This window comes from Primulina tabacum, unplaced genomic scaffold (genome assembly GCF_025594145.1).
Source record: "Primulina tabacum isolate GXHZ01 unplaced genomic scaffold, ASM2559414v2 Contig559, whole genome shotgun sequence".
NCBI lineage: Eukaryota > Viridiplantae > Streptophyta > Magnoliopsida > Lamiales > Gesneriaceae > Primulina > Primulina tabacum.
In genome coordinates this window covers 2599-74687 of record NW_027459786.1, presented here as the reverse complement: position 1 = coordinate 74687, position 72089 = coordinate 2599, and the positions used below count along the sequence as shown (strand labels likewise).

The 72089-nt window shown below is 35.5% G+C and overlaps 1 protein-coding gene and 1 non-coding gene across 2 annotated transcripts; both read right to left on the bottom strand.

Moving 5' to 3' along the window:
• Nucleotides 1-22801: 22801 nt before the first annotated feature.
• Nucleotides 22802-23778, bottom strand: LOC142534520 (uncharacterized). Its single transcript, XM_075641390.1, has 2 exons — nucleotides 23643-23778; nucleotides 22802-23448 (listed from the first exon to the last, which is right to left on the bottom strand). Exons 1-2 carry the CDS (start codon nucleotides 23776-23778, stop codon nucleotides 22802-22804), a joined length of 783 nt encoding a protein of 260 aa, XP_075497505.1.
• A 4270-nt stretch (nucleotides 23779-28048) lies between these two features.
• LOC142534521 (small nucleolar RNA R71) lies at nucleotides 28049-28159 on the bottom strand. The gene has a single exon (XR_012817077.1). It is a non-coding gene; the product is annotated as a small nucleolar RNA R71 (small nucleolar RNA).
• Nucleotides 28160-72089: the final 43930 nt, after the last annotated feature.

Genomic DNA, 72089 nt, shown 5'->3' with positions numbered 1-72089 from the left:
CACATCACGACATTTATGATCAGTTCCGGAGGCTAGGGCCGAAGGAATTTTCTGGCACCACCGATCCCTTTGCTGCTGAGAGTTGGATCCGTTCACTTGAGATACATTTTCGTTATCTGGATATGGAGGATGCGGATCGAGTGAGGTGTACTACTTATTTATTCAGAGATGACGCTTCTTTATGGTGGGAGGGAGCCGAGCACAGTGTTGATCTTGCTATCACTTGGGCTCGTTTCAAGGAAATATTCTACGAAAAATACTTTACTGCCGATGTTAGAGGGCGACTGATGAGGGAGTTTGTGACCTTCCGCCAAGGAGACTCAACTGTTGCAGATTTTGTGAAGAAGTTTGACAAGGGTTGTCATTTTGTACCCCTTATTGCCGGGGATCCTACAATGAAGTTTAAGCATTTCATGGATGGCTTACGACCTACCCTTCGAAACAATGTTATGATGATGCGTCCATTGGATTATGCTACTGCTACTGCTTATGCTTTCCAGTCTGAGCAGTCTTTGAGGGACATTGATTTTGAGATTTAGCGCAAGAGGCATCACTTTCAGAATAATAATCAGCCGAATAAAAAGCCTTATACAGGTCCTCATAGACCTCAAGGGCCTCAAAAGCCCCAAGGTCCAGTGAAGAAGCCAGTCCCACCAAAGCCACAAATCCTGGAGCACCAAAGCCTGCTGAGAGGCAACCATGCAAGGAGTGCAATCGCCTACATCTTGGCAAATGTGAATGGGGATCATTTAAATGTTTCTACTGCAAGGAGGCTGGACACAAAGCTATCGATTTCCCAAAGAAGAAAGCAGCTACTACGGCACGAGCTTATGTTATGAATGCCGAGGAAGCTGAAGAAGAGGCAGACACTACACTCATCACGGGTAACCTAGTCATTTAACATTTTTATATTGCTTATTATTGCATGAAATTTTAAATTGGTTATTAGAATTGATTTGAGAACAAGATTTAACCTGGTGGAAATTAGGTTGCATGTTCTACTTATTTGGATTTAAGTTATGATTCTAGAAACCATAGAAAATGATGTTAATTTTGTGTCATATTTTATGGATGATTTGATTCCAAATAAAAATTTGAGGGCCAAAATTTAAAGAAAATCATAACTAAGGGGTTTTTATAAGAGTATCGAAATTATTGGGGTTAAATGTCAATTTTCGAGAATTTGAGGGCTAAAAAGTAATTAACCATAAGATAAGGGACCAAAATGCAATTACCGAATTCTTAACGACCATGATTGTAATTTTCAAAAACTTCAAGGACTAAAATGAGAAATTTTGAAAATATAAGGGCCATAATGCAAATATCCGAAATTTAGGGGACTAAAGTTCAAATTTCGAAAAAATTGGAGGGCTAAAACGCAATTTTTCAAGAAATGCTTAAGTTCAACACGCAAACTACATATAATTTTGGGAATTAACGGTAGTAAATCCTTAAGCTTCAACACGAAAAGATTTAAAAGACATTTTTCGTCGCAGGGAGGATCATCATTCTAGGTGTAGCCACCTATGCTTTGCTAGATTCAGGAGCTACACATTCTTTCATATCTGAAACCTTCATCAAAAGACTGAATATTACTCCACAAGATATGAGTTTGGTTTTCAAGGTTTCTATTCCTTCTGGTGATCAAATGCTCACGTCTAAGATTGTCAAGAATCTGGAGCTTCGTTTATTCAAGGATGTTGTGCGGGCAGATCTTATTGTGCTTCCTATGCCCGAATTCGATATTATACTCGACATGAATTGGTTATCAGCGAATGGAGCTTCGATTGATTTTCGTCAGCGAACAGTGTCTATTCAATCGCCTAGTGGTAAGCCTTTTGTCTTTGAGGTGGCGAGAAACAAACAAATGCCGCACATTATCTCTTGTCTATGTGCGAGGAAGCTTATTAAGCTTGGATGCCAAGCTTATCTAGCATGTGTCAACATTCAGAAGTTAGAAGATGTTGATATTGTGAGAGAATTTCCTAGCGTCTTTCCCGAGGACGTTTCTAGCATTCCGCTCGATCGTGAAGTGGAATTCTCTATTGATCTAATGCCGGGCACAATTCCTATATCAAAAACGCCTTATCGTCTAGCACCTGCAGAAATGAAAGAGCTAAAAGATCAAATCCAAGAATTTCTAGACAAGGGTTTCATTCGACCTAGTTACTCTCCATGGGGCGCTCCGGTATTATTTGTGAAGAAGAAAGATGGTAGTATGCATCTTTGCATTGATTATAGAGATCTTAATAGGGTCACTATCAAAAAAAAGTATCCATTGCCAAGAATTGAAGATTTATTTGATCAATTGCAAGGAGCATCGATATTTTCTAAGATTTATCTGCGATCTGGATACCATCAATTGAAAGTAAAAGAGTCAGATGTTCATAAGACAACATTTCGCACAAGATATGGGCACTATGAGTTTATGGTCATGCCATTTGGGTTGACCAATGCGCCAGCGATCTTCATGGATCTCATGAATCGCGTATTTCAGCCGTATCTGGATCAGTTTATTATTGTCTTCATTGATGACATATTGATCTATTCCAAGAGCAGATAGGAGCATAGCAGTCATTTGAGTATTGCACTGCACGTACTGCAAGACAGAAAGCTTTATGCAAAGTTCAGCAAGTGCGAGTTTTGGCTTGATAGAGTGGCATTCTTAGGCCACATCATTTCTAGTAGTGGAGTGGAAATTGAACCTAGTAAGGTTGAGGCAGTGAAAGAGTGGCAAATACCGAAGAGTGTTACCGAGATTCGCAGTTTCTTGGGATTAGCTTGCTATTATCGCAAGTTTATTCAGGGGTTTTCATCTATAGCGGTACCTATGACCGCCTTGACAAAGAAAAATGCAAAGTTTGTTTGGGGACCCGAGTGTCAAGACAGTTTTGACAAGTTGAAGCAAGCCTTGATATCTGCACCAGTGTTATCTATGCCATCAGGGCAAGGGGAGTATATTCTTTATACTGACGCTTCTAAACTTGGTTCGGGCGCAGTTATGATGCAAAACGACCGAGTTATCGCCTATGCGTCAAGACAGTTGAAAATTCACGAAAAGAACTACCCTACTCATGATCTTGAGCTTGCAGCAGTAGTCTTTGCACTAAAAATTTGGAGACACTGCCTTTATGAGGAGAAGTGCAAGATATTCACCGATCATAAAAGTTTGAAATACTTCTACACCCAAAAGGAGTTGAATATGAGACAACGCAGATGGTTTGAGTTAGTTAAGGACTATGATTGTGACATTAGCTACCATCCGGGAAAAGCTAATGTAGTGGCAGATGCATTGAGTAGAAAAGCAGCAGTTATCACTCAATTATCACTCCAAAGACCGTTGTAGTCCGAGATACAGCGGTTTGAGCTTACAGTATATGCTAGGGCCGAGGCCCCAAATCTTGCCACATTATCAGTACAGTCGACCTTGAGAGATAGAATTCGGGATGGACAGTCCACTAATGAGCAGTTGCAAAAGTGGAGAGCTAGAGATGTAGCCAAGGGCCGGAATTTATATTCAGTGGTGGATGGTTTAGTTCGTTATCGAGATTGCCTATGGGTTCCTAGTGACGAATCTTTGAGAAATCTTATTATGAAGGAAGCTCATGACTCACCATACTCCATTCATCCGGGAAGTACGAAGATGTTCAAGGATTTGCAGTTGTTGTATTGGTGGCCAGGCATGAAGAGGGACATTCTGAGATTTTTATCCGAGTGTTTGATTTGCCAGCAAGTTAAAGCAGAGCATCAAAGACCAGCGGCGAAATTGAAGCCACTCCCTATTCCTAAGTGGAAATGGGAAAATATCGCTATGGACTTTGTTGTAGGATTGCCAAAGAGTGTTAAGGGATTGAATGCCATTTGGGTGATAGTTGATCGTCTTATGAAATCAGCGCATTTTCTACCCATTAAGACGACATTCACCATGGTTCAGTATGCAGAGTTATATATTCGGGATATAGTTCGTCTGCATGAGATTCCAGTGTCTATTGTTTCTGACAGAGACCCGAGATTTACGTCATCTTTTTGGAAATGTCTGCATGCAACGATGGGGACCAAGTTATTGTTCAGTACAACGTTCCATCCTCAAACCGATGGTCAGTCAGAAAGAGTTATACAGATTTTGGAAGATCTACTGCGAGCATGTGTTATTGACTTCCAAGGCAGTTGGGAACCAAAATTACCTCTAGTGGAGTTCACCTACAATAATAATTTCCAATCATCAATCGGGATGGCTCCTTTTGAGGCACTTTATGGAAGGAAATGTAGATCTCCCATTCATTGGGACGAGGTTGGGGAAAGAACAGATATTGGTCCGGATGTGATTGAAGAGACTGCCGAGCTTGTAGTCAAAATTCGTGAGAGAATGAAGACTGCACAAAGCCGACAAAAGAGTTATGCGGACAAAAGACGAAAGGACTTAGAGTTTGCAGTGGGCGACCATGCGTTTGTGAAAATAGCACCCATGAAGGGTGTTATGCGCTTTGGCAAGAAAGGCAAGCTTAGTCCAAGATTTATAGGTCCGTTTGAGATTTTGGAGAGGATTGGGACACTAACTTATAGAGTGGCATTGCCACCAACACTTTCTGGAGTTCATAATGTGTTCCATATTTCGATGCTGCGGAAGTACATGTCGAACCCCTCACATGTACTAAATTATGAGCAACTTCAACTAACTCCAAATATGACATATGAAGAAAGATCTGTCCAGGTCTTAGCAAGGCAAGAAAGACGATTGCGAAACAAAGTCATTCCAATGGTCAAGGTTAAGTGGCTGAATCACTCGGAAGAGTAAGCTACTTGGGAAACCGAGAGGGACTCGAAGAGTCGCTATCTAGATCTATTCGGTAAGTTCTAATTTCGAGGACGAAATTTTATTTAAGGGGGGGAGGAATTGTAAGGTCCAAAATTAAGACGACGTAATCCAACTGCATGCAAATATAGAAAATAAGAAAAATGAGTAATTAATTGATTTTAAATGCTAATCAGTTATGTGACATACATGCTTATAGGCTAAATAGGATTTTATTATCATCATGCATAAAATTGTATTTTTAAGGAATATTCAAGTTGCGATCGAGGAACGGAGACCGAGGGCTGAAAAACGTAAAATGTTTTTATTAAATAATTATTTTTAATTGTTTAAAATATTGTTGATGTTTTTTCATATTTTTGAAAATAAAGGGTTTTGAGGTGATTTTATACGCCGGGACGTAGATTTTATCGGTGTTGGTTTTTCAATAAAAATGCGAGCTTTTTGGCAACCCGGCTAATAAATTCACAAATTTATTTAAACAAAAACCTTGTTAATATTTTATTAAATCCTAATTAAAACTAATGGGATTAATTTATTGGCTTAATAGGCCTAAGCTTAGTTTATAGTATAATTAGTATTTAAAAAAGTAAAACCCTATACCTAGCAACACAAACTCACGCCTCCCACTCTTAAATTCAGAAAACTCTCCCCTAAAAGCACACAACACACACGGCACACACACACACCACAAAGAGAAGGGTTTTTCGAAGGGTTCAAGGAGGAACAAGCCAAAGGTTTCACTCCATTCTTCGACGTCAACCGTTTTTAGTGCGTATATAATGCAAAGACACGCCATAATTCTTCCTTCTCTCGTCTTTCACACCATAGTAAATATTTAAAATCGTTTTGCATGAATAAACATGGAGCACTTGTTTATAATTCGTTTTTCATTCATGGGTGATGTTAAAACATGATTTTTGTTTCAAATAACTTGTATATTATTTGGTTAAGGGGCTGCCATGATATAAGTAAGATCAAGAGAGGTCCACTCCTGTTTTAGAGCCACACACTCACGCCTAAACCACAGAACCGAAGGTTATAAACTTGCTGGAAACAGTTTGCTGTCATGGGGCTTAGGGGATCGGGTTTCATGACTAAGGGGGAGGGCTGGCCTTGGCTTGGGTTCAGGGCTGGCTAGGGGCTTGGTTGAGTCTAGAGTGGAGTCCTAGCCATGCTAGGACTCAGGCTAGAGGGCTGGGAGGAGTCCTTGAAAACAAGGACTCCTATCCGAGAGCAAGCTTCAGTTTTTGCGCAGGGTTCGCGCAGCTTGCTGGGTGGGAAGGACTCGGTCCATGGCTGGGCTAGGGCAAGTCCTTAGGGTCCTAGGTAGGTGTCCTAGAGGGTGGTTTGGGTGCTGGAGTGATGGCTTGGTTCATAGGTTCACAAACTTAGAGTCCTTGCTCATTGAAACTCTCGGCCAGCTTATGGGTGAGGGAGGGGCTTTCGTTTTTTGTTTTGGGAGGGGTTTCTAAGTTGTCTAAGGGTTCAGTAGGGTACTCTAGGGTGTTGGTGAGGTTTTGGATCAACCTGGTTCCGGGGTGACTCGAGAAAATCGAAAGTTGGCTCGGGGTCAAAGTTTAGGTGTCATATTAGGGTGTCTAAATAATAAAAAAAATTGAAAAACGGCTCATGGGGGTTGAGTCTTTGTTCATAAGGGCTAAAATAATATAAAAGGACTAAATTTTTAATTTAGGAATTTTATATTAAAGTTTGGGATTGTTCGGGTTTAAAACACCGTCAAAACAATTAATTATAGATAAATGAAAAAATTTAATATTTAAGCTAAATAAAATTATGGAAAAATAAATTTAGGCTTAAATAATTATTTGGGACATGTTAGAGTCAATAAATTCAAGAAAAAGTCAAATTCGAGTAATTTTACGTCTAGGGGTAAAACGGTCTTTTTACACCTAAAAATTAGTAAACGTCATGGCAGTGCCCTAAATGCTGTTTTTATGATATTATGATTATTTTAAATGTTTATTAATTTTACTTGATTAAATTATGATTTCTAAATTTCTTTGGGATTTTTATGATTTAAGGAAGACATTTAAAAGAAATGTTGCATGCTTGGTTTCAAAACAAAAATGTTATGTTATGCATGATTTTATAAAGTGATGAGAATGTTAAACGTTGAAGAAAGTGAAGTAATTGTGGTTATTGAGGTAACGGTAAGAATGAGAATATCGTGAGGGAAAAAGGCCACAGAGGGAGCCCATTTATGGGAAAAGGCCCCCCGAGGGAACCTCGACGGTCGTATTTCTATTCGAAAGAGGATAGGCCAGGGCCCAGTTGACCGGTGAAAGTGTTGCTGGTGTCCTCCGCCGTCCAGTACTGCGGTTTCATGTAGATGGATCCATCGACTTTTGAGGTTTGAGGAAAGTCACAATTAACAATTTGAATTCAACAAAGGAAAAGGAAAAGGAAAATTTTTATGATCATGTTAAAGGTTTTTATGTCATGTTGAGGAAAAAAGAAAAGGTTAAAGTTTATGTTTGCATGTGGGGACCCGGACGCTAATTCATTTTTTAATCATTCTTTTGGGAATAATTGGATCAATTAAATAAACTGGGTCTAATTTTTTTTTTTTAAAATACAATGCGAAACATAAGGTAATCACTCTGATATACACATCAAAAGTAAAGTACAAGTCTTGTACTACAGTATGTTAAAACAACTACTGTTCAACAACTATACATCAAGTGCTGAAACCAATCTAAATCATAGTCCGGAATCTCCACTCTAATCACGATATCTCATCCTCTTCTCGACCATGATCCTGTCCCACCTGTTGCCATGCACACATGCAAACACGACAACAGCTGGATAACTCCGGTGAGAAATACATCCCAGTATAAATCAACGAAACATGCAATCATATAAACGATATAAAAGCATGCAATAGATATCAATAACATGTATCATAATCTGAAAACATGAATCAATATAAAACTGTAAATAAACTCGTGACTCAACATATCAGACTCTACTCATCTCTAATCTTGGGATCTCGGTTCCTGAATCTTGGCACAATATACCGAATCTCCGCAATAGAAGCTGATCCGCTCCTACGTAACATCGATATAAACCAACATCCAGTGTCTTGGCATATCCGTCAAAGACTTGGCACCTCCGCCATTGACTCATTCTCGTAATCTATCTTCTATTCTATGCTTTTTTATCAATCAATAGGATAAGCATACTCATTCAAATAATACAAAGGTATTAAAACAATAACATATAAGTATGTGGTTTAGAGAAACTCGAGTTAAGTCCAACTCAAGTCGCATCTCCCAATTAACATTGATTTATACCTTTCTTTTGTCGCTTTCTAACGAAGTAGAAGTTCTGAATTCAAGGTCTGTCAATACTCAATCTGGCAATAACAATATCGAGGAGTACAATATCAATATACAACTCAACCAATACTGGATAGAATCAAAAGTCAATCTAATTCTGTTTTGACGGCATAACAGTACAATCTCGATATATCCAACCAGTCAACAATCAGAGATACTATCTGTAACTCATAATAAATCACAATATCATCATAGTTCTAATCCATAATTCAAATCTCATCAATCTCTATTGATATAGTCTGAAAAATCATAACAATTTAACGGTATCTGTTCTTCAATCTGATTTCGATTATACGATGTCTAATATCACAAGAACACCATATACGAATCATATCCGATTCCTTCAATATCATAATTTCAAACCATAATATAAATCAATAAACCTTACGTCCTTGTGTAGTTCTCAACAAAAAGAGCACGGTACTGTGTACGGATTTAAAATCTGATAGACAGATATCTCAAAATCGCCAATCTAAAAGATGAAGAAAACTTTGAATCTTTTCAAGGGAATTCTCTCGGTTCTTGTTACTGAGTCTGAGGGAGAATGAATTATATATATATATATATCTCACGCACAACACGAACAAGTGGCTCTTTTTCGTTTTGCATGCCGCGCGAATATGCGCGCCCAAGGCCCACGCATATGCGCAGGAAGTTCTGTCCGGACGCCTTGCTTCACAGCAGCTCACGCATGTGCGCGACTTCACCCCGCGCATGTGCGCCTAAATCTCTGTCTTGGCAATAGTACATCTCATCACCTCGCGCTTATGCGCACCCGATCACCGCGCATATGCGCGCAAAGTTCTGCCCGCGCACTAAGCTTCTCACACAGCTCGCGCAGATGCGCGCCTACTCCTCGCGCATATGCGCGAGACCTTCTGTCCTTGCACCAACTCAAACTCATGCAATCCTTTTCCAGATCTTTTCTACTCCTTCGATAATTACATCAATTTATCAGTTGATTAGTGTCCGATTGCAATACTAATATTTTCAGGCCTTACAATTCTCCCCCTGTAAGACATGATTTCGTCCCCGAAATCTCAGGCAATCATATCACAAGCAATTAAATCAAATGCAATAAACAGGCAGAAATAATAGAAGCTGAAATAAATACTCACATCAGAGAAATAGTTCTGGAAACTCCTGTCTCATGTCAGATTCAGTCTCCCAGGTAGCTTCTTCAATGCCATGACGGCTCCATTGGAATTTCACGAGCGGAATAGTCTTCGTTCTGATCTGTTTTTCTTTATAATCAAGAATTTGGATCGGTTTCTCGACATAACTCAATGTCTCATCAAGCTCGGCCTCGTCTGGCTGAATAATATGGGAATTATCAGGGAGATACTTCCTCAACAAAGATACATGAAAGACATCATGTATTCCAGATAAAGAAGGTGTAAGGACAAGTCGGTAGGCACGATCACCTATCTTCTCAAAAATCTCATAAGGAACAATATATCATGGAGACAGCTTCCCTCGTTTGCCAAATCTGACAATGACTCTGAAAGGAGAAATCTTCAAGAATACTCGGTCTCCTGTCTCAAATACCAACGGTCGACGACGAACATTGGCATATTTGGCCTGTCTGTCTTGAGCTGTCTTCATTCTTTTCTGAATCAGCTTCACTTTCTCTGTCATCTCTCGAATCATATCAGGTCCAATCTCAGGTACCTCAGATATATCGTCCCAATACAGAGGGGATCTGCACTTCTTGCCGTACAATTCTTCAAATGGTGCCATCTCAATACTCATCTGATAGCTGTTGTTGTACGAAAACTCACAAAGTGGCAAAGAATCTTGCCAGTTGGTGACAAAATCTAGCACTACAGCTCTCATCATATCCTCCAGTGTCTGGATAGTTCGCTCTGACTGTCCGTCAGTCTGAGGATGATATGCGATACTCAAATGTAACATCGTACCTAGAGTCTGCTCAAACTGTGCCAAAAGTGCGAAGTAAACCGAGGATCACGGTCTGATACAATCGACTTCGGCACTCCGTGCAATCTGACCACTTCTCTGACATAAATCTCTGCCATCTGGTCATGTCTGTACGTCATCTTGTACGGAATAAAGCATGCTGGTTTGGTCAATCTGTCAATCACAACCCAAATAGCACCACAACCTCTGGAGGATCGCGGTAACTGTGTCACGAAGTCCATGGAAATGTGATCCCATTTCCATTCAGGAATAGACAAACTCTGTAACAATCCTCCTGGTTTCTTTCTCTCCGCTTTTACCTGTTGGCAATTCAGACATTTGGATTCTAATTCAGCAATATCAGCTTTCATCTATTTCCACCAAAATTATCTTTTCAGATCATTGTACATTTTTCTGCCGCCAGGATGAATTCTGAATCGACTACTGTGCGCTTCTGAAAATATCTGCCGTCTCAAATCTGAAATAACTGGAACAACTAGACGATTATTCACATATAAAACATTGTCACGAACCTGATATTCTGATCGATGCCCTGCTCTAACCATCGATATCGAGTTCTGCACATTCTGATCAACTTTCTGAGCTGCTTTAATCCTCAAAATAAACTCTGGTTCGACTTGAACAGCACAAAGTCTCAATGGTTTGCAATCTGTTTCAAATACTAATCTAGACAAACATCAATCTTCTATCAAATGTGAAACACCAATCGTCGATAAGGACAAAGAACGTACCTTTCGACTCAGTGCATCAGCTGCTGCATTTGACTTTCCAGGATAGTACTTGATTTCACAATCAAAATCTTTTAGCAAATCAATCCATCTTCTTTGTCTCATATTCAGTTCTAATTGTGAAAACAGATATTTCAAGCTCTTATGATTAGAATAAATCTCAAATTTCTCACCGTATAGGTAATGTCGCCAAATCTTCAGTGCAAACACAATAGCAGCCAATTCAAGATCATGAATCGGATAACGAGACTCATGTGGCTTAAACTTTCTTGAGGCATAAGCAATGACATGGCCTCGCTGCATCAAAACACAACCTAATCCTCTGTGAGAAGCATCACAATAAACTACAAAATCACCAATACCTGACGGGATAGTCAACACCGGAGCACTGGTCAATCTCTTCTTCAGCTCCAAGAAATTGGACTCACACTCTTCTGACCAAACAAATGGAGCATTCTTCTGAGTCAGCTGCGTAATAGGTTTAGCAATACTGGAGAAATCTTTGATGAATCGTTGATAACATCCTGCCAAACCCATAAAGCTGCGTATCTCTGGTACGGATGTCGGTCTCGGCCAACTGATCACGGCCTCGACTTTGCTAGGATCAACAGAAATCCTATCTCCAGATATAATGTGACCCAGAAATACAACCTGTCTCACCAGAATTCACGTTTGGACAGTTTGCATATAATTTCTCAGCCCTCAGTATTCTCAAAACAGTTCTCAAATATTCAGCATGGTCAATCATATTCTTCGAATATATCAGAATATCATCAAATGAAAATGTTCACAAACTCATTAAGGTATTTCTGAAACACACGGTTCATCAATCCCATAAAAACCGCTGGAGCATTTGTAAGACCAAACGGCATGACAATAAACTCATAATGTCCATACCTGGTTCTGAAAGTTGTCTTCGAGATATCAGAATCTCTGACTCTCAACTGATGATGTCCAGATCTCAGATCGATCTTGGGATAAACAGAAGAACCCTGTAACTGATCAAACAAATCATCAATGCGAGGCAATGGATATTTGTTCTTTACCGTAGCCTTGTTCAGTTGCCGGTAGTCAATGCAGAGTCTCATTGACCCGTCTTTCTTCCTAACAAACAGTACTGGAGCACCCCAAGGAGAAACACTCGGTCTGATGTAACCCTTGGCCAATAATTCCTCAAGCTGATCTTTCAACTCTTTCAATTCTATCGGTGCCATTCTGTACGAGGCTCTTGAAATAGGAATTGTACCTGGTACCAATTCAATGATGAAGTCTATCTCTCTTAATGGAGGCAATCCTGGAATCTCATCCGGAAAGACATCAGCAAACTCACATATCACTGGCAAATCAGCCAATGATGGGCTCGATTTCAGTACGTCTACTGAATATACAAGGAAACCCTCTGCTCCCTTCTGCAATAATCGAGTCATAGATAACACATATATCAAAGGAATCCTAGCTCTAGAACCCTTACCGTAGAATTTCCATTCATCAGCCATCTCAGGTCTGAATCTCACAATCTTATGGAAACAATCAACGGTGGCTCTGTACTTGGTCAGCATATCAATACCAATAATGCAATCAAAATCAGATAACCCAAGAACAATGCAATCTATCTCAATCTCATGCCCATCATACCGTAGTATACAAGATCTAACAGAAGTCACTGAAATCAAACATCTCCCCAAAGGTGAAGAGACAAATACTACAGTAGATAATGACTCAACAGGCAAAGAATGCATCAATGCAAATCTCTCAGATATGAATGTATGAGATGTACCAGTATCTATCAATACATAAGCAGGATAACCAGAAATAAAACAGTTACCTGCAACAACATCATCAGGTGTGTCCTGGGCCTGTTCCTCAGTCAAAGCAAAAACTCTGGCCTGCTGTCTAGGAGGCTGGCTAACAGTCTGGTTTCCTCCTGGCCTCGGCTGTGACTGGGTAGATGGTGCTGGTGGCTGGAAGGAGTGAACAGCAGATGGTCGTCTACAAGTCTGAGCTACTGATCCAGATGATTCCGCTCCCTGGGTTCCCTGGGAACCTCTATGTGGACATACTCTAGCAAAATGTCCCTGCTGTCTGCATATGCGGCAACTACCAAGTACTCCTTGGCACTGCTCTGTGGGATGTCTCCCTCCACAAGTTTTGCAATAAACTCCTGAATAACTCTGGCTCCGGGCAGTCTGTCGTGAGCCGCTAGAACTGGATGAAAAGCTTCCAGATCTCTTAAACTGTTTCCCTCTAGCTTTCAGCTGATCTCTCTTTCCACTTCCGCTACTACTGCCACTCTCAAATCTGGGAGGTGGTTGGGAAAACTGGGTTGTGGTTGGTTGCTGTGGTCTCGGTGCTGGTGTGACGTACGAAGCTCCTTTCTGTCTAATCAGACCGGATTCGGCTCCCTTTGCTCTGTTCAAGGCATCCGCAAAGTAATTCGGTCTCCCAGTGTTCACCAATGTAAAAATCTCAGGATTCAGGCCATCAATGAACTGATCAGCAACATTTTCGTCATTCTCCGCCACGTGTGGAGCAAATCATAATAAAGTAGATAACTTGGCCACATATTCTTCAATATTCATTTGACCCTGTCTCAAGTTTGCAAACTTGGCACCTTGTCCTTTCTGTACGACACTGGGAAAAATCTTTGATAAAACTCAGTCTTAAAGATATTCCAAGTGATAACCGTACCTCGATGCTCCAACGCTTTCTTTGTTGTAATCCACCAATTCTTCGCAACCTCATACAACTGGTGCCTAATCAGTTTAACTCTGCGCTCATCGGTATAATCCAAGGAATCAAACAGCATCTCATTGTCGTCTAACCAATTCTCACAATCAACTGAAGTCTCAGTGCCCTTCAGCGTCGGTGGATGGAACAACTGAAATCTCTTCAGCAATGTTTCGATCGGTGTTGCTGTCACATCCATCAGATTTGCAGAGGTACTGCCCTGTTCTGGGATTCTTCGAGAAGGCATATCTGATTATCAAAAGGGTTAGCAATCAAATCTGACAAATCTGTCTCAGTCCCTTTATGATCATCTTACCTCTGATCAAGAATCGGTTCTGATTCATTCTCAATAATACAAGTTACCATATCAAATCAGATAATCAGGTAAACATGTAATATAAAGCAATAAAACATGCTAGCAATTCAAAAGCAGGAAAGAAAACTCAATCAACCCTGCTCACTAGCTTCTATCTCATTCTAAAGGATCTATCGCTCTGATACCACCTGTTGTGGGGACCCGAACACTAATTCATTTCTTAATCATTCTTTGGGAATTATTGGATCAATTAAATAAACTGGGTCTAAATTTTTTTTTTAAATACAATGCGAAACATAATGTAATCACTCTGATATACACATCAAAAGTAAAGTACAAGTCTTGTACTACAGTATGTTAAAACAACTACTGTTCAACAACTATACATCAAGTGCTGAAACCAATCTAAATCAAAGCCCGGAATCTCCACTCTAATCACGATCTCTCATCCTCTTCTCGACCCTGATCATGTCCCACCTGTTGCCATGCACACATAAAAACACGACAACAGCCGGATAACTCCGGTGAGAAATACATCCCAGTATAAATAAACGAAACATGCAATCATATAAACGATATAAAAGCATGCAATAGATATCAATAACATGTATCATAATCTGAAAACATGAATCGATATAAAATTGTAAATAAACTCGTGACTCAACATCTCAGACTCTACTCATATCTAATCTAGGGATCCCGGTTCCTGAATCTTGGCACAATATACTGAACCTCCTCAATAGAAGCTGATCCGCTCCTACGCAACATCGATATAATCCAACATCCAGTGTCTTGGCATATCCGCCAAAGACTTGGAACCTTCGCCATTGACTCATTCTCGTAATCTATCTTCTATTCTATGCTTTTCTATCAATCAATAGGATAAGCATACTCATTCAAATAATACAAAGGTATTAAAACAATAACATATAAGTATGTGGTTTAGGGAAACTCGAGTTAAGTCCAACTCAAGTCGCATCTCCCGGTTAACATTGATTTAAACCTTTCTTTTGTCGCTTTCTAACGAAGTAGAAGTTCTGAATTCAAGGTCTGTCAATACTCAATCTGGCAATAACAATATCGAGGAGTACAATATCAATATACAACTCAACCAATACTGGATAGAATCAAAACTCAATCTAATTCTGTTTTGACGGCATAACAGTACAATCTCGATATATCCAACCAGTCAACAATCAGAGATACTATCTGTAACTCATAATAAATCACAATATCATCATAGTTCTAATCCATAATTCAAATCTCATCAATCTCTATCGATATAGTCTGAAAAATCATAACAATTTCATACGGTATCTATTTTTCAATCCGATTTCGATTATACGATGTCTAATATCACAAGAACACCATATATGAATCATATCTGATTCCTTCAATATCATAATTTCAAACCATAATAGAAATCAATAAAACTTACGTCCTTGTGTAATTCTCAACAAAAGGAGCATGGTACTATGTACGAATTTAAAATCTGATAGACGGATATTTCAAAATCACCAATCTAAAGGATGAAGAAAACTTTGAAGCTTTTCCAGGAATTCTCTCGGTTCTTGTTACTGAGTATGAGGGAGAATGAATTATATATATATATATATCTCACGCACAACACGAACAAGTGGCTCTTTTTCGTTTTGCGTGCCACGCGCATATGCGCGCCCAAGGCCCGTGCATATGCGCCGGAAGTTCTGTCCAGACGCCTTGCTTCACAGCAGCTCGCGCATGTGCGCGACTTCACCCTGCGCATGTGCGCCTAAATCTTTGTCTTGGCAATAGTACATCTCATCACCTCGCGCATATGCGTACTTGATCACCGCGCATATGCGCGCAAATTTTTGTCCGCGCACTAAGCTTCTCACACAGCTCACGCATATGCGCGAGACCTTCTGTCCTTGCACCAACTCAAACTCATGCAATCCTTTTCCAGATCTTTTCTACTCCTTCGATAATCACATCAATTTATCAGTTGATTAGTGTCCGATTACAATACTAATATTTTCAGGCCTTACATTGCATGTCATGAAAATGTTGTTTTTACGTAAAAGTATTTTCACTGTTGCATGCGATTTTATACGTATTATTTGTTATAAAGATTATGGTGTGTTGAGTCTTTAGACTCACTAGTTGTGATGGATGCAGGTGAGTTTGAGGGAGGACTTGCTGGTTGATTTTGCTGGACAGTCGGTGCACACAACCCGAGGACCAGCGCTTCTACTTTTCCGCATTTACAATTTATGATTCATGATTTACGTTAAAGATTTTTAGACTATTTATTTATGTTTTTGAGAGATTTTGAGAGGTTTAGTATGGGCTATACTTTTCAAATTATTGCTTTTTAGGTTTGGTAAAGCATTTGACGATTTCATTTTTATGACTATTTCACTTTATTTTTAAAATGCTAGTTGGTTGATTTTTTATTTTAAAGGGTAAAATATTTCATATGGCCGAAAAATTGAGTTTTTTTTTTTTTTAAAAAAAAATTTCTAGTACTTTTAAAGCAATAAAAAGGGAAGACGTTTCAAGTTAACCCTTAGAAATCCACCTGCACCTAGACGTGTCATCGATCTAACCCACTTCTTTGCTAGTACCTCGGAAAAATGTTTTGACGTCAAGAGCTTGATCCATGATGATCTTCTCTGTAAATTTAGGTTCTGCAAAAAAGGAGTCGAAGTGGAGGGGGATATATGTATATTTTTCTCCAACCTTTCCACTTCTACACTGAAAATCAATATTACGATAACTGTATATTTCTTTTGCTTCTTCTGTCTTCCCTTCCCCTCCATTTTTTTTTCTAGAAGAAAGAATTATGAAGTCTGAAATGCTCCAGAACATGAAGAGGAGGAAAGCTGAGATCGGAGGCTCTTCGAAATCCTCTACTGCTGAGGCAAAAGGGAAGCAGAAGAAAGTATCCGTGGAGTCTAATGGGCAGTCTATGAAGAAAACTCTTAAGGTTACTGGTTCGTTGCCGACCCCCAGGGCTCCGGGAAGGGGACTGATAGTCCTTCCATCGTTCCTGACAACCACAATTTCGAATAGGTCGAGCCGGAGGCACTCCTTGACCATGGGACCTCTTTCATAGCCCATCATTCCGTACCGGAAGCTCTAAATTTTATTCGGCACTTGGTATCCTTTGAGGATCTTGCCATTGTGAAGGCCGCCCCCGAACTTCAGGCCATAGATGCTATTTCCCTTAATTTCATGCAGGTAACTAGTTTTTGTCTTTTTTGCATCAACAATTTCTTTTTAATGAACATATGCATTCGCTTCGCAGGATCTTGTTTGGGGAGGCGAGGTCACTTATCGAATATGCGGAGCTCAGAAAATGGCTAGTTCTTCCCAAAAAATCCATGAATGACATCCTCAGCCGAAATGGGAAACTCATGAAGCGAATGGAGGATATCCATACTAAAAGTGAGGCATAGAAAATGGCTTTCATAGCCGAACTTGAGACTGCCTGAGCTCAGGCACAAGTCTTCGAGGACAAGGCCGCTTGGGCTGAACAGAGGGCACTTCAGCTTGAGGAACAACTGCACAAGAAGGACTATGAAGCCGAGGCCAAGTGGCTTCAGAAGAAAGATGAGTTCATCCACTCTTGAGAATTTGATTCGCTGTGCTCAGACAAAGCCACTTCCTACTTTGAGCATGGGTTTAACAGGTGCATTGCTCAAGTACGGGCCAATGGGTATTCCGAAGCTGAACACCCTTTTTCCTTCCTTGATGTGATTAAGGCCCTAGAAGACATGCCAGAGGATGAAGAGATGGGTGATAGAGAATGAAGGCCTGGACACTCGAGAGAAAGTAAGGGGGCCTGGACACTCCTCGCCTTTTACTTCTTAAGCTCTTCTTGCTCAATGTACTTGTACTCCTCATGTTTCTGTTCTTAGTGTTCTTTTCATCATGTTTTCTAGGGGTGTCAAAATACGACATGACCCGTCAACCCGACACGACCCAACACGAAAAAAATCAGGTTCAGGTTGGGGTTTTTTGGGTTCGGGTTGGGTTGATTCGGGTTAGTGCCATGTTAGGCGGGTTTCGGGTTGGGGTTTTTTGGGTTCGGGTTGGGTTGATTCGTGTTGGTGCCATGTTAGGCGGGTTTCGGGTTGGGTCGCGGGTTGACCCGCGAACTCTTTTTTGAAAATAGTAACTATATTTTTATATATTGTATACTTGAACAAAATTTATTGTATATTTATATGATAAATTTTCATCATTTAATATTTATTTTGCATATATTTATTTTTTTAACAATTTTTTATTTGATTTAGTAAATATACTTTTAATTTTCTACGATTAAATTTTCAAATTTAAATCGAAATTTTGTTATTATGTGTTTAAATTAAAATATTATTATTATTTTTTTTTTGAATTTTTTTCATTAATCTTTTTAAAAAAATTTAAAAAAAAATAAAATAAAATTCGGGTTAAGCGGGTTGAGTCGGGTTATACGGGTTCGTGTTCGGGTTGGGGGTTTTCGGGTTACTTCGGGTTCGGGTTGGGTTCGGGTTCAAAAAAAAAATAAAAAAAATTTCGCGGGTTGACCCGAAACCCGACCTAACCCACCCGATTGACACCCCTAATGTTTTCCTTTCCCTTATCATTGACCATTGTTTTGAAACTATGTCTTTAATTTTTATCTAAGTTATTGGAATGTGACTAAGCGAGTGGTTCGCTCGAAAGATAGAATGTCTGACCTTCGAATTGGTGCTTCTTCCGAATTATAAATTAAGTATCACTGGAAGGTTGATATAAAACATCAGGTTCAGCACAAATCTGACCACTTATACTGGGAGATCAGATCTTTTGTTCTTATTGGTTTCTTTTATATTTCCTTGTCGAGTGCGGGGCCGGATTTTTCTTTTGTTTTCGTGCGCAGAGTTGGTCTTTAAATTGTGCCGAGTGCGAGATCGGACTTTGCTTTTATTCCCCAGCACGAGGTCGGACTTTGCTTTTATTTCCGAGCATGATGTTGGACGTTTAACCATGCCGAGCGCAAGGTCAGACTCTTAATCATGCCGATTCGATGTCGGACTTTGTTTTTATTGCCAAGCACGAGGTCAAGCTTTTAACCGTGTCGAGCGTGAGGCCGGACTTTGTTTTTATTGCGGAGCGCGGGGTCGGGCTTTAACCGTGACGAGCGCGAGGTCGAACTTTTAATTGTGCCGAGCGCGAGGTCGGACTTTGTTTTTTCTGCCGAACGTGAGGTCGGACTTTTAATCGCGCCGAGCACCAGTCGGACTTTGCTTTTATTGCCGAACGCGAGGTCAGAATTTTAATCGTGCCGAGCGCGAGGTCGGACTTTGTTTTTATTGCCGAACGCGAGGTCGGACTTTTAATCATGCCGAGCGCTTGGTCGAACTTCGTTTTTATTGCCGAACGTGAGGTCGGGCGTTTATTTTGATCGAGAAAGATGATATATCAATGCCAAGTCTTATTCATCATGGTTTTGAAAAAAAATAAAGGTAAAACTGACTGGATGGGTTGAAACTACGGTTAAGCGTAATATCTCTTCAAGTGTTGGACGTTCCACGGGCGTTTGGTCATCTTTCCCTCAGCATCCTCTAAATAGTAGGCTGCAATTCCTGCATTCCTAATAACTTTTTAGGGTCCCTCGTATTTTGGGTCTAACTTCCCTCCTTCTCCTCGAAACTGGATTTTCTTCATGACCAGATCCCCAATTTCGAACGACCGGGGCCGCACCCTCTTGTTATATGCTCGAGCCATCCTCTTCTGATAGGCAGCCATCCGAACAGTTGCTCGATTTCTCTTTTCCTCTACTAGGTCCAAATCCATGGCCCTCAATTCATCATTACTTGGTCCATACCCTATCACCCGAGCACTTCTTGTCCGATTTCTGCTAGCAAGATAGCCTCAGTACCATATACTAGGTTATACGGTGTTTCGCCAATTCTGGTTCGAGCTGTGGTTTGGTAAGCCCACAATACACTAGGCAATTCATCAACCCATTTCCCTCTAGCAGAGCCCATGCGTGCTTTAAGAGAGTTCACAATGGATCTATTAGTGACCTCGATCTGTCCATTGCTTTAGGGATAAGCCACGGATGTAAATATCTGCTCTATCTTCATCTCCTTACACCATTCTCGAATTTTAGAGCCGCAAAACTGTCTCCCATTGTCAGATATAAGCCTCCTTGTTATCCCAAACCGATACACCAGGTTCTTCCATAAAAATTTTAAGACCTCTTCTTCAGTGATTTTGGCCAACAGTTCATCTTCCGCCCACTTAGAGAAATAGTCAACTGCTACCAATAAGAAATTCCTTTGACCGGTGCTTATGGGAAATGTTCCTATAATATCTATGCCCCATTGATCGAAAGGACAAGGGGAAACGAATGACCTCATAAGTTCGGCTGGTTTCCATTGTATATTAGCATGTTTCTGAAAATTATAACAGGACCTCACTACCACTAGCACATCTTTTTTCATGGTTGGCCAAAAGAAACCTGCCGTCAAAGCCTTCCGAGCCAAAGCCACACTTCCCAAGTGGTTACCACAACATCCTTCATGGACTTCTCGAATGACATAATCAGCTTCTTTTGGACCTAAGCACTTCAAGAGAGACCTGGAAAAAGACCTCTTATACAGTATTCCATCTAAGAGCGTAAAGCGGAGTGCCCTCCTTTTGACTTCTCGAGCTCTTTTTGGTTCAGCCAAAACTTTCCCATGACATAAGTATTGATGAACCTCATATCTCCAATCCTCTTCCAACATCTTTACTTCCTTAGCCTGAAGATGATCAATTTGTGAGACAAGCTCTTTTCCAACTAGTTCTGGCCCCGTGGGTTGAGTAAGAGAACTGGCCATCTTGGCCAACCTATCCGCCTTTTCGTTTTTCGTTCGAGAGATTTTCTTCATGATTAACTCCGAGAAGTCCTCATTAGCTTTTTCAATAGCTTGAGCGTATCTGACCATTTTCTCATTTTTCACTTTGAACTTACCCTTACTATGTTGTATTACTAATTGAGAATCAGAATAGAGGACGGCCCGGGTAACACCCATGCTTCGGGTAGCCCTTAACCCGACCAGAAGTGCTTCTTACTCGGCTTCGTTATTGGAGGCACGAAAGTTCAGTCTTACCGCCATTTTAGTCTCTTCTCCCCAAGGAGATATCATCACAATACCGACCCCACTTCCTGTTCGACAAGAAGAACCATCTACGAAGATCTTCCATTGTTCTTTCTCCGATACTTGAACCGTTTCCGCAAGAAATTTGGCTAAAGCTTGGGCTTTAATACTTTTCCTGAGTAGTGTAATTGAGCTCCGCTCCTTTAAAAGCGTGACTCACAAAATAGACATGCTGATGAACTGCATCCTCTCTTCTGACCAAAACCGAACTTGCAGCCTGGGGAGTGACTGCTAAGTGCACAAAGAGTTCCTCTCCAGGGACAAGTTCGTTCAAGATAGGGAGTTCCCTAAGATAAGTTTTCAGCTCCTGCAGCGCTTTCTCACTCTGATCATTCCATTCAAAATTTTAGCTTTTCGAAATATCTTAAAGAACGGGAAACTTCGATCTTCGGATCGGGATATGAATCGGGCTAGAGCGGCGATCCACCTTGTCAGTCGTTGTGCTTCTTGAATATTTCGAGGAGGACCTATAGAAGATAGGGCTTGCACCTTTTCTAGATTAGCCTCGAAGCCTCTGCGAGTCACCATGTACCCCAAAAACTTCTCCGTCTGAACTCCGAACACACACTTGCTAGGGTTCAGCTTCAACTTGTATTCCTGTAGAGTCTGAAAAGTTTCATCCAGATCCGTCAAAAACTGATCGACTGCCTTGGACTTGATCAATATATCATCCACATAGACATCAATGTTCTTCCCAATCTTTTCTTGAAGACCTTATCCATAAGCCTTTGATAGGTAGCTCCAGCATTCTTTAATCTGAAAGGCATTAATACATAACAAAAATGTTCCTTCAGACATGATAAAAATAACCTTGCTTCTGTCTTCTTCCGCCAAGGGAATTTGGTGATATCCTTGATATGCGTCAAGAAAACAAAGGAGCTCACGTCCTGCCGTGGAGTCGACCAATTGATCTATCCTCAGGAGAGGATAACAATCTTTGGGGCACGCTCGGTTCAAGTCGCGAAAGTCCACACACATCTGCCATTTTCCAGACGACTTAGAACCAAGACCACGTTAGATAACCATGTCGGGAAATAGATTTCTTGAATGTGTCCTTCCCTTAATAAATCTTACACTTGCTCTTTGATAATAGCGTCCTTTTCAGGGCCAAAGTGCCTCTTATTCTGAATCACAGGTCGGCATTCATTTAAGACATTCAACTTATGTTCCATTACTTCCCTCCTAACCCCTTGGAGCTCAGACGGACCCCAAGCGAACACATCTTTATTCTTCTCCAAACACTGGATCAACCGTTCCTTCAAAGGCTCTTCCAAGGTTCGGGCTATCCTCACGATTCCGGATGGGGGATTTAGGATAAATTCCTCACATACGTCTTCCGAAGTAACCTTTGTTGCTTCTTTGATTAGATGTAGCTGCATATCCTCGGGTCCAAAAGAAATCATTGGTCCCGAGCGTGTTTTAGTGCTACTAATATCCATGTTCTCCAATCTTCTACTGTTGTCTTTCCTGGCCCGGTTGGAGTCTCCGTCTGTAGGCCCACCCGATATCATATTAATTACCCCTCGAGGGGGTGGTTGCTCGTGAGGTTCTGCCCTTCGCATATTCAGGTTAGCATTTTGAAAATTTTCTCTTTGGTTTGCAGCCCTTCTCCCCTCAGAATCACCTTCTTCCCGAGCTCTCTTACTGGGTCGGTATCCGCCCCCTTGGCCGGATAGAATTGCCTTCATTTCTGGATCTATTTGAATGATCCGTTCTATCTCTTGATCCAATTGATGACATTCGTTGGTAGTATGACCTTAATCCTTGTGAAATTCGCAATACTTCTCTAACATGGGGTTACGAGTTCCTCTATCACTGCTTCGAGGCCTTTGGATGAGTCGTCGTTCATCACATAGTTCCAATGCTCGGGATTTGTTAACTTTCAAAGGTGTGTAAGCGGCAAACTTTCCAAGCAATGTATGTGGTTCGAAACGCCTGACCCTTGGCGCAAGGTTGGTGGGTCGAACATCTAGCGCAGCCTTGGCCGAGACCTTTGGTTCACCTTTCTTAGCCATTTGTACTTCTTCCACGTTCAGGTACTCCTCCGCCCTAGCCAATAGTTCTTCAAAAGTAGCAGGGGGCTTTTTTACCAAGGATTTGAAAAAATCACCACCTCTTAGCCCTTGGGTAAAGGCACATATCAATATATCAGGAGTAGCCGAGGGAACATCGATGACCATCTTGTTGAACCTCTTAACAAAATCCCGTAAGTTCTCCTGTTCTTGTTGTTTAACATTGACTAGACTCAGAGCTGTCAATGGATGTTTCTTACTGCTTGCAAATCGGTGGAGAAAAGCTCTCCCAAAGTTTTGAAAAGTTCTGATGGTCCCCGCCCTAAGCAAATTGAACCACTGCTGGGACAACCTGACTAAAGTGGTTAGGAAGACCCTACACTTGATTGGATCTGAATATTGGTGCAGTAATGCCGAATTCACAAACCGAGATAGATGTTCTTCGGGATCCCCCGAGCCATCGTATTCTCCGACATTATGAAATCTGAAATTTTGAGGCAATTCGGCAGCCAGTATCTCGGCCGAGAAAGAAATCCCTCGAGCTAGAAGGGGTGGAGGAGGGGTGCATTCCTCTCTTCTCTAAGACGTTCAATCTCTTCCCTTGATCTATGTATCTCCTGTATCTGGGCATCATGATCCTCTCCGGGAGGAGGGTTGTTGTCTGGTCTTTGTGCCAAGGCTTTTTCCACTGTCATAGTGATCAGCCAGACGAGCTCGGCCATGTTGGAGATTGGAGGATTTTTTTTCTCCCAATCGACTCCGGGTACTCAACATCTTATCTCTTTTTTCAAGTTTCCCACAGATGGCACCAATTGATGATACAAAATTTTCCTTGGGTCTGGTCTGGTGAGCTTTGTCTTCGAATCGGTAATTTTAGAACCGGAGTAGACGGAACGTTCGGATATTGGTTTTTTAGAGAAAAAATGAAGATGTAATATGTAGAGGGGTGCTCCTGAAAACTAATGTCTGAATGCCCTGAAAATGAAATATACACGGGTATTTATAGTGGTTGAGAGGACTACTTACCCTACTGTGACAAAGTCTATTTTAGGTAAGTTTTCCTATAAAATAAAACTCTTCTCCATTCCCTGCAAATCCGGGCCAGACTTTCTGGCACATCTAATCATGCGGCGAGATTATATCATATTTAAAGATCATTCATGCCTTTGATATTTAACAATATTCTTAAGACAGAACCTGGAGCTCAGACAAGTTCCAAGGCTCGGCCGAGCTCTGCCCAAAGGTTCAGTCGAGGGGCTCGGCCGAGCTCTGCCCCAGGGGCTGAGTTCTGCCCAAGGGGCTCGGCCAACCAGGGCTCGGCCGAGCTCCCCACCTAGCTCAAAAAGTCCAGCAGAGCTCGTTTAGAGATGATACCGAGTACAAGGGTTTGGATGAGACGTGCTCGACAGGTTGCCTCTAAGGTCCTCAGGAAGAAGTAGGACCCAAGCACGGTTAAATATTGGGTGCATCAGTAGTACCCTCCTCTTTGGTCTAAAAGAAGTATTGAATTTTAGACCAGTGGGTTGGTCAGATTGAGCCTTAAGTCCTTAGGTTCAACATTAGTTGCGTGAAGATCCAGACCGATCAAGTTGTTGAAAAGATTTTGGTCGGCTAAGATCAAACGGTGGTATGGATCCCTAGGTATTTAACAGGCACGATCCCAGTCGTTCATTTTTTACTGATCTGACGGTTCTCCTCTGCCAGGCCCTTCTATAAATATGGCCTTCCATTTCATTCTCAAACCTCACAATTCTCTCAATTTTTCTCCCAAAGTACGAAGTGTCTCCCGCCTTCTCGACATCCTCGGCACGACCAACCGTCCTGAGTTCGGTAACTTCTCGTTCCCAACTCTGTCCTTCTTGATTGTTTTGGTAAGTTCTTTTTCATTCGCTAGTTGCAATAGTTTGGTTAAGGAATGGATGAAGCTATAGACAGTACTTCTTCCCCTCCCCTTTGACAAGGCTTCCATGGTATGAGGTTAAGGCTTCGGTCCTAGGGTATGACGATGTCTCTAAGATTAGAGAGTTATCGGGATTGTCTTTGGAGATTGATATTCGTATCCCTGAGATTACAGATAAGGCTCATATCCCACCGGATGGATATTGCACCTTTTACTTGGACCAACTAGAAATGGGTCTTCGGTTTCTCATCCCCAAAATAATTCAATGCATTTCCGAGCACTATCTTATATTCCTTAGCCAATTAGCTCCTAATTCTTTCAGCACACTTCTGGCCTTAGGGGTCTTACTCAGGTATTTTGATATACCCCTCTCAGTAGCCCTATTAGATCGTTTTTTGCAAATCAAGAGAAAAGAAATAGATCGATTTTACTTATCACCTCGGCCTGAGTGTGACTTTCTGGGCGGGAACCCTTCCTCTCACAAAGGTTGGATGAACTGCTTTTTTTATGTAGAGTCCGAGTCGCTTCCCTGGCACTGCGACATGACTTGGGCCGACCAGTTAACCCATAGAAATCCACCTGTACCTAGAGGTGTCATCGATCTGACGCACTTCTTTGCTAGTACCTTCGAAAAATGTTTTGACCTCAAGAGCTTGATCCATGATGATCTTCTCTGTAAATTTAGGTTCTGCAAGAAAGGGGTCGAAGTGGAGGGGGACATAGGTATATTTTTCTCCAACCTTTCCACTTCTACATTGAAAATCAATATTACGCTGACTGTATTTCTTTTGCTTCTTCTGTTAGAGAAAAAAGGAAGATGTAATATGTAGAGGGGTGCTCCTGAAAACTAATGTCTGAATGCCCTGAAAATGAAATATACCCGGGTATTTATAGTGGTTGAGAGGACTACTTACCCCACTTTGCCAAAGTCTATTTTAGGCAAGTTTCCCTATAAAATAAAACTCTTCTCCAATCCCTTCAAATCCGGGTCAGACTTTCTGGCACATCTAATCATGCGGCGAGATTCTATCATATTTAAAGATCATTCACGCCTTTGATTTTTAACAAGATTCTTAAGACCAAACCCGGAGCTCGGACAAGTTCCAAGGCTCGGCCGAGCTCTGACCAAAGGTTCGGTCGAACACTCGAGCGCTGCCGAGCTCCGCCCAGGGGCTCGGCTGAGCTCTGCTCTACCCTAGGTGCTCGGCCGAGCACCCCGGGCTCAGCCGAGCTCTGCCCCAAGGGCCGAGTTCTGCCCAAGGGGACGAGTTCTGCCCAAGGGGCTCGGCCAACCAGGGCTCGGCCGAGCTCCCCACCGAGCTCAAAAAGTCCAGCCGAGCTCGTTTAGAGATGATACCGAATACAAGAGTTTTGATGAGACGTGCTCCACGGGTTGCCTCTAAGGTCCTCAAGAAGAAGTAGGACCCAAACACGGTTAAATATCGGGGGCATCAGATTCCAAGTAATTTTTTTAGGATTCAAACAACTACTTTTCGTTTTTTCAGCAAAGTTTGTTATAAATTCTATGTCTATTAGTATCTTATTTGATTTTGTATCAACATAAATCATGTTATATATTTTCATGCAATTTTTAGCTTCATTTTCATCTTTTACGTTGTTTTTGGTACATATTAGCTTAGAAGATAATAACTTACGATAAAACTATGGATTAACAATAGTTTTTGTTTTTAGAATTTATATTTTTCCATTTGTCAATGAATTTGGTGCAATCGTACATTACACGCTCGCATTCCAGAAAATTGTACAAACAAAATTGGCGGTCGATGGTATCCTCGCGTATGTGAGGGTATTGGTGAGTAAAATAATCAGATCTGTGAGGGTAAGTCATGGCAGTAACCAATCCAAGTAAATAGAAGAAAATTCAAGGAGTTCCAAAGCAGGTGACATTCTCCGCCCAATCTCAATATTCTCTGTCGTGATAAATAGTACACACCATCACAGAGAATAGAAAATTTTTTGGCGAGAGGAATCAATCAAGTGTATGTTCAAATTGAAATGAAGAGCAACAAGTAAATCCTGTTTTTGTGACTGATTATATCCATCAACCTGAGTCATACAAGGATGTAGCTGATATTGAATTTCTGGGAGTGAATACTAAAATAGATGCTCGTGGGGCACAAACCTCCAAAAGAGGAGACGAAAGGAAAAAGTTACTGTAAGTATCATAATTTGTTTAATCATGTCACTAAATTTTTTAGCACTTTGAAGACTATTTTGTGGGAGAAAATCAACAAGAGAATACTTAAATGCCCCAAAAAGAAAGAGTTCATGGGCGTTGGTAACCATGGTTCGTCGGAACAGTCGCGGCGCGGTCGGAACGCTCGAGCTTTGACAAAATTTATAATTTGTAAATTTCATTCTTGAATTTGGTAATTTATAAATCAATAAATTTAAACTTAAAAAAATAACCTCTCTGTGGATCGATCTCGTACTCAAGAAATATATTACTTGCAGACAACCTACACTTGGGTGAATTATAATTTAAGTAGTAGCAAGTTTTTGGCGTCGCTGTCGGGGAGGTATAAATTAAGTTTATATTTGTTAATTATGTTTTATTTATAAGTATTGTATTGTTTTTACTTGTATGAGTATTTGGAGTCGTAAAAAAAGTGATAGACTTATTCGAGTATCTGAAAATAATTTAAACATGGATGATAATTCAAATAATCAAGATAATGATAATAATAATAATAATTATAATAATAATAATCAAGAACATGATCAATTAAAAACACTTAGGTACCATATGAACCCTATTAGAACTAGTGCACCATCTTGTTTAGTTTTTCCTCCTGATGCATCTAATTTCAACTTTAAACCTCAAATTATTCAACTTTTACCAAATTTTCATGGCTTAGATTCTGAAATTCCATATTTACATTCTAAGAGAATTTGAGGATGTTTGTAACACTTATAATGATCAAAATTGTAGCATGGATATAGTTCGATTAAAGTTTTTCCTTTTATCTTTAAAAGATAAAGCTAAAACATGGCTACAAAATTTAAGATCAAGTTCAATAAGGAGAAATGCAACAACAATTTCTTAAAAAAAATTTCCCTTCCCATAGAACAAACTCTTTTAAAAGACAAATTACTACTTTTTCTCAAAAACAAGGAGAAACATTTTATCAATGTTGGGATAGATATAAAGAATTACTTAATACATGCCCACACCATGGTTTTGAAACATGGAGAATAGTTTATCACTTTTATGAAGGTCTAATACTTAAAGATAGGCAAATGATAGAATTCATGGGCAATGGAACTTTTGAAGATAAAAACCCAAATGAAGCTATGGAGTATTTGGATTCATTAGCAGAAAATGCTCAAAATTGGGATAATATAGGTACAATAGAACCACCAACAACTAAAATCAATAATTCAACAAATGAGGGTGGTATCTATAATCTTAAAGATGATACAGGTATTCAAGCTAAACTTGCATCTTTAGCAAGAAAAATTGAGTCATTAGAAATCAAAATGAGTGGTCAATTAAAAAGTATTCAAGAAGTTGTTTGTCATATATGTGATACACATGATCATTCTACAAAAGATTGTCCAACATTACCTTCATTTAAAGAATGTCTCGATGAACAAGCAAATTATATTAACAATTATAAAAAACCAATATTAGATCCTTATTCACAATCATATAATCTTGGATGGAAAAATCATCCTAATTTTAGTTGGAGGAATGATAATAATGCACAACCTTCACAACAACATTTTCAAAATAACCAAAATCACCAAGGTTATATCCCATATGTTACACCTCCAAGAAAAAACTTTGAAAACGTAATTCATGCATTTATCCAAAAGCAAGAGTCTATCAATATTTAAAACAGTCAATCTATGAGTGATTTGAAAGAAACTCTTGCAAAATTTGCATCTGCACTTAATATTCATGAAAAAGGAAAATTTCCATCTCAACCTCAACCTAATCCTAAAAATCAAAATCAAGAATTAAAAAATGAAAAAAAAATGATCAAATAAAATCTGTTATTACCTTTAGAAGTGGTAAAATAGTTAATGATCCATATAGTAATGAAAACAAGGATCATTTAAAATCAAAGAGTAAGGATGATAATCCTGATACTTTTGATAATGATGATACCTTAAATTCTAAGAATAATATGGTGAATGATAAATCATCTGAAATAGTAAATGAGTCAAATAAACATCCACCATTTCCTCATGCATTAACAAATCATAAAAAACAAAAAAATGATTCTGATATCCATGAAGTTTTTAAATAAGTAAAGATAAATATTTCATTATTAGATACTATTAAACAAGTACCTTCCTATGCAAAATTTTTAAAAGACTTATGTACTTTGAAGAGAAAATTGCATGTGAAGAAGAAAACATTCTTGGCTGAACAAGTAAGTTCTATTCTTCAAAAAAATTCTAGTTTAAAATATAAAGATCCTGGTTGTCCAACAATTTCATGTATTATTGGAGAAAATAAAATTAAAAAAGCTTTGTTAGATTTGGGAGCAAGTGTGAATTTACTTCCTTATTCAGTTTATGAAAAACTTAATTTAGGAGAATTAACCCACTTCTGTTACTCTCTTACTGGCGGATAGGTCAATCAAAATACCTAGAGGTATTGTAGAAGATGTGTTGGTTCAAGTTGATAAATTCATATATCCTTTAGATTTTATTGTTTTAGATACACAACCAATAGAAGTACATAATGAAATTCCAGTAATATTGGGATGACCATTTCTAGCAACTTCAAATGCTGTAATTAATTGTCGAAATGGAATAATGAAATTGTCTTTTGGAAATATGACTCTAGAACTTAATGTGTTCAATTTATGTAAACAACCAAGTATTAATAAAAATGAATATGATAATGAAATTGAAACAATTGTGGAAGAAAATATACAAGAAGAAAACTCAAATCAACAATCTGAAGTTTTTTTAATAGAAATTTTTGACTCTGAAAATAATTTTAAAGAAGATGATAATACAAAACCTGAATTAAAAGCTTTACCATTAGAATTGAAATATGTATTTCTTGGTCAAAATAAAACATTTCCTGTTGTAATTTCTTCCACTCTTCTACCAAATCAAGAAGAAGATTTAATTCAATTACTTAAAAAATATAAAAATACAATTGGATGGACTTTGAAAGATATAAAAGGTATGAATCCTTTAATTTGTACACATAAAATACACTTGGAAGAAAATGCTGAAACATATCAACAACCACAAAGAAGTTTAAATTCACATATGAAGGAAGTTGTTAAGAATGAAGTATTAAAATTATTAGATGCTGGAATTATCTATCCAATCTCAGATAGTAAATGGGTAAGTCCAACACAAGTAGTACCTAAAAAGTCAGGCATCACTGTTATAAAAATTAAAAGGGAGAGTTATTACAAGCTAGAATTCCATCTAGTTGGCGTATGTGTATTGGTTATAGAAAATTAAATGATGCAACTAGAAAAGATCGTTTCTCATTACCCTTTTTAGATCAAATTCTAGAAAAAATAGCAGGTAATTCTTATTACTGTTTTCTTGATGGGTATTCGGGGTATTATCAAATACCTATATCATTAGAAGATCAAGAAAAAACTACTTTTACTTGCCCTTTTGGAACTTTTGCATTTACAAGAATGTCATTTGGTTTATGTAATGCTCCGGCTACTTTTGCAAATATGCATGTTAAATATTTTCAGTGATATGATTGAAGAATTTGTAGAAGCTTTTATGGATGATATAACTGCTTTTGGAAACTCATTTGAAAATTGTCTTAAAAACCTAGAAGAAGTAATAAAAAGATGTGAAGAAAAAAATCTTGTTTTAAATTGGGAAACATGTCATTATATGGTTAAATCTGGGATTGTTTTAGGACATGTGATATCTGAAGAAGGAATTGAAGTTGATAAAGTCAAAGTTGATGTTATTGCTAATTTAACATCACAAAAAACAGTCAAAGAAGTTCGATCATTCTTGTGTCATGCAGGATTTTATAGAAGGTTTATAAAAAATTTCAGCATAATATCTAAACCAATTTCACATCTTTTAACAAAAGATACACAATTTGAATGGACTCAGAAATGTGAAAATGCTTTTAAAAAAATTATTAATCTTTTAATTACATCACCTATTTTACAACTCCAGATTGGTCTTTACCATTTGAATTAATGTGTGATGCAAATGATTATGCTATAGGAGCTGTGTTAGGACAAAAAAAAGAAGGAAAACCTTATGCAATATATTATGCTAGTAGAACCTTAAATAGTGCCCAAATAAATTATTCAACTACTGAAAAAGAATTACTTTCAGTAGTATTTGCATTAGATAAGTTTTGATCTTATTTAATTGGTTCTACTACTATTGTTTACACTGATCATTCTGCCATAAAATATTTATCAAATAAACAAGATTCTAAACCCAGATTAATACGGTGGATTTTATTGTTACAAAAATTTGATATTATAATTAAAGATAAAAAAGGAAAAGAAAATGTTGTAGCCGATCATTTATCTAAAATAATGACTGAATCATCTCATAATGAAATACCAATAAATGAAAATTTTCCAGATGATCAGTTGTTTTATGCTACTATTATGCCATGTTTTGCTAACATTGTAAATTTTCTTGTGAAAAATAAAATGCCTTCTCATTGGAATTCACAGGATAAGAATAAATTCTTGATATAAGTAAAAAAAATTTATTGGGATGATCCTTACTTGTTTAAGTATTGTCCTGACCAAATTTTTCGACGATGCATACCCGATAATGAAGTAAGTAATGTTATTAAATTTTGTCATTCAGAAGCATGTGGAGGTCATTTTTCATCCAATAAAACAGCTACAAAAATCTTAAAATGTGGATTTTATTGGCCGTCTTTATTCAAAGATACGCATTTATTTTGCAAATCTTGTGAAAACTATCAGAAGATGGGATCAATTTCAAAACGAAACATGATGCCTTTAAATCCAATCATAATTATTGAAATATTTGATAGTTGGGGGATAGATTTTATGGGTCAATTTCCATTATCTTTTGTATATACGTACATTTTAGTCGTTGATTATGTTTCAAAATGGATTGAAGCAATTGCCTGTAGAACTAATGATCATAAAGTTGTTATTAAATTTTTAAAAGAAAATATTTTTAGCCGATTTGGAATACCTAGAGCAATAATTAGTGATGGGGGAAGTCATTTTATAAATAAATCATTTTCTTCTTTGTTAAGAAAATATGACATTACACATTAAGTTTCTACTCCATATCATCCTCAAAGTAATGGTCAAGTTGAACTTGCAAATAGAGAAATAAAACAAATTTTAGAAAAGACAGTTAATCCAAATCGAAAGGATTGGTCTTTAAGATTAACTGATGCATTATGAGCATATAGAACTGCATTTAAAACATCATTAGGGATGTCACCATATAGGTTAATTTTTGGTAAGCATTGTCATTTACCAGTTGAACTTGAACATAAAGCTTATTGGGCAGTTAAAGCATTTAATATTAATTTAGATGATGCATCTAAATTAAGAAAATTGCAATTAAATGAACTTGAAGAATTAAGAAATGATGCATATGAAAATTCAAAGATTTATAAAGATAAAACTAAAGTCTTTCATGATAAAAATATTATGAGAAAGTCATTTGAAATTGGACAAAGAGTTTTACTTTATAATTCTCGTTTGCATTTATTTCCAGGAAAACTAAGATCGAGATGGTCAGGACCATTTATAGTTAAATTTGTTTATCCTCAAGGTGCTGTTGATATTGAAAATCCTAAAAATAATGACGTGTTTAAAGTTAATGGACAAAGATTTAAGTCTTTTATAGAAAATGAAATTCTTAACGATGAGTTTATGCCTTTATATGATCCACAATAGTTGTTTGATATTTTCATTCTGTTTTTGCAGATTCTAGTTCATTTCCCGGTTAAGTGGCGGATAACGGTACTCCGTGACTGTCTAAGTCGGTTTCTTCAGTTTTCCCAAAATAATTGAAATATATATAATAATATATATATAATAATAATAATATGGATGCATGTATTATGAATCTTCGTAAATATTTTGCTTGTTTACCTGATAATGCGTTGAAAAAAATTTATAAAGCTAGATGTGAGCGACTAAGGTTGATGATGTTATATGGCATACAAAATGATGTCCGTTTGATAATTGAAGCAAAAGTCCGATTGGTTGGGGAAGCAAGTGAAATAATAATAAGACATATGCCAGGATTTGGTAAAAGCACATATGCCAAAAAGCGAAGAGCTAAACGTATAGGTGGATGTCATAAATGTGCAAGGTGGACTTGTAAAGGGAAATGCAAAAATGTTGGAATGACATCAATGAATAGAGAAGATAAAATTTTATTCATTAAGAATGGTCTGAGTAAAGAGCCTTTGGATAATTTTCTAGAAGTTCTTGATACGCATTCTAGTGGGTACGTGCAAAATGAACTTCTTAAACTATGGTGGCAATTTCAACATGAGGAATATCAATATGGACGGTGGAATCAACCTTATAAAGATCCTACTGTTGTAACACATATCTATTTTGATAAGTAATATATATATATACAATTTCGTCTTTGGAATCTGACGTTAAAAGACCATGTTTGCCAATTTATGAGAAAATTGGATGGGAAGCATATTCTCGACTCATAGAAGGCGTTGAAGCCGTTACAGAACATAAAATCAGAGGAAGATGTGAGCTACAATCACAACTACGCTGTATATATGTGTTTTAATTTTATGTCATTTTTATTTTCTTTTATTAATAATAATTTCCTGTTCAAATATTGACTTTTGGCATGTTACACCTATAAATTCATATGCTGTGATCTAACAATTACAGAAAACATATTTCTAAACATGTCAACATCCACGGTAAGTAAAATAAAAAAATATTTGTGTATTTTGTGGATCTAGTGCAAGAAAAGATTCAATTTATGAAGTAGTAGAAAATCTTGGAATAACACTTGCTAAAAAAAAGATTCATTTGGTATATGGTGGTGGTGAAGTTGGTCTCATGGGAAAAGTTGCAAAAGCTGCGCATGCAGATGGAAGTGAAGTCTTAGGCATTATTCCGATTACTTTAGCCAATCTTACTGGACCGACAATAGGAGAAGAAATGAAAGTGTACAACATGTATGAACGAATTACTCAAATGATTGAACATTCAGATGCTTTCATTGCTTTTCCAGGAGGTTTCGGTACTTTGGAAGAAATATTTCAAACTGTTTGCTGGGCACAATTAAATATCCACAATAAGCCAATTGGTTTGTTAAATGTTAACAATTATTATGATAAACTGTTATCGTTTCTTGATGATGTTGTGGAACATGGATTTCTTTCATTAGCTTCACGAAGGATGTTAGTTTCTGTTACAAGTGAAGATGAACTTATTGATTTAGTGCAAGGATTTAGTCATGAACCAGATTCATTCTTATCTCAACTTAATTGGCAAACATCCAAGAGTAAAAAAAAAATTCATGTGATGCTAATTGTGATTCAACGGTATGTTTTTAATATTTTTTTTAAGGTATGAATAATCTCTTCTTATTCTTCTCTTAGTTTTTTTTATTATTATATGAAAATAAAAATATATATAGTAATAATAATAATAATAATAATAATAATAATAATTTTTAGTTCAATGTCGAGTAAGGTGTCAGTAAAATGCACATGACACGCATTAGTTAATAATTATTGGAAAATCACAATACGCTAGATTTTAATATTCATTATATTCAAATTACAAATTACAAGAAAAATTAGTTTTTCATATGTACCAATTTATATATATATTTTTGATCAATTAATATAAAATGTATAATAGATGTGTTTATTTATTTATATAAATATATAATTGTGTGTGTTTTCAAATAAAATAATTTCTAAAATTTTTATGAGAATATAGTTAAAAGATATGGTTTGTATGGTTGTTAACATGTATAATTGAAATAATTTTTTTGTAAAAGTATAATATATACTCACACATCTTTTGTGAGTAAGTGGTGAGAAATGAGAAAACAATTAATAAACTTTTATTGATTATTAAAAAATGGTTAATTACAAGAATATAATTCCTCTAAAAAATATTAATTGAAAAAAAGTAAATAGATAACGGACTGCAAAATATTTTATTCATTGTAATTTTTTTTCTAGATTTGATTGATGTACTATCAATGTGTTCTTTAAAAAAAAACAAACAAACAAAAAGATTTGTTTCTGCTAGATAAGTTTCAAAGGTAGTCGGATGTATCCGTTATATAAAATGTTTATATATATATATATAGATATTCATGGTAGAATGTTTGGATAAAAAATTTTATGTTCTTGTAAAATTTTGCAGTCACGTTATTTAAAAAAATAGAAAAAAAAGAGAAAAAAAAAAGAAAAGAAAAAAGAAAGGGGATTTTATTCTTTGTTAATTTTCCTATTTTGTTTTCAATATTAGTTTATTTAACTGTCTGCTTTAATACTTAGCCTTTTTCAATGAGAGTTAATGTCCTTTCCAACTCCATGAGTGAAAACTAGCTATTCATTAAATATTTTGACCTGAAGGAATATATGGAGTTGAGGCTTTTACAATAATATTCTTGATATTATATATGTTATGGTGGGTGGTGTGAATTATCATTTTTACTATATTACCATAAAAAATTTAGAAATTTTTTAAATATATATATATATATATATATATATATATATATAAGCACATCTAATTATATATTATTATATTAAATGAAAATATATATATATATATATATATATATATAAATCGGTATATATGACTTTGTTTTTAAAATGAATATGTTTGTATATTTGAATATATAAAAGGAATAAAGAATCTAGGTTGTGATTTTCCGATAAATTTTATTACTAAGGGACTAGTAATAAGATAGTGTGGTGGTGTGATTAAACTTAAAATTAATAATTTATTATATTTTAAAATTTAAGTTTAATTAAAATTATAAAATTATGTTATTTTAGTATTGTTTGTTCATATTTAATTGTCTTTCTAAATATGTTTTATTTTCAGGTTTTTTACGTGTTGGTAAAATAATGATAACTCAAGCTACAAAATTCAAATGGAGATGATTCAAACATGTTTGGAATTTTTGAGAAATTATCTACAACTTTGCAGAAGACATGATTGCCTAAAAAGTTCATTAAAATGATCAAATTGTGCAAATATCAAAAGGAGTACGAATTTACTTTTACTATGACCAGTATATAATAAAAAAATCATAATTATTTCAATATTTAACCAAATGAGGTGAACCAAATGGCCAAAGTCATCTACAGACAATTGCCCACATGTTTGCTGTTTTGAGCAGAGTCAAATTCGGTGATTAAAATCATGGAACATAGCATTGAAAGAAGGGCCAATGAATTGAACTTGGAGGAGATAAAAACTACTATTGCAACTACATGGCATTATAAAATTTTTGACAATTTCTCTCATTTGGCCTATAAATAGAGGCCTTGTGCTAGCTTGAGAATCATTCTATCTCATTGTAAAATATAGTGTGAGTGTGTATCAAAGTTCTAAGTTCCAATATATTTTTCATTTTCCCAAATATGAGTGTTGATCAAAAGTAAGCTCATGGAAAGCTAAATCTATTATGTCAAGGTGAAGAGGATGAATTCTTGGTGAAGTAAAATTGTTTATATTTGTAAATTCTTTCTTTATTTCTTTTCATTTAGCTAACTTCTTTTTATTGTAGGTATAATAATGAATTATTTTTTGTTATCAATTTACACCAAATGCTTGATACCATTGAAATGGTTATCTTGATTTGTTGTTTAATTTTGATACAATAAATATTTCATCAATTATTATTATTATTATATTATATATATATGTATATATATATTTATATAATTATATCATATATTTCATTTAGACGATAGCGTGGATCTGCCGGTTGTTCTAAATGCAATATTATGATACTAACATCTAACAATCTAACATTTACTTTATCGCAACTAACTTTTATTTTTCGCATCTAACTTTTACTTTCCCGCAACTAACTTTTATTTTTCCGCAACTAACTTTTACTTTACCGCAACTAACTTATTAAATCAATATATTTCATTTAGACAATAGCGTGGCTCTGCCGGTTGTTCTAAATTAAATATAATGATTTAATTTAACATTTACTTTATGCAATTATATATTTATATAGTTATATATATAATCATAGGTACCATATATAAAATATCGGTTAATTCGGTATTTTATATAATAGGAACTATATTATATTATGTGTGTGTTTAAATATTTAATTTTCTTGGAACCATTATTTATGGTGGATTCCTTTGTTTTACTTTTAGTTAAACAATATTACATAAACCAAGAATAAATTCTCGAGCATTGACAAAATTTATAATTTGTAAACTTCACGCCCGAGCCACCTTGAGCCAAAACCTAGCCAACCCATCTAGGGACCCTACTGACCAAGCCTAGCCCAAAGAACAAGAATCTAACCCACGCACAAACCTCCTGGAAACCAACCCAATTGCATGTCCTATGTGTGCGTGAATTCCCTTCCCCTCACCAAGACTCCTAGCCACCTTAGGACTCTACCAGCCCTTAACCATTGAGCACCCATGACCCTTACTGACCCTAGACTAGTCCCAGACCTGAGCCACCCCCAGCCCGAGCCCCTGAACCAAGCAGCAAGGTGCTGTACCTGGACAGCACCTGCGCGTCCCCTTATGTGCGAGAGTCCTACTTGCGTGGGACTCTTTGCAACTAGCCACCAACGAGCCCTAGCCTCCCTGACCTACTTTGGAACACCTGAGCCATCACCTGGACCACCTTAGCCATCGCCTGAACCACCCTAGCCAAGCCCCTAACCCCTCGAAAATTGCAGCTCTCGGCTGCACCAAAATCATGCGATGGAAGAGTCCATGTGATCATGGGCTCTTCCTAACCGCCTAGCTACGGGTCCTAGCCCTGCTAGGACCCTACCAGACCCTAGACTGAGACTACCCTGACCGTGACCCTGACCCATCCCTGGCCGAGCCCCCACCAGCCCATGCACAGAGCCGAGCCTACATGACACTTACTTGCCAACACACCTTCGGTTCCTTCTTTGATGCCTATGTTTTTTTCCAGCTTTGTTATTCATGTTTGCAGCTTATTAGTGCATTCTAGGACCCTTTAAAATCATATAAAACATGCCCCTAACAAGTCCTAATCATGGCAGCCCCTTCAAGCACATAAAAATCATGTTTTTGGAACAAAGATCAAGCTTTAAAAATCACCTTGGATGCACAAACGAAATATAAGATGGTGCTCTTGTTTTTCATGCAATTTCAAACATAAATATATAATATGGTGTGATGATGAGTAAAGAAAGAATATGGCGTGTCTTTGCGTAATTAACGCACGATAAAAACGTTGACGACGAAGAATGACGGCGAGGAGACGACGGCTAGAAAACCTTAGCAAAACTTGAAGCTTTTTCCTTCCCAAAATTTTGTGTGTGCCGTGTGATGTTTTTGCTAGGGAGAGTTTTATTTGTAAAAGGGTGTGGGGCGTGTGAGTATGTAGGGTTAAGGGTGGGGTTTAACATATTTTATACTAATTAACTTACTAACTAGGCTTAGGCCTATTAAGCCAAACAAATTTGGACCATTAGTCTTAATTAGGATTTAGTTAAATCATAAAAATAGTTTTGATAAAATAAGTTTGTGAATTTAATAGTCGGGTTAAAAAAAGTTCTTATTTTCGTTGAAAAACCAACACCGATAAAATTTACGTCCCGGCGTATAAAATCACTTCAAAACCCCATATTTTCAAAAATAAGAAAAGCATCACCCTTAATTTGAATAATAAAAAAACAATTAACCAATAAAAACATTTTCTATTTTTCAGCTCTTGGTCTCCGTTCCTCGATCGCAACTCGAATAACCTTTAAAAATACATTTTAATGCAACCATGTATAAAAGTATATTTTAAATATGCGAATGCACAACATAATTAATTCATGCAATTAAAATATTTAATTAAAATACAAGAGGATTTAATAATTGCATGCATGTGGTTCGCGTAAGCCTTTAAATTTTCGGGGCGTTACAATCCCCCCCCTTAAATTGAATTTCGTCCTCAAAATTTGCTTATCCTTAATAACCCAAAAACAATATAGTTCAATTCCACCACGAAGCCAACATGCATTGAAATCCAATAATTTCTTATTTCATATCGTATCACGTATAAAAATTCTAAAACATATAAATGAAATATGATCATAAAGCTATTAAACATGTGACGTGAACTTATAATTCATGTACTTATGGAGGTAACATCATAAAATCATATAAAGCATGTAAACTTACAAGTTTGAGGCTTGACGACTGAGCTTCCGGGCACTGATGGTGGCACAACCCTTTACAGAACCATTGCTCTGATACCAACTGAAATGTCTGCTATTCGTTTTGCTTAAAACATGCTAGAAAATTTTTTTTAAAACCTCACTTAGCATCGGCCAAACCATAAAATATTTTTGACATCCTTTTAAAATACTACAACCAACTAACATTTGAAAATCCAAAGAAAATAGTATAAAATCATCTAACATTTTTCTAAACCTAGAAATAACATTTGAAAAGTATAGCCCATAATATAACCTCTCAAAAATCACTCATAAATAAATAAAAGTCATAAAAATATCTTTAACATAACTTAAAATCATAAATCATAACTAGTGCGGAAAACTAGCGTCTGTCCTCGGGTTATGTGCACCTTCAGTCAAGTCAGATCAACCATCAAGACCCCCATAAACATAATCATAATCACCTGCATCAATCACACCTAGTAAGTCTAAAGACTCAACATGTCATATTCTTGATAACAAGTAATACTTATAAAATCACATGCAACAGTGAAAAATACTTGTACTTAAAATATCGTTTTAATTAAAATGCATAAACTTTAAATAATAACATTTTCGTAAACATTTTCGTGTTGCATAAACTTTAAATAAAAACATTTTCATAATGATGCATGACCCTTAAACATTAACATAAATATATTCAGATTCATATTCATATCAACATATTCGTATCATCATATTCATATTCATATTCGTGTTCATGTTTGTTGAATTCAGATCGTGATTGTGACTCGTATTCTTAAACGTATTGGGCGATGGATCCATCTACATGTAACCACAGTACTGAGCGGCGGGGACACCAGCGACACTCTCACCCGTCAACTGGGTCTTGGCCAACGTATTAACATATTCGTATTCGTATCACGTATTCATATTTGTATTCGTATCCATATCCAAGGAAACACGATCGTCGGGCTCCCACTAGGACCATAACCCTCACGATATTTCCAACATATTTAGTCACAATCTCTTCACATCATTCAACATGTCATATTTCCATCACTTAACAAAAACATGCATACAATATCGTTTTTCTTTTAAAACCAAGCATGCAACATATCTTTTAAATGTTCAATTTAAATCATAAAAGTCATAGACATTTAAAAATCATAACTTAACATATTAAAAATCATAAATATCTATGAATATTTTAAAATAAACATTTTAACATCATAAACGTTTAAAATAACATTTAAATCATAAACATTTAAAATAAATGTTTTAGCATATTAAATCATAAAACATTAAACATATTAACGTCTTAGAAATCCATAAACATTTAAAATTGACATATAACATATAAACATCCATAATAATTGAAAATAATCATATTAGCATATAAAACAGCATTCAGGACACTGCCATGAGGTCTACTAATTTCTAGGTGTAAAAAGATCGTTTTATCCCTGGACGTAAAATTTCCCGTTTTTGAATTTTTCTTAATTTCATTGACACTAACATGTCTCAAATAATTATTTAATCCTACATGAATTTTTCCATATTTTTATTTGGCATAAATCGATGACTTTTAATTTATTCTTTAAATAAGCCGTATTGTTGCGTTTTAATCCCGAATTAAACCAAACCTTAATATAAAATTCACAAATTAAAAAATTAGACTTATAATAATTATTTAAGCTTAAACCTAATTTTTCATAATTTTAATAAGCTTAAAAATGGCGTTTCAATTAACTTGTTAATTAGCGTTTCGTGCGACGATTAAATCCCGAATAAATCCAAAACTCATTATTTTGATCCCAAATTATAAACATAGCATTTTTAATATTTATTCTACCCTTCCAAGTCATGAGCCACCCCAGTGGACCCTTGGATTCAATTTTTGTTCTTTAATTTTCGTTTTTGACACATCGACGAACACGCCGAGCCATCTCCCGATTTACTCGAGCCACGCCCGAACCACCTTGAGCCAAAACCTAGCCAACCCATCTAGACACCCTACTGACCAATCCCAGCCCAAAGAACATGACTCTAACCCACGCACAAACTTCCTGGAAACCAACCCAATTGCATGTGCTGTGTGTGCGTTAATCCCCTTCCCCTCACCAAGACTCCTAGCCACCTTAGGACTCTACCAGCCCTTAACCATTGAGCACCCATGACCCTTACTGACCCTAGACCAGTCCCAGACCTGAGCCACCCCCAGCCCAAGCCCTTGAACCAAGCAGCAAGGTGGTGTACCTGGACAGCACCTGCGCGTCCGCTTGTGTGCGAGAGTCCTAATTGCGTGGGACTCTTTGCAGCAGCCATCAACGAGCCCTAGCCTCCCTGACCTACTTTGGACCACCCTGAGCCATCACCTGGACCACCCTAGCCATCGCCTGAACAACCCTAGCCAAGCCCCTAACCCCTCGAAAATTGCAGCTCTCGGCTGCACCAAAATCATGCGAGGGAAGAGTCCATGTGATCATGGGCTCTTCCTAACCGCCTAGCCACGGGTCCTAGCCCTGATAGGACCCTACCAGACCCTAGACTGAGACTACCCTGACCCTGACCCAGCCCTGGCCGAGCCCCCACCAGCCCATGCACAGAGCCGAGCCTACATGACACTTACTTGCCAACACACCTTCGGTTCCTTCTTTTGATGCCTATGTTTTTTTCCAGCTTTGTTATTCACGTTTGCAGCTTATTATTGCATTCTAGGACCCTTTAAAATCATATAAAACATGCCCCTAACAAGTCCTAACCATGGCAGCCCCTTCAAGCACATAAAATCATGTTTTTGGAACAAAGATCAAGCTTTAAAAATCATCTTGGATGCACAAACGAAAATATAACATGGTGCTCTTGTTTTTCATGCAATTTCAAACATAAATATAATATGGTGTGATGATGAGTAAAGGAAGAATAAGTCGTGCCTTTGCGTATTAACGCACGATAAAAAACGTTGACGACGAAGAACGACGGCTAGAAAACCTTAGCAAAACTTGAAGCTTTTTCCTTCCAAAATTTTGTGTGTGCCGTGTGATAGGGGTGTCAATTGGGTGGGTTGGGTCGGGTTTCAGGTCAACCCGCGAAATTTTTTTATTTTTTTTTCAACCCGAACCCGAAGCAACCCGAAAACCCCAACCCGAACACGAACCCGTATAACCCGTCTAACCAGCCTAACCCCGAATTTATTATTTTTTTAAATTCTTTTAAAAAAATTAATGAAAAAAATTCAAAAAAATAAAAATAATAATAATATTTTAATTTAAACACATAATAACAAAATTTCCGATTCAATTTGAAAGTTAATCATAGAAAATTAAAGATATTACTAATCAAATAAAAAATTGTTAAAAAAATAAAAATATGCAAAATAAATATTAAATGATTGAAAATTTATCATATAAATATACAATAAATTTTGTTCAAACATACAATATATAAAAAATATAAGTAATATTTTCAAAAAAAAAAGTTCGCGGGTCAACCCGCGACCCAACCCGAAACCCGCCATAATATGGCACCAACCCGAACCCACCCAACCCAGACCCACAACCCGAACCTCCAAAAACCCCAACTTGAACCTGATTTTTTTCGCGTTGGGTCGTGTCGGGTTGACGTGTCGTGTCGCATTTTGACACCCCTACCGTGTGATGTTTTTGCTAGGGAGAGTTTTATTTGTAAAGGGGTGTGGGGCGTGTGAGTATGTAGGGTTAAGTGAAACGTCCTGTTCTTTTTATTGCTTTAAAAGTACTAGAAATTTTTTTTTTAAAACCTCCTAGCATTGGCCGAACCACCAAAAATTACATAAAATATTTTGGACATCATGTTTAAAATAAACAACCACTATATATTTGAGAAATACAGCCCATACTATAATCTCTCAAAAACCTCTCAAAACAATAAATAAAAAAAGTCATAAAATATCTCTAACATTACTTAAAATCATAAATCATAACTAGTGCGGAAAACTAGCGTCGGTCCTCGGGTTATGTGCACCTTCAATCCAGTCAAGTCAACCATCAAGACCTCCATAAACATATTCGTAATCACCTGCATCAATCACACCTAGTGAGTCTAAAGACTCAACACGTCATATTCTTGATATCGAGTAATACGTAATACAGTTAACATATAACAGTGAAAATACTTGTACTTAAAATATCGTTTTCATGAAGATGCATAAACATAAATATTTGTCGTAAACATTTTCATGATGCATAAAACCTTTAAATAAAACATTTTCATAATCTTATGCGTAAACATTTTCATATAAACATAAACATATTCATATTCGTATCCATATTCATATCAACATATTCATATCATCATATTCATATTCATGTTCATATTCGTGTTTGTTGAATTCAGATCGTGATTGTGACTCGTATTCTTAACGTATTGGGCGATGGATTCATCTAAAAAAAACCACAGTACTGGGCGGCGGGGACACCAGCAACACTCTCACCGGTCAACTGGGCCTTGGCCCTACGTATTAACATATTCGTATTCGTATCACGTATTCGTATTCGTATCCGTATCCAAGGAAACACGATCGTCGGGCTCCCACTGGGACCATAAACCTCACGATATTTCCAACATATATAGTCACAATCCCTTCAAATCCTTCACCATATCGTATTTCCATCACTTATAAAAATATGCATATAATATCATTTTATTTTGAAACCAAGCATGCAACATATCTTTTACATGTCCATTTAATCTTTAATAATTCATGAACATTTCAAAATCATATTTACACATATAAAATTCATAACATACATAACCCTTGAAAATAATCATTTTATAACATAAAACAGTATTCAGACACTGCCATGACGTTTACTAATTTCTAGGTGTAAAAAGACCTTTTTACCCCTGAACGTATAATTCTAGTTTTGATATTTTCTGTGAATTCATTGACTCTAACATGTCCAAATAATTATTTAAGTCTAAATTAATTTTCTCATATTTTTATTTGGCATAAATCGATGACTTTTATTTAATCTTTAAATGTGACGTATTAATGCGTTTTAATCCCGAATTACCAAACCTTAATATAAAATTCCCAAATTAAAAACTTAGGACTTCCTAATAAATTATTAAACTTAAAATGAATTTTCATAATTTTATAGCTTAAATCTAGGGCGTTTCCTATTCGTTTTTAAACTTAGACGTCACTTCCTAGTTTTGACTCGTATGGACTCGAAACGTAACCAAACTTTACCAAACTGAACCAAAGCTTAATAAACACCTAACTAACACCCATATCCGACCAAATTTCCGCCCATTAACGTCCCTTTGAATATGCCTAGCAAGCCTACCTGGAATTTTTCTGCATACAGAGTCTAGTCCTATAATGATGCGAACCTAGGCTAGCGTCGCCTCTAGCCCTTAACCACCATTTCCATCCTCTACACATCCCATCCTATGCAGCCCAATTAAGTATAGTGGACCCTCCCTAACCGCATCTAGCGGCCGTGACCCTCAAACACTTCTAGTCGAAGAGAGTCCTTTCCCTTAAGGAGTCTATTTTTCGTTTTTTATTCTTTCTCTATTTTTTCAGTCTTTAAACATACACCTAGGGACCCTTAAACATGTGGAAAAACATCCCTTCAAGTACCCCTATGATGGCAGCCCCTTTGTGCATCATATGAAGAGTTTTAAAAAAGAAAAACTCTTGTTTTGTGGCATGTATAACCATAAAAACGAAAATATAAAAGTTGTATCATGTTTTTCATGCAATCATGTATCAAACACATAATATGGTGTGAAAGATGAGTAAAAGGAGAATATGGCGTGCCTTTGCGTTTTAAACGCACGATTATCCGTTGACGATTGCGAAGAACGGCGCCGAACGACCTTGGCTTGAACTCCCTTAAAGCTTTTGAATTTTTCTATCAACCTTGAGGTGTGTGTCATGTAGAGTATGAGAGATTTTTGGTGAGAATTCAGATTGTAGGCGTGGGGATTATGGTGATAATGGGGAGGGTTTAACATATTTTATAGTTAATTAATCACTAATTAGGCTTAGGCCCATTAAGTAGGAAATTTAGGCCCATTAGTGGTTAATTAGAATTTTAAAAATAGTTTTGTTTAAATAATTTTGTGAGTTTATTAGCCGGGTTGCCCATAAATTCGTATTTTTGTTGAAAATCCAACACCGATAAAAATTACGTCCCGGCGTATAAATCACCTCAAAACCCCATATTTTTAAAATAAGAAAAAGCATCCCCTCAATTTAAATAATTAAAAATAATTATTTAATAAAAGCATTTTTCTATTTTCAGCCATCGGTCTCCGTTCCTCGATCGCAACTCGAATAACCTTTTAAAAATATATTTTAATGCAACAATGTACAACAATATATTTTAAACATGTAAATATGCACAACATAATTAATTAATGTAATTAAAACATTTAATTAAAATACAAGAGAATTTAATAACTTGCGTGCATGTGGTTCGCGTGGACTTTTAAATGTTCGGGGCGTTACAATCTTCCCCCCTTAAATTGAATTTCGTCCTCGAAATTCGCGCATCCTTAATAACCCAAAGTTTAGACTTTGTTCTAGTATCCCAAAATCCACCGGGTTCCGCGGGCTACTCTAATAAAACTTAAATTCTAGAAGGTCCTTACGTCTCCTTGATCCAATTAAATTTACCTTCTAAATCTTATTTTCAAATCGCAACTTAGAAAGGACCTAAATGACTTAGTGTTGTTACTATTATAACCTCGAATTTCAATTTTTCTTACAATTTCCAATTATAAAAGATGGATGACCATACTTATCGTATATTACTTTTCTTAGTTTATACCCAAATGTTCGTCGACTTACATATTTCAATCTTAAATCTCAACGCATCTGCTACACGCTTAGATTTTTTCAAGCCTAATATCGATTCATCCTTAAAAATCCTGATTAAAATTTTTTATAATACTAAACCAAGATATCCCAAGATTCTGAATATTATTAAAAATCTAAATCATCAAAATTCTTACTATTTAACCCATTCAATTTGTTTCTTATTGCTAACTAGTCCCAAATTCCTTAGCAATTTGCAAAATAAATTCTTAGTCCTCAGAAATTATCTTAATTGGTCCTTAATTTCGAAAATCCTACAATTGACCCATAAGTTTTTATCATTCTTAATTTCCTTCTACGGGTTTCCCATAACATAATTTCGATAAATTTAAACTTATTTACCCAAAAATCAATTCCTATAACTAATATTACATTTCATCAAACTTTAAAATACCAATTTATACATTTTCTTATTCCCAAAGTCGTTTGTAAATCCTCGAATCATTATTCCTTACGTCTAATTCCCAAAAATTAATTCGTCTAGTAACCATGAATCATAATAATTTCTTAGAAAATCTACATGTCCCAAAGCATTCATAAAATTCCACGATTAACTTATAGCCCAAAAAATAAAGGTCAATACTAAAACCCAAAAATCACATAGTCCAATTTCACCACAAACCAACATGCGTTAAAATCAAATAATTTTTCATTTCGTATCGTATCACGTATAAAAATGCTAAAGCATAAAATCATATATTATCATAAAGCTATTAAACATGTGACGTAAACATATGATTCATATAATTATGCAGGTAACACATCATAAAATCATATAAAACATGTAAAACTTACAACTTTGAGGCTTGACGGACTGATCTTCCCGGTGCTGATGGTGGCACAACCCTTTACAGGACCTTTGCTCTGATACCAACTGAAACGTCCTGTCCTTTTATTGCTTTAAAAGTACTAGAAATTTTTTTTTTAAAACCTCCCTAGCATTGGCCGAACCACCAAAAATTACATAAAATATTTTGGACATCATTTTAAAATAAAACAACCAACTATATATTTGAGAAATACAGCCCATACTATAATCTCTCAAAAACCTCTCAAAACATAAATAAAAAAGTCATAAAATATCTCTAACATTACTTAAATCATAAATCATAACTAGTGCGGAAAACTAGCGTCGGTCCTCGGGTTATGTGCACCTTCAGTCCAGTCAAGTCAACCATCAAGACCTCCATAAACATATTCGTAATCACCTGCATCAATCACACCTAGTGAGTCTAAAGACTCAACACGTCATATTCTTGATATCGAGTAATACGTAATACAGTTAACATATAACAGTGAAAAATACTTGTACTTAAAATATCGTTTTCATGAAGATGGCATAAACATAAATATTTTCGTAAACATTTTCATGATGCATAAAACCTTTAAATAAAAACATTTTCATAATCTATGCAGTGAACATATTCATATAAACATAACATATCATATTCGTATCCATATTCATATCAACATATTCATATCATCATATCATATTCATGTTCATATTCGTGTTTGTTGAATTCAGATCGTGATTGTAACTCGTATTCTTAAACGTATTGGCGATGGATCCATCTAAAAAAAACCACAGTATCTGGGCGGCGGGGACACAAGCAACACTCTCACCGGTCAACTGGGCCTTGCCTATGTATTAACATATTCGTATTCGTATCACGTATTCGTATTCGTATCCGTATTCCAAGGAAACACCGATCGTCGGGCTCCCAACTGGGACCATAACCCTCACGATATTTCCAACATATAGTAGTCACAATCCCTTCCAATCCTTCAACATATCGTATTTCCATCACTAATAAAAATATGCATATAATATCATTTTATTTTGAAACCAAGCATGCAACATATCTTTTACATTCCAAGTTAATCTTTAATAATTCATGAACATTTCAAAATCATATTTACACATATAAAAATTCATAAACATACATAACCATTGAAAATAATCATTTTATCACATAAAACAGTATTAAAGACACTGCCATGACGTTTACTAATTTCTAGGTGTAAAAAGACCGTTTTACCCAAGACGTATAATTTCTAGTTTTGATATTTTCTTGAATCATTGACTCTAACATGTCCCAAATAATTATTTAAGTCTAAATTAATTTTCTCATATTTTTATTTGGCATAAAATCGAATGACTTTTAATTTAATCTTTAAATGTGACGTATTAATGCGTTTTAATCCCGAATTAAACCAAACTTAATATAAAATTCCCAAATTAAAAACTTAGACTTCTAATAATTATTAAACTTAAATATAATTTTCATAATTTATTAAGCTTAAATCTAGGCGTTTTTCTATTCGTTTTTAAACTTAGACGTACTTCCTAGTTTTGACTCGTATGGACTCGAAACTTAACCAAACTTTACCAACTTGAACCAAAGCTTAATAACACCTAATTAACCCATATCCGACCAAATTCCAGCCATTAAGTCCCTTTGAATATGCCTAGAAAGCTACTGAATTTTTCTGCACAAGAGTCCTAGTCCTAATATGATTCGAACCTAGGCTAGCTTCGCCTCTAGCCCTTAACCACCATTTCCATCCTCTACCCATCCCTCTTATGCAGCCCAATTAAGTCTAGTGAACCCTCCCTAAACGCAATCTAGCGGCCGTGACCCTCAAACACTTCTAGTCGAAGAGTCCTTTTCCTTAAGGAGTCTATTTTCGTTTTTATTCTTTCTCTATTTTTTTCAGTCTTTAAACATACACCTAGGGACCCTTAAACATGTGGAAAAACATCCCTTCAAGTACCCTACGATGGCAGCCCCTTTGTGCATCATTATGAAGAGTTTTAAAAAGAAAAACTCTTGTTTTGTGCATGTATAACCATAAAAACGAAAATATAAAAGTTGTATCATGTTTTTCATGCAATCATGTATCAAACACATAATATGGTGTGAAAGATGAGTAAAAGGAGAATATGGCGTGCCTTTGCGTTTTAAACGCACGATTATCCGTTGACGATTGCGAAGAACGGCGCCGAACGACCTTGGCTTGAACTCCCTTAAAGCTTTTGAATTTTTCTATCAACCTTGAGGTGTGTCATGTAGAGTATGAGAGATTTTTGGTGAGAATTCAGATTGTAGGCGTGGGGATTATGGTGATAATGGGGAGGGTTTAACATATTTTATAGTTAATTAATCACTAATTAGGCTTAGGCCCATTAAGTAGGAAATTTAGGCCCATTAGTGGTTAATTAGAATTTTAAAAATAGTTTTGTTTAAATAATTTTGTGAGTTTATTAGCCGGGTTGCCCATAAATTCGTATTTTTGTTGAAAATCCAACACCGATAAAAATTACGTCCCGGCGTATAAAATCACCTCAAAACCCCATATTTTTAAAATAAGAAAAAGCATCCCTCAATTTAAATAATTAAAAATAATTATTTAATAAAAGCATTTTTCTATTTTCAGCCATCGGTCTCCGTTCCTCGATCGCAACTCGAATAACCTTTAAAAATATATTTTAATGCAACACTGTACAACAATATATTTTAAACATGTAATATGCACAACATAATTAATTAATGTAATTAAAACATTTAATTAAAATACAAGAGAATTTAATAACTTGCATGCATGTGGTTCGCGTGGACTTTTAAATTTTCGGGGCGTTACAATCTTCCCCCCTTAAATTGAATTTCGTCCTCGAAATTCGCGCATCCTTAATAACCCAAAGTTTAGACTTAGTTCTAGTATCCCAAAAATCCACGGTTCCGCTGGGCTACTCTAATAAAACTTAAATTCTAGAAGGTCCTTACGTCTCCTTGATCCCAATTAAATTTACCTTCTAAATCTTTATTTTCAAATCGCAACTTAAAAGGACCTAAATGACTTAGTGTTGTTACTATTATAACCTCGAATTTCAATTTTTCTTACAATTCCCAATATTAAAAGATGGATGACCATACTTATCGTATATTACTTTTCTTAATTTATACCCAAAATGTTCGTCGACTTATCATATTTCAATCTTAAAATCTCAAACGCATCTGCTAACGCTTAGATTTTTCAAGCCTAATATCGATTCATCCTTAAAAATCCTTGATTAAAATTTTTTATAATACTAAAACCAAGATATCCCAAGATTCTGAATATTATTAAAAATCTAAATCATCAAAATTCTTACTATTTAACCCATTCAATTTGTTCTATTGCTAACTAGTCCCCAAATTCCTTAGCAATTGCAAAAATAAATTCTTAAGTTTCCTCAGAAATTATCTTAATTGGTCCTTAATTTCGAAAAATCCTACAAGTAACCCATAAGTTTTTATCATTCTTAATTTCCTTCTACGGGTTTCCCATAACATAATTTCGATAAATTTAAACTTATTTACCCAAAAATAAATTCCTAAAACCAATATTACATTTCATCAAACTTAAAATCCCAATTTATACATTTCTATTCCCAAAGTCGTTGTAAATCCTCGAATCATTATTCCTTACGTCTAATTCCCAAAAATTATTCGTCTAGTAACCATGAATCATAATAATTTCTTAGAAAATCTACATGTCCCAAAGCATTCATAAACTCCACGATTAACTTATAGCCCAAAATTAAAAGTCAATACTAAAACCCAAATATCACATAGTCCAATTCCCCACAAACCAACATGCGTTAAAATCAAATAATTTTTCATTTCGTATCGTATCACGTATAAAATGCTAAAGCATAAAAATCATATATTATCATAAGCTATTAAACATGTGACGTAACATATGATTCATATAATTATGCAGGTAACATCATAAAATCATATAAACATGTAAAAACTACAACTGTGAGGCTTGACCGACTGATCTTCCCGGTGCTGATGGTGGCCAACCCTTTACAGGACCTTCGCTCTGATACCAACTGAAACGTCCTGTCCTTTTATTGCTTAAAAGTACTAGAATTGTTTTTTTAAACCTCCCTAGCATTGGCCGAACCACCAAAAATTACATAAAATATTTTGGACATCATTTTAAAATAAAACAACCAACATATATTTGAGAAATACAGCCCATACTATAATCTCTCAAAAACCTCTCAAAACATAATCAAAAACGTCATAAAATATCTCTAACATTACTTAAAATCATTAAATCTAACTAGTGCGGAAAACTAGCGTCGGTCTCGGGTTATGGCACCTTCAGTCAGTCAAGTCAAACCATCAAGACTCCATAAACATATTCGTAATCACCTGCATCAATCACACCTAGGAGTCTAAAGACTCAACACGTCATATTCTTGATATCGAGTAATACGTAATACATTTAACATATAACAGGAAAATACTTGTACTTAAAATATCGTTTTCATGAAGATGCAATAAACATCAATATTTTCGTAAACATTTTTCATGATGCATAAAACCTTTAAATAAAACATTTCATAATCTTATGCGTAAACATTTTCATATAAACATAAACATATTCATATTCGTATCCATATTCATATCAACATATTCATATCATCATATTCATATTCATGTTCATATTCGTGTTTGTTGAATTCAGATCGTGATTGTGACTCGTATTCTTAACGTATTGGGCGATGGATCCATCTAAAAAAACCACAGTACTGGGCGGCGGGGACACCAGCAACACTCTCACCGGTCAACTGGGCATTGGCCTACGTATTAACATATTCGTATTCGTATCACGTATTCGTATTCGTATCCGTATCCAAGGAAACACGATCGTCGGGCTCCTACTGGGACCATAACCCTCACGATATTTCCAACATATAGTAGTCACAATCCCTTCAAATCCTTCAACATATCGTATTTCCATCACTTATAAAAATATGCATATAATATCATTTTATTTGAAACCAAGCATGCAACATATCTTTTACATGTCCAATTTAATCTTAATAATTCATGAACATTTCAAATCATATTACACATATAAAAATTCATAAACATACATAACCATTGAAAATAATAATTTTATCACATAAAACAGTATTAAGGACACTGCCATGACGTTTACTAATTCTAGGTGTAAAAAGACCGTTTACCCCTGAACGTATAATTTCTAGTTTTTGATATTTTCTTGAATTAATTGACTCTAACATGTCCCAAATAATTATTTAAGTCTAAATTATTTTCTCATATTTTTATTTGGCATAAATCGATGACTTTTAATTTAATCTTTAAATGTGACGTATTAATGCGTTTTAATCCCGAATTAAACCAAACCTTAATATAAATTCTCAAATTAAAAACTTAGACTTCTAATAATTATTAACTTAAATATAATTTTTCATAATTTTATTAAGCTTAAATCTAGGCGTTTTACTATTCGTTTTTAAACTTAGACGTACTTCCTAGTTTTGACTCGTATGGACTCGAAACTTAACCAAACTTTACCAAACTTGAACCAAAGCTTAATAACACCTAACTAACCCATATCCAACCAAATTCCAGCCCATTAAGTCCTTTGAATATGCCTAGAAAGCTACTGAATTTTTCTGCACAAGAGTCCTAATCCTAATATGATTCGAACCTAGGCTAGCTTCGTCTCTAGCCCTTAAACACCATGTCCAGCCTCTACCCATCCCTCCTATGCAGCCCAATAAAGTCTAGTGGACCCTCCCTAACCGCATCTAGCGGCCGTGACCCTCAAACACTTCTAGTCGAAGAGTCCTTTTCCTTAAGGAGTCTATTTTCGTTTTTATTCTTTCTCTATTTTTTTTCAGTCTTTAAACATACACCTAGGGACCCTTAAACATGTGAAAAAATATCCCTTCAAGTACCCCTACAATGGCAGCCCCTTTGTGCATCATTATGAAGAGTTTTAAGCTTTTGAATTTTTCTATCAACCTTGAGGTGTGTGTCGTGTAGAGTATGAGAGATTTTTGGTGAGAATTCAGATTGTAGGCGTGGGGATTATGGTGATAATGGGGAGGGTTTAACATATTTTTATAGTTAATTAATCAATAATTAGGCTTAGGCCCATTAAGTAGGCAATTTAGGCCCATTAGTGGTAATTAGAATTTTAAAAATAGTTTTGTTTAAATAATTTGTGAGTTTATTAGCCGGGTTGCCCATAATTCGTATTTTTGTTGAAAATCCAACACCGATAAAAATTACGTCCCGGCGTATAAAATCACCTCAAAAGCCCATATTTTTAAAAATAAGAAAAAGCATCCCCTCAATTAAATAATTAAAAATAATTATTTAATAAAAGCATTTTTTCTATTTTCAGCCATCGGTCTCCGTTCCTCGATCGCAACTCGAATAACCTTTTAAAAATATATTTTAATGCAACTATGTACAACAATATATTTTAAACATGTAAATATGCACAACATAATTAATTAATGTAATTAAAAATTTAATTAAAATACAAGAGAATTTAATAACTTGCGTGCATGTGGTTCGCGTGGACTTTTAAATTTTCGAGGCGTTACATTAAGGGTGGGGTTTAACATATTTTATACTAATTAACTTACTAACTAGGCTTAGGCCTATTAAGTCAAACAAATTAGGCCCATTAGTCTTAATTAGTATTTAATTAAATCACAAAAATAGTTTTGATAAAATAAGTTTGTGAATTTAATAGCCGTGTTACAAAAAGTTCGTATTTTCGTTGAAAAACCAACACCGATAAAATTTACGTCCCGGCGTATAAAATCACCTCAAAACCCCATATTTTCAAAAATAAGAAAAAACATCACCCTTAATTTGAATAATAAAAAAACAATTATCTAATAAAAACATTTTCTATTTTTCAGCTCTCGGTCTCCGTTCCTCGATCGCAACTCGAATAACCTTTAAAAATACATTTTAATGCAACCATGTAGAAAATTATATTTTAAACATGCGAATATGCACAACATAATTAATTCATGAAATTAGAATATTTAATTAAAATAAAAGAAGATTTAATAATTGCATGCATGTGGTTCGCGTTGTCCTTTAAATTTTTGAGGCATTACAAATTAAATAGTCCCAATTATTATATTATGGTAATTAGGTCATGGATATTTTATATAAGTAGGAGACTTAACCCTAGCCACCATAAGAGACCATATTTTCGAAAATCCTCCTCCCAAATCCTCTCAATTTTTGGCCACTTCTTTTGAAAGAAAAGGTTGAGCCGTCTCTCGATTTTGATCTCCAACGTTAAAATATCTTCTAGTTTTTCTAGAGCAAATTAGAAAATGATCAAACCATCTAGTCATGGACCTAATTAGAAGAAAGGAGTCCTTGAAGAAAGTTCGTAGGGATTTCATCAAGAGCTATCTCCGCTAAACCCGGAATAGTTGGAGCCGTGTGATTAATTCACCAAAGGTATAAAATTTATAACGCTTTATGAATGTTTATTTAATTTAAACCATACGAGTGCTCAGACAAATATTTTGATTGTCAAAATAAAATTAAAATTTTTAAAACTTCCGCTGCGTTTGGGCGCGTAGAAAACCGAGATCCAACATTGGTATCAGAGCCAGGTTTTTTCTAAATCGTATGGTTTTGATATTGAATAATTTTTTTCTAACCACACAAGAAAATTTATCCACCATCAAATTATTTTTTTTTCCAGAAAAAAATATTAAATTTTTAGGATCTGCCCGAAACTATTTCGGGCAGACCGGCGGCTGCTCGGGATCGTCTCGGGAAGCATGCTGGATGATGGGCCTATGGTGAAATTTTTTGATTTTTCAAATTTTTGGGCAAAATTGATATTTTTGAAAATTAGTTCAATTTTTCTTTTGGAAAATTAATTTTTGAGAAATTAATAATTTTCTTGTAAAATAAATAATTGGAATATGATTTTAATTATTATAGAAAAATTGAGTTTAACAAGAAATCAATTATTATTGATTTAATTGGAAATTAAATAAACACCGAAATTAAATAAAGGTGTTTATTTAATTTATTAAATTCTTTAATAATTATGGTGGTTAGAGATAAATTATTAGATATATGATTTATCAATTAATTAAATTATTTAATTAAATTGATGTTAATATTTGATATTAAATGCATAAAGGATGATCGAAAGTCTTGACCAATGTGTTAGGTGTATGTTAGGATATTTTACTGTTTTATTCGTTTTGTTAATATTTGATATTATTAAAGTGGGCCTGGTTTATGGCCCGTTCCCACCCCAATGAGATGTATCTCTTATGTGCCATGGCTATTTAAATGTAATTATTACAAATAGTGGGAGATCAAGATTGGAAGATGGTGGGACCGATAAACGAGATGAAGACATGTAAAATATTGGAAGATCTTGTAATAGTTGCATTTGCATCACTGCATTCACCTAGGTTTTGGACTTGGATCCATGTTTGGCTCACATTGATCTAATAGTGTTGGCAATCGATCATCCTTATTTATTGTTGAATATCATATTATGATATATGCGATATATAGTAGTATGCATGTATGTATATTATTAAATAATATAGTTGCATGAATCCGACTAACATACAAATATGGCACGCGGTTTTTAAAATTAAAATGATGAGACAATTTTAAAATTAAAATCCCTCATTTTGAATATGATTCAAAATTTAGATCAAACCGTAAAAGTGTTTAATTTTTCCTTGCCTTCCATCAACCGTGGTTGCATGTTGATCGCTACCCGCAGACAGTGTCTGGCTCATATTATTGGGAGGCCTGGACGCCGGAAAGCTGTGACTTCCACCGGAAAGCTGTGACTTCCATCAACCGTGGTTGCATGTTGATCCCATGACTTCGGCTCATATTATTGGGGGAACTTGTGGCGACCGTCTACTACAATTCAACATTGATGGGTCGGTTTGACAGCGAAAATAAACGGCGTCATATTATTGGGTCCTTATTAAACGCGAGGCAAAACACGCAGAGGTTGCATAGGGATGCAATTGGATTCTACGTTTTAGAATTATAATTGGCTGATATTATTCGGGATTATAATTGGCTAATTGGACTCTACGTGTCCACTAAGGAAATACGATTTCCCTTTTTCATCAGAGGGTGGTGAAAATGTCAAATATTGGGAGTGGAATTTATAAAATAAAATCCATATTTTATATCTTAAAATTATTTTAAAATAATCAGCAACCATTATTCTGTTTCCATATCAGTATATTTTCGATTTCGTTACATAATCCATTTTTGTTATTAACAAGCTAACTGAATCTAATTTTCAAGACTGGTTGGAAAAATTGTTCTGAATTAAGAGAAAATGGCATACACACTAATGTCATTTCTGCTGAACTGACAAAGCATGCAAGATGGTAGGACCATATTATGCAACCTAAAGTGTAGCATGCTCGCTTCTATGTCAAAAGAATTGTAGGGACAGTTTGAGGAAATGTTGAATGCTGCTGACATTCGAATACACATGCAAGAGTTGCATGGTGCATGAAACTCGTACAGTGATGCACACCACTTTTAAAAGCTCATGACTACACGCATGCAAGATGGGTCTCTGGCCCATAAGCGTGGTGTACATATGATTGGGCTTATTGAGAATGTGGTGGGCTTGGAATATGTAATTCTAACGAGTTACTTGATGACATCAATTTGTTGTCTTTCTCTTCCTAATTTGACGGGGTTAGGGTGAACTTCAATTGATTAAAATAGATGATAGCCTTGAAGAGATAGTCAAAATGCTTATTTCTTATGAAGCCACCATAAAATAGGAAAATGTTGTTTCCTAGTTGGGCTCCTTGTCAGGAACAAAAAATAGCCCACAAGGTATGTGAAAGAAATGTTCTGCCCCTCACAAAGAAAAAATAAACCCAATAAGAGGCAAACTTCGAAGGACACTTAAAGGGCCCACAAAGCTCGATAAGTCAGAACATATTTGTTTCACTGCAAGAAGAATGGACATAAAAAATTATCTGGGCCAGAAATGTTTTGGAAATGGTAAGTGAATCTGCAAAGTAAACAGGATTACAACAACAAACAAAAGGAAAATAGAAGATCCAAACCCCGCACAAATATGGCACGCTAGACTAGGTCATATTTCTCAAAGAATGATTCACAAACTAGTGAGAGAAGGCATGTTTGACTTGTCAGACATAAATTCTCTACCTACTTGTGATTCCTGTCTAAAAAGAAAATTGATTAAAACTCCATTCGATGGAAACGTGGAACGTGCGCATGGTCTACTGGATTTGATCCACACAGACGTTTGTGACCCGCTAACTGTTAGCACAGAATTTGGGCAATCCTACTTCATTATCTTTACTGATGACCTTTCGAGGTATGGGTACGTTTATTTGATGAAACACAAATATGAAGCGTTTGAAAAGTTCAAAAGAATTCAGATCTAAAGTAGAAAAGCAGCTAGAAAGAAGTATTAAGGCACTTCGATCTGATCGAGGTGGAGAATACTTAAGTGCTGAATTTTTGGGTTATCTAAAGAGATAACAAGATTCTCTCACAGTGGACTTCACCAGCAACACCACAATTGAATGGTGTTTTTGAACATCATAATCGAACCTTGATTGAATAATGTCCATATTAAAGCAGTGGATAAAACACCATATGAGATATGGATGGGAAAACCTCCCAAATATTCTTACTTGAGAATATGGGGATGTCCTGCTTACGTGAAGCAGACAGTGGGAGACAAATTGGATAGTAGATCCACTTTGTGCTACTTTGTAGGATATCCAAAGAATTCCGTTGGATATTATTTCTATCATCTCAATGAAGCAAAAGTGTTTGTTTCAAGAAATGTCACCTTTTTGGAAAGGGAGTTTCTATTAGATAGAAAAGGCAAGATGATAGAACTTGAAGAAATTCAAGATACTCCCTCAACTATAGTAGTTGAACCTAATCCCCAAGAACCAATAGTTGAAATAAAAGCTCCTAAAAGGTCTGATAGGGATATTAGACCACCTGCAAGATATACGCTTCTTCATGAACAAGGCCATGATGAGTCTTGTGTTGGATATGATCCAATGAATTTCAAATAAGCAATATCTGATACTGATTCAACCAAATGGCTTAAAGCCATGCAGTCAGAAATGGACTCTAAGTATTCAAACCAAGTCTGGACATTAGTGGATGATTAAACTTAAAATTAATAATTTATTATATGTTAAAATCTTTATTTTAAAATTTAAGTTTAATTAATATTATAAAATTATGTTATTTTAGTATTGTTTGTTTATATTTATTGTCTTACTAAATATGTTTTATTTTCAGGTTTTTTACGTATTGGTAAAATAATGATAAATCAAGCTACAAAATTCAAATGGAGATGATTCAAACAAGTTTGGAATCTTTGAGAAATTATCTACAACTTTGCAGAAGACATGATTGCCTAAAAGTTCATTAAGATGAATCAAATTGTGCAAATATCAAAACGAGGACAGATTTACTTTTACTATGACCAGCATATAGTAAAAAAATCATAACTATTTCAATATTTAACCAAATGAGGTGAACCAAATGGCCAAAGTCATCTACAGACAATTCCCACATGTTTGCTGTTTTGAACAGAGTCAAATTCGGTGATTAAAGTCGTGGAACATAGCATTGAAAGAAGGGCCAATGAATTGACTTGGAGGAGACAAATTCGGTGATTATATTTTGTATATTCTTTCTTTATTTCTTTCATTTAGATAACTTCTTTTTATTGTAGGTATAATAATGAATTATTTGTTGTTATCATTTACACCAAATGCTTGATACCATTGAAGTGGTTATCTTGATTTGGTGTTTAATTTTGATACAATAAATATTTCATCAATATTATTATTATTATTATATATATGTATATATAAATTTATATAATTATATCATATATTTCATTTAGACGATAGCGTGGATCTGCCGACTGTTCTAAATGCAATATTATGATACTAACATCTAACAATCTAACATTTACTTTATCGCAACTAACTTTTATTTTTCGCATCTAACTTTTACTTTCCCGCAACTAACTTTTATTTTTCCGCAACTAACTTTTACTTTACATCAACTAACTTATTAAATCAATATATTTCATTTAGGCAATAGCGTGGCTCTGCCGATTGTTCTAAATTAAATATAATGATTTAATTTAACATTTACTTTATGCAATTATATATTTATATAGTTATATATATAGTCATAGGTACCATATATAAAATATCGGTTAATTCGGTATTTTCTATAGTGGGAACTATATTATATTATGTGTGTGTTTAAATATTTAATTTCTTGGAACCATTATTTATGGTAGATTCCTTGTTTTACTTTTAGTTAAACAATATTACATAAACCAGGAATAAATCCTCGAGCCTTCACAAAATTTATAATTTGTAAAATTCATTCTTGAATTTGGTAATTTATAAATTAATAAATTTAAATTTAAAAAATAACCTCTCTGTGGATCGATCTCGTATTCAAGAAATATATTACTTGCAGACAACCTACACTTGGGTGAATTATAATTTAAGTAGTAGCAAGTTTTTTGGCGCCGCTGCCGGGGAGGTATAAATTAAGTTTATATTTGTTAATTATGTTTTATTTATAAGTATTGTATTGTTTTTACTTGTATGAGTATTTGGAGTCGTAAAAAAAGTGGTAGACTTATTCGAGTATTTGAAAATAATTTAAACATGGATGATAATTCAAATAATCAAGATAATGATAATATTAATAATAATAATAATAATAATAATAATAATAATAATAATAATAATCAAGAACATGATCAATTAAAAACACTTAGGCACCATATGAACCCTATTAGAACTAGTGCACCATCTTGTTTCGTTTTTCCTCCTGATGCATCTAATTTCAACTTTAAACCTCAAATTATTCAACTTTTACCAAATTTTCATGGCTTAGATTCTGAAATCCATATTTACATTCTAAGAGAATTTGAGGATGTTGTAACACTTATAATGATCAAAATTGTAGCTTGGATATAGTTCGATTAAAGCTTTTCCCTTTTCTTTAAAAGATAAAGCTAAAACATGGCTACAAAATTTAAGATCAAGTTCAATAAGGAGAAATGCAACAACAATTTCTTAAAAAGTTTTTCCATTCCCATAGAACAAACTCTTTTAAAAGACAAATTACTACTGTTTCTAAAAATAAGGAGAAACATTTTATCAATGTTGGGATAGATATAAAGAATTACTTAATACATGCCCACACCATGGTTTTGAAACATGGAGAATAGTTATCACTTTTATGAAGGTCTAATACTTAAAGATAGGCAAATGATAGAATTCATGGGCAATGGAACTTTTGAAGATAAAAACCCAAATGAAGATATGGAGTATTTGGATTCATTAGCAGAAAATGCTCAAAATTGGGATAATATAGGTACAATAGAACCACCAACAACTAAAATCAATAATTCAACAAATGGGGGTGATATCTATAATCTTAAAGATGATACAGATATTCAAGCTAAACTTGCATCTTTAGCAAGAAAAATTGAGTCATTAGAAATGAAAAAGAGTGGTCAATTAAAAAGTATTCAAGAAGTTGTTTGTCATATATGTGATACACATGATCATTCTACAAAAGATTGTCCAACATTATCTTCATTTAAAGAATGTCTCCATGAACAAGCAAATTATATTAACAATTATAAAAAACCAATATTAGATCCTTATTCACAATCATATAATCTTGGATGGAAAAATCATCCTAATTTTAGTTGGAGGAATGATAATAATGCACAACCTTCACAACAACATTTTCAAAATAACCAAAATCACCAAGGTTATATCCCATATGTTACACCTCAAGGAAAAACTTTGAAGACGTAATTCATGCATTTATCCAAAAGCAAGAGTCTATCAATATTCAAAACAGTCAATCTATGAGTGATTTAAAAGAAATTCTTGCAAATTTGCATCTGCACTTAATATTCATGAAAAAGGAAAATTTCCATCTCAAACCTGATACGAATCCTCGTACGAATGAAAGGCAATCACGAATTCGCACCCTCAATTCAATAACAAACAAGGAACGATTATTTGTCCCGATCTTTTGAAACAAGTAACGATTTTGTGATATTCACCTCTAAGCGATTATAACTTAGCAACAAATATCAACGATGAAACAATTGAATTTCAAACGACCTTCAAGAACTTGTTTTGACAATCCGTGCGCAGAACAATCGACAAACGCCACAAAGATGAAAATCTTTGATAAGTTTGATTTGGTTTTCTTCTTGTGAAGAACAAAGCTAAAAGCTTTGAAAATTGAGAGAACTCAATGTATTTGATATCAATCTTCAATAATCTCGTTTTTGGTCATTACAATGCATTATATAATTAATAAAACCCTAAAAAAGTAGTGTAGAAAAGCATTAAAGAAGATAACTAGCAACTTTGACACGGAAGTTGACAATAGACCGCGGGTGCGCTGCATACTGGACCGCGGGTGCGGTGCCGCTTCGGCGAAGTTCGGATGCAAAGGACCGCGGGTGCGCTCGCCTTCGGACCGCGGGTGCGGTATAGCTTCGGCAATATTCTCTTAAATTTGATTATTATGGACCGCGGGTGCAGTCCCTGAACTGGCGCAGGTGCGCTGTACCTTCGGCAATTGCACTTGAATAACAATTCCAAAAACCTCCAATATTAGTCCCATGATTCTCAACCTCCTCTAATTAGACATCCAACTTGTAGGACTTCCTTGATAGCTCATCATGAGTCTTTGAAGTGCATCTTTAACTTCTTACTTCGTCCCCTCGTTATAGGTCCTTCGGGCAACTCCAACGACTCCCATGCTTTCTTTGGTGCTTGATCAACTACATTTGCATCATTCTCCCCTTCTTGAAAAGGATTTGTCCTCAAATCTTGATCATCTCCTACATCAAACAACGAAAGATCACTAACAGTAAAAGTAGAGCTGACATTATACTCACCTGGTAGGTCTAATTTGTAGGCATTGTTGTTGATCTTTTCAAGCACTTGAAATGGTCCATCACCCCTAGGTAAGAGTTTTGAACGTCGCTTTTTCTGGAAATCTTTCCTTCCTTAAGTGCAACCACACCCAATCTCCCTTTTCAAAAACCATCTTTTTCCTTCCCTTGTTGGCTTGCTTCGTGTATTGTAAATTCTTCTTCTCGATGTTATCCTTGACCTTCTCATGCAAACTTCTAACGAATTCAGCTTTCTTCTTTCCATCCATGTTCAACCTTTCACTCACAGGTAAAGATATCAAATCCAACGGAGTCAAAGGATTAAAACCATATACAATTCAAATGGCGAATAATTTGTAGTAGAATGCACGCAACGATTATAAGCAAACTCAACAAAGGGTAAACAATCCTCCCAATTCTTTAAGTTCTTCTTGAGTATAGCACGCAAAAGTGTTCCTAGAGTTCTATCAACAACTTCAGTTTGTCCATCCGTTTGAGGATGACATGTAGTAGAAAACAACAATTTTGTGCCAAGTTTAGCCCATAACGTTTTCCAAAAATAACTCAATAATTTAACATCACGGTCCGAAACAATAGTCCTAGGCATGCCATGCAACCTAACGACTTCTCTAAAGAATAGATCCGCAATGTGAGATGCATCATCAGTTTTGTGACAAGCAATAAAATGTGTCATCTTAGAAAATCTATCAACAACAACAAATATAGAATCTCTCCCCTTCTTGTCCTAGGCAACCCCAAAACAAAGTCCATAGAAATATCAACCCAAGGTTCACTAGGGACGGGAAGTGGTGTATACAATCCATGTGGTTGTGTTCTAGACTTAGCTTGTCTACAAGTAATGCACTTATCACAAACACGCTCAACGTCACGTTTCATATGTGGCCAATAAAAATGCTCATAGCAAACAACTCAAAGTTTTAGCCACACCAAAGTGCCCCATCAAACCACCACCATGTGCTCCCTCACAAGTAACTCACGAATTAATGACTTAGGAATGCACAATCTATCTTCTCTAAATAAAAACCCATTATGCAAATAAAATTTGTCATGTGGACCATGCATACATGTTTCAAATATCTCCTTAAAATCCTCATCCAACAAATACAACTCTTTCATATGTTCAAATCCCAAGATTTTCGACTCCAAGGTAGAGATTAATACGTACCTCCGTGATAATGCGTCAGCCACTAAATTTTCCTTACCTTGTTTGTACTTGATGATGTAGGGAAATGTACCTATGAATGCAACCCACTTGGCATGCCGCTTGTTCAACTTCTGCTGCCTAAGGTGCTTAAGAGACTCATGATCTGTGTGAATCACAAACTCTTAGGCCTCAAGTAGTGTTGCCACACCTCCAAAGTCCTCACAAGCGCGTACAACTCCTTGTCATACGTTGGATAGTTCAGCGCTGCTCCATTGAGTTTCTCACTAAAATACGCCACTGGTCGTCCTCTTTGCATCAAAACACCACCAATACCTACACCTGAAGCATCACATTCAATTTCAAAAGTATTAGAAAAATCAGGCAAAACAAGTAAAGGCGCATTAATTAACTTTTGTTTAATAATATTAAAAGACTTCTCTTGCTCTTCGCCCCAATGGAATGGAACGTTCTTCTTAATCACCACCGTCATCGGTGCGCCAGTGTGCTAAAATCTTTTACAACCTCCTATAGAAGCTTGCAAGACCATGAAAGCTTCGAACTTGACCAACAGAAGCAGGCGTTGGCCAATCTCGAATAGCACTTACCTTGTCCTCATCCACTTGTATCCCCTCGAACTTACACAAAACCAAGGAAGACAAGTTTGCTTGTACAAAAATCACATTTCTTTAAATTAGCATATAAATTTTCAGCCCTTAGTGTGATTAGCACAAGTCTCAAGTGATTAACATGCTCATCCAAGACTTTGCTATATACTAGGATACCATCAAAGTAACAACAACAAATTTTCCTATGTATGCACGCAAGACATGGTTCATTAACCTCATAAAAGTGCTAGGAGCGTTAGTTAAGCCAAAAGGCATGACCATCCACTCATATAACCCGTACTTGGTTTTAAAAGCCGTTTTCCACTCATCACCTTCCCTCATCCTAATTTGGTGATAACCACTTTTCAAGTCAATCTTGCTAAAAATACAAGCACCATGCAATTCATCTAACATATCATCTAGTCTAGGTATGAGATGCCTATATTTAATGGTTATGTTATTGATTGCCCTAAAATCTACACACATACGCCATGAGCCATCTTTCTTAGGAACTAATAAAACAGGTACAGCACAAGGAGACATGGACTCACGCATGAAACCCCTATCTAATAATTCACTTACCTGCCGTTGAAGCTCCTTGGTCTTCTCCGGATTGCTTCTATAACGCTGGACGATTTGGTAATGCACTTCCAGGCACAAAATCAATTTGGTGCTCAATCCCCCTCAATGGTGGTATTCTTTGAGGTAGCTCCTCCGGAAATATATCATCAACTCCTGCAAAAGGGAAACAACAATGCTCGGAAGATTTCCGGCTATATCACTCGTGTTAAAGAGAATCTCTTTGTAAAGAATCAACACAAGTGTATCATGTGTGTTCAGCAATTGTTTCATGTCACTCTTTTGGACCATATATATTTTCTTTTTGGTCTCTTTCCTCTCATTTTCTTTTTCCTCATTTTCTTTGTATGGCTATCTCAATTTTTTTATATCACTTTTGTTTTTAGCCATTTCATTTTTCTTTTCAAATGCCATCTCACTTTTTAATTCACTAGTTTCTTTCGGCCTCATCTCTCTTCTTTTTTTTTCAATTGGTCCTCCAACACTTGTTTTGGGGACAAAGGATGTAAAACAATGGGTTCTTTCTGAGTACAAAAGAATATTTATTTCTAAACCCATCATGTGTAACTTGCCTATCATATTGCCATGGTCTTCCTAACAAAATATGACAAGCATGCATTGGTACCACATCACACAATACCTCATCAACATACTTCCCAATCGAAAATGCAACCAAAACTTGTTTGTTCACCTTCACTTCAGCACAGTCGTTCAACCACTGTAGCCTATATGGTTGATGATGTTTCAAAGTAGGCAAGCTCAATTTTCAACCATCTCAAGACTAGCAACATTGGTACAACTTCCTCCATCTATAATAACGTTGCAAACTTTGCCACTGACAAAACATCTAGTATGGAACAAGTTTTCCCGCTGATTAGTCTCCTCTTCTTTGATTGGGCACTCATGATACGCCTAGTCACTAATGCCTCACCCACAACTGCTTCATATCCCTCATCAGGATCCTCTAATGCAGGCATCTCATCTTCATCCTCTCCATCATCTCCCTCACTATGAGATTCATACTCCCCATAATTATTCAACACCATCACCCTTTTATTGGGACATTGGCTAGCAATATGTCCAATTCCTTGACACCTAAAACATTTAATATCTCTAGAACGATTAATAGGAGTTTCAGGTTTACCTTGCATTCCCTGCTTAGGCGCCTCCTGTTTAATGTCAACTTTGGGCTTGACCACTACCTTGCTTTCTTCACGTTTAACAACGTTGGAACGCCAAGGTGTTTGATGTATTCCCAGTTTGTGTGGTACGACCAACTCCTCTCCTTTTGAGTTGTTGCTCCACTTTTATCGCCATTTGCACCATTTCATCTAGATCCAAGTAATGTCTAAGCTCCACTTGGTCTTGAATTTCCCTGTTCAAACCACACAGAAAACGAGCCATATTAGCCTCACTATCCTCATCTATGTTTGCTCTAATCATGACTACTTCCAATTCTTTATAGTATTCCTCAACACTCTTCACACCTTGTCTCAAAGTTTGTAACTTCTTAAACATTTCTCTATAGTAGTGATTTGGTACAAACCTCTTCCTCATTACGCTTTTCATCTCCGCCCAAGTTTCTATAGGCCTCTCATTGCATCTTCTCTTAGTGATCACTAATTGATCCCACCAAATAAGTGCATAATCAACAAATTCAACCACGGCCAACCTACCTTCTTTTGTTCGGAATAATGGTGACAATCAAACACAAATTCAACTCGCTTTCCCATTCTAAATAAGCCTCTGGATCCGACTTACCATGGAACGACGGAATTTTCATCTTAATGCTACCTATGTATTATCTTCCTTATTCCCATCATCGTACCTACTACGTAAGGCTTCTCTTCTTTCCCTACCAAATCCTCTACCTCTTCCGCTTTACCCCAATTCCTCGTTTGTGGCTCTCCTCTTCTCCTTCCAAATCATAATCATCTCTTCTTCATCCACTCTACCCAAAACCCTTTAGGCTTAGATTTATTTTCACTCGTACTAACTTCAAGCCTATCCAACCTCTCATATAAAGGATCCAACTCGGCCTCAACATTCTACTAAAATGCCCAATAACGCCTCCATTTGAACCTTAGATAACCCTTGGTTCGAATTCTCTCCTACTTCCCTCTCCATTTTAATTTCAGATTTGTACCTGCAATAAAATGTTAGTAGAAATAAAAGATTTTCCTCACCCAAATTCTCACGATCACTCCAAAGAATAACACTCGCACTCAAATGTTTTTTTTCACTAGAATTTGATAGTTCTCTCAAAGGTGTGCTCAATCTTTATATATATATTATTTTTTTTTATCAAACTAACAAGATTCAACTTGTGAACACTTGCAACTGTTTCACATGGATTGCACAAAAACAAGAACGACAGAATAACACAGAACAAATTTTTCGGGAAATCTGGATTATCAAAAGATGATAGAAATAACGCAAATCTTAAAATAGAACAAAGATAACACAAACTTGAAACAGAACAAATTTTTGTTTTTGTTTTTGGTAGATATGACAATAGAAACAAAAGGATACCACAGATCTGAAAACAGAATGAAATTTGAGACAGATCTGAAAAATAACAACAACGATACTTACTTGAATTCAATTGAGCCAAAGCTCTGATACCAAATGATACGAATCCTCGTACGAATGAAAGGCAAGCACGAATATAAAATCGCACCCTCAATTCAATAACAAACAAGGAACGATTATTTTGTCCCGATCTTTTGAAACAAGTAACGATTTTGTGATATTCACCTCTAAGCGATTATAACTTAGCAACAAAATATCAACGATAAAACAATTGAATTTCAAACGAAACCTTCAAAGAACTTGTTTGACAATCCGTGCGAAGAACAATCGACAAACGCCACAAAGATGAAAATCTTTGATAAGTTTGATTTGTTTTCTTCTTGTGAAGAACAAAGCTAAAAGCTTTGAAAAATTGAGAGAACTCAATGTATTTGATATCAATCTTCAATAATCTCATTTTTGGTCATTACAATGCATTATATAATTAATAAAACCCATAAAAAGTAGTGTAGAAAGCATTAAAAGAAGATAACTAGCAACTTGACACAGAAGTTGACAATAGGCCCGCGGGTGCGCTGCATACTGGACCACGGGTGCGGTGCCACTTCGGCGAAGTTCGGATGCAAAGGACCGCGGGTGCGGATCTTTTAGGAGCGCGGGTTGCGCTCTGCCTTCCGCGGGTGCGCTCGCCTTCGGACCGCGGGTTGCGGTATAGCTTCGGCAATATTCTCTTAATTTGATTATTATGGACCGCGGGTGCAGTCCCTGAACTGGCGCGGGTGCGCTGTACCTTCGCAATTGCACTTGAATAACATTCCAAAAACCTCCAATATTATTCCCATGATTCTCAACCTCCTCTAATTTAGACATCCAACTTGTAGGACTTCCTTGATAGCTCATCATGAGTCTTTGAAGTGCATCTTTAAACTTCTTACTTCGTCCCCTCGTTATAGGTTCTTCGGGCAACTCCAACGACTCCCATGCTTTCTTGGTGCTTGATCAACTACATTTGCATCACAACCTCAACCTAATCCTAAAAATCAAAATCAAGAATTAAAAAATGAAAAAAATGATCAAATAAAATATGTTATTACCCTTAGAAGTGATAAAATAGTTAATGATCCATATAGTAATGAAAACAATGATCATTTAAAATTAAAGAGTAAAAATGATAATCCTGATACTTTTGAGAATGATGATACCTTAAATTCTAAGAATAATATGGTGAATGATAAATCATCTGAAATAGTAAATGAGTCAAATATACCTCCATCATTTCCTCATGCATTAACAAATCATAAAAAACAAAAAAATGATTCTGATATCTATGAAGTTTTTAAATAAGTAAAGATAAATATTCCATTATTAGATACTATTAAACAAGTACCTTCCTATGCAAATTTTTAAAAGACTTATGTACTGTGAAGAGAAAATTGCATGTGAAGAAGAAAGCATTCTTGGCTGAACAAGTAAGTTCTATTCTTCAAAACAATTCTAGTTTAAAATATAAAGATCCTAGTTGTCCAACAATTTATGTATTATTGGAGAAAATAAAATTAAAAAAGCTTTGTTAGATTGTGGAGCAGTGTGAAGTTACTTCCTTATTCAGTTTATGAAAAACTTAATTTAGGAGAATTAAAACTCACTTCTGTTATTCTCTTACTGGCGGATAGGTCAATCAAAATACCTAGAGGTATTGTAGAAGATGTGTTGGTTCAAGTTGATAATTCATATATCCTGTAGATTTTATTGTTTTAGATACACAACCAATAGAAGTACATAATGAAATTCCAGTAATATTGGGACGACCATTTCTAGCAACCTCAAATGCTTTAAATTAATTATCGAAATGGAATAATGAAATTGTCTTTTGGAAATATGACTCTAGAACTTAATGTGTTCAATTTATGTAAACAACCAAGTATTAATGAAAATAATATGATAATGAAATTGAAACAATTGGGGAAGAAAACATACAAGATGAAACTCAAATCAACAATCTGAAGTTTTTTCAATAGAAAGTTTTGAGTCCGAAAATAATTTTAAAGAAGATGATAATACAAAACTTGAATTAAAAGCTTTACCATTAGAATTGAAATATGTATTTCTTGGTCAAAATAAAACATTTCCTGTTGTAATTTCTTCCACTCTTCTACCAAATCAAGAAGAAGATTTAATTCAATTACTTAAAAAATATAAAATACAATTGGATGGACTTTGAAAGATATAAAAGGTATGAATCCTTTAATTTGTACACATAAAATACACTTGGAAGAAAACGCTGAAACATATCACAACCACAAAGAAGGTTAAATTCACATATGAAGGAAGTTGTTAAGAATGAAGTATTAAAATTATTAGATACTGGAATTATCTATCAAATCTCAAATAGTAAATGGGTAAGTCCAACACAAGTAGTACCTAAAAATTCAGGCATCACTGTTATAAAAAATTAAAGGGAGAGTTTATTACAAGCTAGAATTCCATCTAGTTGGCGTATGTGTATTGGATTATAGAAATTAAATGATGCAACTAGAAAAGATCGTTTCTCATTACCCTTTTTAGATCAAATTCTAGAAAAAATAGCAGGTAATTCTTATTACTGTTTTCTTTGATGGGTATTCGGTATTATCAAATACCTATATCATTAGAAGATCAAGAAAAAACTACATTTACTTGCCCTTTTGGAACTTTTGCATTTAAAAGAATGTCATTTGGTTTATGTAATGCTCCGGCTAGTTTTCAAATATGCATGTTAAGTATTTTCAGTGATATGATTGAAGAATTTGTAGAAGTTTTTATGGATGATAACTGCTTTTGGAAACTCATTTGAAAATTGTCTTAAAAACCTAGAAGAAGTATTAAAAAGATGTGAAGAAAAAATCTTGTTTTAAATTGGGAAACATGTCATTATATGGTTAAATCTGGGATTGTTTTAGGACATGTGATATCTGAAGAAGGAATTGAAGTTGATAAAGTCAAAGTTGATGTTATTGCTAATTTAACATCACAAAAAACAGTCAAAGAAGTTCGATCATTCTTGTGTCATGCAGGATTTTATAGAAGGTTTATAAAAAATTTCAGCATAATATCTAAACCAATTTCACATCTTTTAACAAAAGATACACAATTTGAATGGACTCATAAATGTGAAAATGCTTTTAAAAAAATTATTAATCTTTTAATTACATCACCTATTTTACAACTCCAGATTGGTCTTTACCATTTGAATTAATATGTGATGCAAATGATTATGCTATAGGAGCTGTGTTAGGACAAAGAAAAGAAGGAAAACCTTATGCAATATATTATGCTAGTAGAACCTTAAATAGTGCCCAAATAAATTATTCAACTACTGAAAAAGAATTACTTTCAGTAGTATTTGCATTACATAAGTTTTGATCTTATTTAATTGGTTCTACTACTATTGTTTACACTGATCATTCTGCCAAAATATTTATCAAATAAACAAGATGCTAAACTCAGATTAATACTGTGGATTTTATTGTTACAAGAATTTGATATTATAATTAAAGATAAAAAAGGAAAAGAAAATGTTGTAGCCGATCATTTATCTAGAATAATGACTGAATCATCTCATAATGAAATACCAATAAATGAAAATTTTCCAGATGATCAGTTGTTTTATGCTACTATTATGCCATGGTTTGCTAACATTGTAAATTTTCTTGTGACAAATAAAATGTCTTCTCATTGGAATTCACAGGATATGAATAAATTCTTTATAGAAGTAAAAAATTTTATTGGGATGATCCTTACTTGTTTAAGTATTGTCCTGACCAAATTTTTCGACGATGCATACTGACAATGAATAAGTAATGTTATTAAATTTTGTCATTCAGAAGCATGTGGAGGTCATTTTTCATCCAATAAAACAGCTACAAAAATATTACAATGTGGATTTTATTGGCCGTCTTTATTCAAAGATATGCATTTATTTTGCAAATCTTGTGAAAACTGTAAGAAGATGGGATCAATTTCAAACGAAACATGATGCCTTTAAATCCAATCATAATTATTGAAATATTTGATAGTTGGTGGATAGATTTTATGGGTTAATTTCCATTATCTTTTGGATATACGTACATTTTAGTCGCTGTTGATTATATTTCAAAATTGATTGAAGCAATTGCATGTAGAACTAATGATCATAAAGTTGTTATTAATTTTTAAAAGAAAATATTTTTAGCCGATTTGGAATACCTAGAGCAATAATTAGTGATGGGGGAAGTCATTTTATAAATAAATCATTTTCTTCTTTGTAAGAAAATATGACATTACACATAAAGTTTCTACTCCATATCATCCTCAAAGTAATGGTCAAGTTGAACATGCAAATAGAGAAATAAAACAAAATTTAGAAAAGACAGTTAATCCAAATCGAAAGGATTGGTCTTTAAGATTAACTGATGCATTATATGCATATAGAACTGCATTTAAAACATCATTAGTGATGTCACCATATAGGTTAGTTTTTGGTAAGCATTGTCATTTACCAGTTGAACTTGAACATAAAGCTTATTGGGCAATTAAAGCATTTAATATTAATTTAGATGATGCATCTAAATTAAGAAAATTGCAATTAAATGAACTTGAAGAATTAAGAAATGATGCATATGAAAATTCAAAGATTTATAAAGATAAAACTAAAGTCTTTCATGATAAAAAATATGAGAAAGTCATTTGAAATTGGACAAAAAGTTTTACTTTATAATTCTCGTTTGCATTTATTTTCAGGAAAACTAAGATCGAGATGGTCAGGACCATTTATAGTTAAATTTGTTTATCCTCAAGGTGCTGTTGATATTGAAAATCCTAAAATAATGACGTGTTTAAAGTTAATGGGCAAAGATTTAAGCCTTTTATAGAAAATGAAATTCTTAATGATGAGTTTATGCCTTTGTATGATCCACAATAGTTTTTGATATTTTTCATTCTGTTTTTGCAGATTCTAGTTCATTTCCCGGTTAAGTGGCGGATAACGGTACTCCGTGACTGTCTAAGTCGGTTTCTTCAGTTTTCCCAAAATAATTGAAATATAATATAATAATATAATAATAATAATAATATGGATGCATATATTATGAATCTTCGTAAAATTTTGCTTGTTTACCTGATAATGCGTTGAAAAAATTTATAAAGCTAGATGTGAGCGACTAAGGTTGATGATG

Excerpts from the sequence above, each read along its gene's own strand:
- LOC142534520 (XM_075641390.1), bottom strand. The coding sequence starts at position 23,778 with ATGGCCGAGCTCGTCTGGCTGATCACTATGACAGTGGAAAAAGCCTTG. Across the intron at positions 23,449-23,642 it reads ATCAAGGGAAGAGATTGAAC|ATCCAATCAAGTGTAGGGTC; the intron begins GTCTTAGAGAAG and ends ACCAATATTCAG.